The sequence below is a fragment of the Corvus moneduloides genome, chromosome 6 (genome assembly GCF_009650955.1).
Source record: "Corvus moneduloides isolate bCorMon1 chromosome 6, bCorMon1.pri, whole genome shotgun sequence".
In the NCBI taxonomy this organism is placed as follows: domain Eukaryota; kingdom Metazoa; phylum Chordata; class Aves; order Passeriformes; family Corvidae; genus Corvus; species Corvus moneduloides.
Genome location: NC_045481.1, coordinates 28,456,090 through 28,528,178, shown reverse-complemented (window position 1 = coordinate 28,528,178; position 72,089 = coordinate 28,456,090). Strand labels below are relative to the sequence as shown.

The 72,089-nt window shown below is 42.4% G+C and overlaps 1 protein-coding gene and 2 long non-coding RNA genes across 7 annotated transcripts; 2 read left to right on the top strand and 1 right to left on the bottom strand.

Annotated features, from left to right (window-relative positions):
- Positions 1 to 30,476: 30,476 nt before the first annotated feature.
- LOC116445802 lies at positions 30,477 to 40,077 on the bottom strand. Of its 3 annotated transcripts, none has more exons than XR_004240886.1 (3): positions 38,824 to 40,077; positions 35,517 to 38,453; positions 30,477 to 30,695 (listed from the first exon to the last, which is right to left on the bottom strand). It is a non-coding gene; the product is annotated as an uncharacterized LOC116445802 (long non-coding RNA). The 3 variants fall into 3 exon arrangements; XR_004240887.1 differs by having other exon boundaries at positions 38,862 to 40,077; XR_004240885.1 differs by lacking the exon at positions 38,824 to 40,077 and having other exon boundaries at positions 35,517 to 38,533.
- A 498-nt stretch (positions 40,078 to 40,575) lies between these two features.
- On the top strand, positions 40,576 to 43,214 carry FOXG1 (forkhead box G1). The gene has a single exon (XM_032113147.1). It carries the CDS (start codon positions 40,849 to 40,851, stop codon positions 42,226 to 42,228), a length of 1,380 nt encoding a protein of 459 aa, XP_031969038.1. The 5' UTR covers positions 40,576 to 40,848; the 3' UTR covers positions 42,229 to 43,214.
- A 5,976-nt stretch (positions 43,215 to 49,190) lies between these two features.
- On the top strand, positions 49,191 to 57,487 carry LOC116445616. 3 transcript variants are annotated; one of them, XR_004240824.1, is made up of 3 exons: positions 49,191 to 49,833; positions 53,196 to 53,240; positions 56,129 to 57,487. It is a non-coding gene; the product is annotated as an uncharacterized LOC116445616 (long non-coding RNA). The 3 variants fall into 3 exon arrangements; XR_004240825.1 differs by lacking the exon at positions 49,191 to 49,833 and adding an exon at positions 49,840 to 52,033; XR_004240826.1 differs by lacking the exon at positions 49,191 to 49,833 and adding an exon at positions 52,040 to 53,031.
- The last annotated feature ends 14,602 nt before the right edge of the window (positions 57,488 to 72,089 follow it).

Below are 72,089 nucleotides of genomic sequence, written 5' to 3'. Positions count from 1 at the left end.
ATCTAATGGTTGGTAAATCATTCCTCTACTGGTCCCTGTACTGAGTGCCTTCATTTAATGCTATATTTTTTATGTGATAGTGCTAAAAAAAAAAAATCTTTGTTAAGAAAGAGAGATGGATTAAATGGATGAACTGTTAGATGGATAAGGAATTGATTGGAAGGTCACATCCAGAGAATAGTAGCCAATGATTCAGAGTACCAATGGACATCATTGGCAAGTGGTGCCCCTCTGGGGTACATATTGGGTCCACTGTTATTTAATATCTTCATCAATGACATAGAGGGATTGAGTGCACCCTCAGCAAGTTTGCAGATGACACCAAGCTGAGTGGTGTGGTTGACACAACTGAAGGATGGGATGGAACGAAGAGGAACCTGGACAACCTTGGAAAGTGGGCACATGGAATTCTCATGAGTTTTAACAAGACCGAGTGCTGGTGCTGCACCTGGGTCAGGACAACCCCACGTATCAACCCAGGCTGGGGATGAACAGATGGAGACCAGCCCTGCCCAGAAGGACTTGGGGGTGCTGCTGGGTGAGAGGCTGGACATGACCCAGCCATGGGCACTGGCAGCCCAGAGAGCCAAGTGTGTCCTGGGCTGCACCCAGAGCAGCGTGGGCAGCAGGGAGAGGGAGGGGATTCTGCCCCTCTGCTCTGCTCTGGTGAGACCCCACCTGCAGTGCTGCATCCAGCTCTGGGGTCCCAGCACAGGAAGGACATGGACCTGCTGGAGCAGGGCCATGAAGATGATCAGAGGGATGGAGCAGGTCTCCTGTGAGGAAAGGCAGAGAGAATTGGGATTGTTCAGCCTGCAGACGAGAAGGCTTTGGGGTGACCTATTTGCAGCCTCACAGTACCTGAAGAGAGCCTCCAAGAAAAATAGAAAGAGGCTTTTTACATGGGCCTGGAGTGACAGGACAAGGGGGAATGGCTTCAAACTGAAAGAGAGTAGGTTAGATTAGATATTAGGAACAAATTCTTTACTGTGAGGGGGGTGAGGCACTGGAAGAGGTTGCCCAGAGAAGTTGTGTTTGCCCCATCCCTGGGAGTGTTCAAGGCCAGGTTGGATGGGGCTCTGAGCAACCTGGTCTAGTGGAAGGTGTCCCTGTGCATGTCATAGGGGCCAAAATTAGATGATTTTTAAGGTCTCTTCCAACCTAAGCCATTCTACAGTTCTATGAACTCATTACTTACCAAATGTATCTTGTGTATATATATACATATATATATATATACTGATAATTATTTTAGAATCTATCCATTTCTGTATCTCTTGAAGATTTGGAACTAATGAATTGAATGCCAGTACTTTTACTAGTTGTGCAAGTTTCTTAATCAGAGTTAATCATGCAGTTTAATATGACACTGTCTGCTAAGGACAAACACCAATTTGGATCTTTTTTAACGGTTTTACCTTTTTCAGATATCTCCTCTGCTTTTAAAAGAAAAGAATCTTTTAGGGGAAAAAAATTGTCAACAGTTTATTTGCTAAAATACATACCCAGAGACTCGAAATAAAAAATATGCTGAAAATTTTGCAATTTGGAGATTCAAAATAGTAAGCTTCCTGGGGCAGAGACCATCAGAGATTTTATTTGTACACGGTGCTTAGCACAATGAAACCCCAGTTTTTGACTGCAGCCCCTGAGTGCTACTGTAATAGAAATAATAAACGATAATAATAATAAAGTCTGCTTATTAAGTTGACAGGCAATTTTTGAAATAATGAGTCATCAAGGAAACTAATTTTTTTGCAATAAGCAATTCAGCCATTTCCTCTCATCACGGATAATATACATCTGTCTTCTATGCTGTTTGCAGAAATTCTGTGGATATGCTATGTCTTCTCATGAGAAAATTGGTTCATGAAATGGAACAATTTTTCTCAGACTCATGATTTCCTCTTTATTGAGGGCCAAATTGAGCCTGTGTTCAATTGCCCATGTCTGGGACAGCAAGTAGTTACAGCAACTCCAGAGCAAGCTGGGGAAGAAATTGTGACTCAGAGAGTTCCGACCCTTTCTCAGCCTCAACTGCCTCCTTGCTCCAGAAAGAAAGTAACCTGCAAATGCTCTATAGTACAGATTATTTACCACCCCTGCCAGCTCAGCTCAGCTCACTGCCATGTTGAGGAGTGAGAGCCAAGATTACTTTCACACCATCCTCATGTGTGCAGTGGACATAAAAAAGAGGTTTTTCTAAATGAAAAGCCTTTATTCTCCATCCTGTGTCAAACTCAAAATCTGTGGAGATGATGTGGAGACATAGTGCTTCAGTGAGGACAGATAAACCTAGGCATCAATCTGACCCTGAAGTATCAGCTAACAACGTGTGGCTAAGGAAAAAAAAAGCCTCAAAAGGGGGAAATTCAAATCCTTCTTCTTCTTAATCAAGATAATCCTAAAGTGGGGAATTAGTTTTACTTCTGTCTTTATTTTTTTAATTTCCCTTTGACTTGAGAAATCACTTGTGAAATCTTACAACACCTATGTAGATCTTAAGCACACAATCTTATGTTGGCATGCAGGCATGTTTCACTGGCAATATTCTATGGCTAAGCAGTAACGTTTCTAGACTCTTCTTTCAGAGATTTTAAAGCTGTCAGTGGAAAATGAAGTGATTTCGATTGCCTTTATTTGCTATGTGGATCCATATTAATGACTAAACATAATAGTCAGATGATTTGACCTCTCTCAAAAAGTCACCTTTGATTTTGGATCAAAGACATGTTTAGCAATATCCACAGTCCTCATGTGTCCACACCACACAATTTGATGTACTCATCATCAATCATATGCCGTATGATTAATTTGAGTCGTTATGAGTAATGTCTATCACCGCAGTCCTGGCATGAATAATTATTGTTCTGCACCCTGCTGAGATAACTCATTTCTGACAAAGATCTGCAATTTGATTCTGCATAGAAAGAAAGATGAAGCAGGAATAGTTTATTAGAATGGTATAGTCGGTTCAAATTTTTCATAATAAACTTTTTTACATCCTAGGACTTGGTAACTACTTCAAAGAAAAACAAGTGAAACAAACCTCAATAGATAGAGAGATTGTTTTTGCAATCACCCCTGGATCTTTCCATCAATATGTGAGGGCTGTTTATCCAAAATAGTAATGATAATGTTAGAGCCTGCTGGTTTTCAGGAGGCTTGTACTGCAAATAGCAATCACAGAAACAAAGTCAGGTCATTTTGAGGAAGATATAATAATACAGACAGGATCAAAAGGAGATGGAATTTAACACCAAAAAAAATAATAATTCTTGTCTATAGAGATTAGGAGTCAGACTGGAGAAAGAATGAGCAACAGGCAGACATGCAAGGGATGGTAAGCTAGTAAACACAGATGGCAGTTGCAAACCAGAGTCCAAAGTGTGTTCCACATGTGCAAAACAACATTTAACAGCAATTTTCTTTGGCCAGAGATGCAGTTTGAATGCCATCAAGTGGTTTCACCCTTGTGTGTCACCAACAAGTTCCTCCTTTGGGAACATCAGTGATGCAGCCTTGAACAACAGCCCTGGTGAGAGAAGCACCAAGACTCACACACAAAGGAGTGAGAGCAAGTTAACACAGACCCTGTTTGTGTCTATCATTAAGTCAAGCAGTACCAAAACCCTCAGGTTCTCCATCTTCCAGGCAGGTGCTCAAGGAACTAGATAGCTATTTTTGTTCTAACTTGAAGAACATTTAAGTATGACATGTGAAGTGAAAAAGAACTAACAGAAGAGACTGAGAAGTTCTCCATTTCAAAATACCCTGCAGTCTGGCAATTGAGTTTCTTCTTACCATAGAAATGAAAAAGACTTACATTTCTTCCAACAGCAGAGGAGGAATTTGAGCCCAGGTTTCCCACAGGCTGTATAAGAGCCCTTACTAGTGTGCAAGTGAGTAAAGCAGACAGTGCCTTCTGCTGTGTGAATCCAGTCTTTGAAGCCATAACAAGACATTCTGGCAGTTGGGGCAGGATGTCAGTTTAATACCATCCTGCCTTCTTTCCACATGCACACGTAATAAAAGAGTAGCAAAAAATAAGCTTCTTACCTTTACTATCACATAAACGGCTACTCAGAAAGTCAACATATGGCCCTCTTGCCCCAGCCTTGCTATAGTTTTGCTTTTCTTCTTTTTTTTATTCTTTTTTTTTCCTCCCTACTGAAACTACAGTTCATCAGCTCTTCTAAACTTGAATAGACCAAGCTGTTTTAAACACATCCTCTAGTGATTCAGCCTTAGTATCATGGCTCTGGTACAAATTCTGCCTACAACTGTTAAGGAAAGACAGCTTCCTTCTTTCTTGGCGTGCCTCTACAACAGCATCCCTTCCCCCAAAAAACACTGCCTGCTTCATCCTTCTTCTTCTGTAAGATATGAAATTTTGTACTAGACTTAATCCTTCATTTCAGATATTCTGAAAATAAGCCTCTTGTTTTTCTAACAATAACCAGGTATCCTTTTTGCAATTACCATCTTATCCACTCCTATTCTAAAGAATCTTGTGTGTCTTCTAAAGAGGCATATTTTCTGCCACACTTGCAGTTCTGACTGATTTCCATAATAGCTTCAGCTAGTTTAATTATATGCATTTGTATTATTAGTATTAAATCATCATCTGTATTGATTTATTGTACATATATGTATAATATTATGTATATATCTTTCCCTTATTCTTCACTTAAAGGTAAGCAAAACTACAAATGTCTCCCTGAGTTTACTGACTCTGAAACAGCAGCAAGCAGTAACACCTGTGTTTCTTCAATCTTGGCAGAGTACCACTTACGAGGCCTGATTATGAATTGCCATATTTATGGATAGAAATTTTTCATTACTGAAACATTTAGGAAAATAATTAGAATAAGAATAAATTCTGTATTTTAACAGCCTCCCCTGAACTCTGAGATAAGTGACTTGAAAAGAACAGCAGAGATGTTTATTTTATTTTGTAGTATATTGGTAGATTTTACCGTCAAAAAAGACCAATGGGTGTCGTGATGTATTTTTTCATACCTCATAGTCCAATAATGGTAAATTTGCATTAAGGCAATTACTTTTGTAATTAGACAACTCCCTGTAACAATTTTCATGAATCATTCTTTCCATTAAATATAGCTTCTCCTTTCTGAATTGAATTTGTTTGACTTCAGCTTCTAATCACTGATTTTGCCATTCCTTTCTCATCTTTCACTTCTCTCTGTGAAGTTATTCACACTAAAAGTCACTGCCCACTTTTCTTATTGACACACATGCTGAATTATTTTATTTCATCCATTAGTGTCCAGAATGTACTCTATTTCTTTAATCCTGCTGGTGTCCCTTTCCTGTAAATACATCGCTTCTTATAATTTGCCCAGTTACTTCTGTGCTGCCACTGATAATATTTTGATAAAACCACATTTGCCTTTTCACCTCAACCCAGGCAGCAGTTATGCTGTGATTAGCTGGGTCTTTCTTACCATCACAATAATCCATCAAACATGATAATCCAATCCTCATTTGACTACCTCCCACCCACTCACAGCTCAAAATAGCCTGAATTTGGTAAGCTTCCAGGTGCCCTGCAAAGATGAGAGAACTTTTAAGCAAGGTTCAAGAAACACTTGTCATAGTGGTTGAAGGGGTAAAAATGAGTAACTCAAGATGTTTAGCTCATTGGATTTCTCCTGGAACAAGTTACTGAAATGGTGATTTTTGTAGAAATGGTGTCATACTGCACAACAGTGAAGTGGTAAGTTACTTTCTTAAATAGCTTTACATCCAAGTACAGTGAAAAGAACAAGATTTCCAGAGTCACACTAGGGAATTAGCCTTAATGTAAGTAGAGTTCTGTTTCTTTTATAGTAGAGAAATGGCTGATGAATTTTCTATTTTTTAAATGGCTTAATTTTTTTTTCATATTTTACTTGTGTGCATACTTCCTTCAGCCTTTGGACCTAAGATTGTCTATGTCATTTTTCTTTGATGTTTGTTCACTGTTCAAACAAGGGAATGGCTATGGCAGATTTAATAAGATATTAAATTCAACTTTTAGGAGACTGAAAGAACAAGCAGCTTTCAAGTCCCAAATCATGAATGTCAACATGAGCAGTTTGCTTCAAATTTTCAAGGTTTGATTTCAAAACTCAGGCAAAGATTCCCATCCCATGAACAAATTACTCTTTGGAATGGAAAAAAAAGAGGATTAATCATTGGGTTACCAGTTCAATAATCCCATATCTCACCATCATGCTTGAATTCATAAAGTAGTAGTGATGTCTTTGAAATAGGTATTTTTGTTGTGTAATGGCTGATTATTACAGCAATTCCAAATATGCTTGATAGCTTTAATTAAAAAATAAAAAAAAAAAAGATGAGACAAAAAATAGGAACAACTTCACCACACAGGTATTCTTTAACCTATAAATTCAGAGTTTAGTTTGCGTGTTTTTTTGTATTCATGTAGGACTTACACTTCAGTCACCTGACTTGTATTCACTTAGTTTCTCATCATTAGCAAGCACAGGGGAACTTCAGCTCAAAAGTCTGATCGAAGTGAATGTTAGAGAAGTCTGAATCTTCTCACTATAGACCAGATTTCTGCTTTTTCAGATCCTCCCCACATTGCAGGGATGCTACTTTGGCATCAAAATGAAATTTGTTCATTTGTTTCAGTTTTCTTCATTCCAGCATGGAAATGAAGCAAAAAGAGGAATCAGATGTACCAGCAGATTTTGCCACAGGGAAGGATTTTCTAGTTCTGATTCCACATTGATCCAGAAGTTTAAGTTCCAAAACCTCAATAAAATGTTTCTTTAAGTTTCTTGCCAGTCCACAGTTACTGACTGGCTGCTCATTTTCCACCCTTCCCAGCATAGGCAATGACACACTGGGTGATCTGAAGGAGCAATATTGTGAATTTAAACTACATACAGGCAGAGGAGAGTTATTTCTCTCATCTTAGGATGGATATTTTGCGCGAGGAAAATCATCTTGAGGTGCATACAGGAAAGAACTCAAAGAACCATGTATAAACGCAACATAAGAGCAAATATTATTTTAATTTCTCTATTAAAGGACTGAAGACTGGATTGATTCCATCTAATCTTAAGTCTCTATGTGGGGGTCCTTAGAGGAATTTGGGAAGTGTCTAGACTGTCAGGTATGGTTGCACCATCATTCTGTGTTGCAGGTTTCACCAGCATTCCCCTTGTTCCTGGATTTGCCTGGAAAGGAAAAGTGAGCATGCAGACAGCAGGGACACATCCAGCTAGGTCACTAGACTGTGTAAGTGAAAGACCAAGACCTTGGAACATCTCACATTGTCCACCTGTAGTCTGGACATAGCTACACTTAATCTAGTCTTCCTCCATGGTCAAGAAAGACAGAGAGGAGTATCTGGAAGACACATTCTGATCTAATCTACCTCTTATCCAGCTCTGAAAATTTGGAAGAGTAAAGGGAATTTGCCTTTTGCCTTTCAAGAATGCTTGTTAACTCTCATATAAGAATCAGTGATTCTTTTGTCATAAAATAAATCTGGATAGCAAAAATTTTTGTTTAGTTATTTTAATTATTTTGTTCTAATGTACCCTGAAAACTATTCATGTATATATGTGTAGATAGATAAACAGGTATATTTGTATGTAGATATAAAAGTATCTATCTGTGCAATATCTTGTTTCTATATATGCAGTGTCTTAAATACAATATAGAAGACTGTTCAGATATAATTATCTTTTAGTTAAAAATATAAGGAAGAAATTTTAGTGGTATCAACAGGAAAACAATGCCTTTGGAAAATTTTACCTATGGTAATATATTCTTTGACATTGAACACCTAGTTCACACTGGCAAAACATTTCTATTTTTAATTTAAAATCAAGATTATCTTTTAAAATATTTTTAATCATTCTGTGTCCTGGTTCTGAATGGAACACAGTTCATTTTCATCTCAGTGGCTGGTACAGTGCTGTGGGGTTATTTGGATTTGTGCTGAACACAGGGTTGATAATATAGAGAAGTTTTTGCTACAGCTGAGGGATGCTTACACAGAGCCAAGGCCCTTTCTGCTTCTCGTACCACCCTGCCAGTGAGCAGGCTTGGGGCGCTCAAGATGTTGAGAGGAGACACAGCCAGACAGCTGACTCCAGCTGACCACAGGGATATCCCATGCCATATGGCCTCTGCTGAGCGTATAAAGCTGGGGGGAGAAGAAGAAACGGGGGGGACATTAGAGTGATGGCATTTTTGCTCCCAGATAACTGTTACACGTGAGAAAGCCCTGCTTTCCTGGAGATGGCTGAACACCTGCCCACCCTTGGGAAGCAGTGACTTAATTCCTTGTTTAGTTTTGCCTGCATGTACAGTTTTTACTTTACCTATAAAATTGTCTTTATCTCAACCCACAAGTTTTCTCACTTTTCCTCTTCCCTCCTCCATCCCACTGGTGGTGGAGTGAGCAAGAGCTCCCTGGGACTTGGTTCACACCTGGAGTTAAACCATGATATTTTATTAAGAATTTATATATTCAGCTTACTTTGAACCAGTCTGAATATCCAAGGTTAGGTGCAACATAAACTGTAGTTCTAAGTGTGCAGTGTCTGAAATGTAGCAATGGCAACTGGAGCTTAATTTCAGCAAAGTATTGATTTTTTTTTTCTCACTTCTTACTACAAACTGGCAAAGTACCCTATCCTTCTGTGGACAGCAGTAAACACGGAAAAAAATCTGAGATGTTCCTAAACATTGAAATTAAAATGCAGTTAGAATAGAGGGGGAAAAAATTAACCCCAACTAATTTAATCTGAATTTATTCCACACCTGTAATACTCAATCTAGTCCAGTCTCTACTGCTGTGGTAGGACTTTTATTGTAGCCAGCTGTACACCCCTACAAGATCAAACACAGAATAATCTATTGGGAGCAACCTGCATTCTGGCTATTCAAAATGGCATGTGCCAGAACAGAGATCTGCTCTGCAATAAAGTCTCTCAAAGACTGAGGTGAGGAAGAAGAAAAAAGAAATAAAATCAACCCAAAATCAACCCACAATCACTTGTGATCTAATTTCTTTTCCTTTATTATTTTTTCTTCGTATATTCTTTAACCTCTCCTTATTTTCCCCTTCTCCCTTATTTCTGAGAAGTGTTTGCTTCTGAAACACTGTATAACACATGAGCATTGGAGAAATCTGGATTTGTTTTTCAAAGGTATCTTCTGAGGATTCAAAAATTGCTGCAAAACAAAACATTATTAATTGATCTGTACAATACTACAAGCTTTGGAGCTTTCCTTTGTAGTTCTCTTGTACTCTTTATCTGCACCTACGGTTTAGTATTTTAAGGTCTGAACACCTACACCTTTTAATTCTGCTGTGAAATGTTCTGCAACTTCACTTTTCTGTTATCGCTTTGTGTTTTGCAGGCAGAGTATTGATTTTATTCACATGCATTCCAGCTTTCTATAGCTATAGTTCTTCATTTTGTAACCTTTTTATATGAATATGTCTAAATCTCTAGAAAATTGAAATGTCACATTAGTAATACTCGCTTCTACTTAATATGTCAAAAATGTAGTTTTACAACCAGGTATAAAAAAGACACTCTGATTATTGATATTTAACTGTAAAGAATATGAGACTGCCATTATTTACAAGTGCTTTATTACTTTCTTTTATGAATAGGTTTAAAGAACTTTGTTAATTATATGCTGTATGAGTGCAAAAAAAGCCTCTACTTATACATTTTAAATGCCCCTTTTTCTATATAATTACCTTTAAAGTAAGATGAGCATTGCTGTATTGCATTAAATTTATACTCTGATATGTTCTCTGAATGTGCTATAAATGCAGAGGTTCTTTCTTTTTTAATAGAATTTCACTTTTCTCATCTCGAGTTTCAATATTTCAGAGGTCTTTTCATTTGATTATACATGCAAATCACTTGGGAGACCTAATACACTTATCTAAAAATTACTCATTCCTGTATAACAAACTCATCTACAGTGAATAAGACTTTCAAAACTGTTTCCAGTTCTCCACAGATTTACTCTGCTTCCCTTGAATACAGACTCTGCCACCCAGCCAAACTGTAACCAGTGCACTCCAAGGCCACAGGCAGATTAATGTTTATCTGAAACACAAAGTTTAAACTGCCTTTGAATATTTCACTCCTCCTGGTGGGGGGTCATCTGTATGAGGCATGACTGACATAGATTACGCTGCAAAAAGTACCACCAGGATAATACTCCTATTGGGGTGTCATGGGTTGATGCAGGCTGGATGCCAGGTACCCACGAAAGCTGCTCTCTCACTCCTCTCTGCAGCTGGACAGAGGAGAGAAAAATTAACAAAGGGCTCATGAGTTGAGATACGGATTGGGAGAGATTGCTCAGTAAATACCATCAAGGGCAAAACAGGCTTGACTTAGAGATATAAAGGAAATTTATTACTGAAGAAATCAAGGCAGGATTATGATAAATAAAATAAGCCCTTAAAAAAAGCATTCCCCCCACCTCTCCCTCCTTTCCAGCTCCACCTCCTGTCCCAGCGGTACGTGGAGGCAGGGAATGGGGTTTATGGTCATTTCATCACTTGAGGCTTTTCCTGCTGCTCAGGAAGAAGAATCATTCCCCTGCTGCACTGTGGGGTCCCTCCCACAGGAGACAGTTCCCTGTTAACTTCCCTGATGTGAGCCCATCTCATGAGAAACAGATCCCTGTGAACTGCTGCAATGTGAGTCCATCCCATGGGCAATAATCCTCCCAAAACTGCTGCAGCACCGGTCACTCTTTCATGGTGTGCAGTTCTTCAAGGACAGGCTGCTCCAGCTTGGAAGCAGAGCCCTTCTCTCCACGGGTCTCCCATGGGATAACAACCTCCTCCCAAACATCTACCCGCTCTGACACAGGGCTCCTCTTCCACAGGCTGCAGGTTGATCTCTGTATCACCATGGGCCTCCATGGGCTGCAGGGGAACAGCCTGCTTTGCCATGGTCATCACCATGGCCTGAAGAGGAATGTCAGCTCTGAAGCTTGGAGCACCTCCTACCCCTCCTCCACTGACCTTGGTGTCTCCATGTTATTCTGCTCACATATTCTCACTGTACTCTTCTCTGACTGGAATTAAAACTGCACAACCTTTGTTATGATTTCTTCTTAAATATGTTATCACAGAGGCATTACCACCATCTCTAATTGGCCCAGCCTTGGCCGGCAGCATGTCCATCTTCAGAACCATCAGAAATTGGCTCCACCGGACATGGTGGAAGCTTCTGGCAACTTCTCACAGAAGCCACCTCTGTGGCCCCCCTGCTACCAAAAAACCAGGCCTTGCAAAACCAATACATGGGGTATCTGTGGTGTCATGTAGTCACAGCTGTGCCCCTTCATTCTGCCTGTGCTAACAGGACTTTCTGGTAGGTGAGATACACCAGTCTCGCTCTTGTAGCAAGATGCAAAGATGAGGCAGGCAACCCTACGCAGGCAAGGAGCAGTGTGACACCCAGCAGCTACTGGGAACACACTACCAGTTTAGTAAGGGAGGCAACCTTCCAGCAGGATTCCAAAAAAACTCCAAACAAGTAAGGCAAAAAGCAGTTTTATTAAAGTTTTGGGAAATAGGTGCACTTTCAATTAAAAAAAGTATAAAAGTAAAAAAAAAAGTTTAAAAAAGTATAAAAAAGAATAAAAGTCGGAAGTATAATCCTTACACAGCTGTCTTAGGAACAGGTATAGTATGTATATCTGTTTAATTGGCCGGGTATATGTAGACTTATTTTTGCCATTCTTCTTTTGAGAAATATTTTCTGTCTCCAGTATCAGTGAACCTACATGCTGAGTAAGATACTCACAGAGTAAGCAGAATTATATCAAAAACCAATGAAAGCCAGACTGCAAAGGAACCATGGGTGGATACTGTTAAGGTCTGCAAATGCTGGAACAGAAAACTAAAAGCCAAGTGCTGAAGAATAAATATACTGCTGAACAACAAACAAATTAAACCTTGGAATATTTCCCACCCGAAAGTAGGAAGAAGTACAAAAGCTTTTCAAAGGAGTCTAAACCAATAGAAATATCGTTTTAAGCAGGTGATACAGCTATCACAAAATTCTGAAGCTAGTTTCAGACTCAAAAAAGGCGAGGAATGACTAGATCTACAAAGTCTCTGGCAGGAAATTGTTAGGTGTTCAAATTGTGGGAAAACAGAATAAAATAGCTCTCCAATTGATATTACTATGTACAACTTTCCCGTGAGTGTCAGGTAATCTGCCATTATTCCTAAGTTCCATTGCACCTGAAGTACTCACATTACACGAGATATCTTCTTCTTCTTTTGGATCTTTCTTTGGAACAACAGTTTTCAAACTTAATTTGATAATAAAAAGTCTTAAAACAATTTTAAAGTTTACTATAGGAAAAATAAGAGTAAAAGAAAATTAAGAGTAAATTCAAATATTTTATTTATGTAGATAAATATATCACATATCACAAATAGTTGTACGTCATTATTGTAAGAAATTTTAATTATATGCCATGATTCATAATTTTGGAACAGACTAGTTGATCATGCTGACATTTTAAAGTCAACAGGATAATTTTTTACATCTTAGCCCATTTGTCTCATACACAAACACTACCACAAAGGTATATAAATAAGAAAGTGCCTGCTCCTGACTTCAGGAACTATATGCATTAATAAGAAGATGTAACTTGAGGAACATTTGTACTTCATATTTTCAAAAATAGAAAAAATCACTTAGACCATGACATTGTACAGAAAAGGAAAACCAGCTTTGGACAGGGAGTTGGCTTCCTCACTGAGAAGCATCAGCAAGAGCTGAAGGGAAAATGATCCATCTCTAAACCACACTTCAGCAAACTTCAACTGTAGCTCTTCTCTCACCTAAAGAACACCGAGACACACTGCCCCCTTCCAATTTTTACAGAAGTTGACTTTTATATTTTTTCAAATTAAAAAAAAATTTTTCCCATTATCTTCCAGAGCTTGGAAGAAGTCTGAAAAAATAAAGATCCTGCAAATTAATGAAGAGAGCAAAAATATGCCTCAAAATAAAATACGTCAAAATTATTGGTCTGTATTTGACACTCTTGTGTAAAGCTATAACTGAGAAAGCACATCTTTTCCCAAGGAATTGGCTGTAGTCATTTAATCAACTGACAATTTTTAAATTGCTCCTTTCCTCCCTTTTTTAAAAATTCTGATGTTATCAAAAACTGTAACATTTTACATTAAGAAATATTTAATTGCACTTGTTTATTTCACATTATTCCGGGAGTTTTAGTGGGTTTTTTTGAGTAGAAAAAGTTCTTTCTTGCTGAACTCTGGATAGGAAACAAGGGACTATTAATGGGTGAATGAATATCATTTCGTTGAGAACAAAACAGATGATCCAATCATTTCTAAATGGACTACTTTCTGTTCTGAGAAAGTGCTAACAGAACTAAATAGAGATGATCAGAAAAATGAAAGAAGAGTACATATTGGATACTTTCAACTTTCCCGCTACAGCACATTGTACTTTTGAATTTATGACAATTTGTGATAAGCTAGCATCCCTTCACATAAAAAAAAAAAGTTAAAATTATCAGTATATTCTAGAAGATATACTGGAAATTTCAACAAATGAGCTGCAGTCAGAAAGTAGTATAGTATATAAAAGCTGTTGATATTAGAGGAAATGGTTCTATAAAAGGTAGAGAAATAGATACACCAAAGGTGTTCAGAACAGGAAAAAGTGTGATAGTATATGAGCACTTATGAAATGAAAATGACACATTCTAGTAGAAAAGGGCTAAAATAATTGAAAAATAATTTTAAAAAAACTAAAACCCTGCAGCTGAGTTTAGAGGACTTATAATAAAAAATGCAAGTACAAAGATCTCACATTTATAACCAATTAATTCAATACTCTATAAATACTTTATTTGTGCTTTGTTTATAGCATAAAATTGCTCACCTCTCCCTATTTGTGAGTAAGAGCTCCAAAGCACTGGGTGATAGATTATACTCAGTTTAACATGCTTCCAGGACCTTCTGCAGCCAGCCATGATTCCTTTCACCTCTCAAGCTCCATTCCATTGTATATGATCTACATGGGTAGTAGCCATACTATTTCTGTCCAAGAAAGTGACCATGTCCAGGCCACAGTAACTGGACCATCTTTGTTTTCCAGTCTCAGTGGTCGCACAGCTAACATATGGGAGACTGTTGTTCAAATGCTCGCACTGTCCCTACAGACCTTCCAAAGGGAGGCAACAGAAGTGTCTCTGGTGCTACTGTCCTGTTGATGAACATGTACTGTCTATCAAAACCAAGTTTATGCCTATATGATACCAAACAACTTCATGCCCAGTTTTCTACAGTTGCCATGAAATGTACAGAGTTAATAAATGATTACAAAGTATCTGTTTTAATGAGGCAATCTGAGGAACACCAGATTAGTAGCTGCATTCAGTAGTAACACACTGTAAGAACTGAGGTGCTTATGCACCTTTCATCAGGTTTCCTTGTGGTTGTTTTGATACTATCATTAGTTAGAAAATCACATCTATTTTTCATAGGACATTTGTCTGGCCAATACACAAGACAGATGAAACAGTAAGACATCACTGTCTATAAAAAACTTTTCCCTTGGAAACTGTAGCTCAGTGGCTGAAGGAAGAGGAGGAAGAAAAGGAAGGGTTTCTGATCTGATGCCACTAAATATTGCCATAGAAAATTGCAATCTCCCTTCCCTCCAGGCTCAGGAAACAGAAGAATCATACCTTCTCATGCAGCTTTATAGATGTATGGATAGTCTTTCACTACACCTTTTAGTGAACTAGTATATGCAAAGTACATCTGCACTATGCAAGCAATGGTGTTTCGTGCACAGGTATACCTCAGTTTTGGAAAGCTCCACACTGACGCAGACCATGGTGACACTCAGCATATGCTTGCTGTTGCTTCCCTAGTAATCCCTTGAATGTCTTCTTGTGCTGAAGAGCTTTGTTGTGCACAAAAGGAGTAGAAGGCTCACTCTCCCCATGGCTACAGCACAAGAACAGGAAGCAGTGGTGTCCGTAAGGCTTCAGGGCTGTTGAATATTTCTGCCAAAGCTTCTGAACCAACAGCAGGCCTCTCTTTAGTAACATTTTGTTGTTCTGGTTTCTATTGTTGTTTATTATTATTATTATCATTTAAAAATAGAGTTTGGATCCTATTCAGCACCAAATACTTCAGGGAAAGCATACTTGATGTTAAGAAATTGTAGGATTTGAGCTGTTCTCATTGTAAGTATTGCTGTACTTCAGAGATGTATTTTAATCTAAATCACTTGAAAAACTGTCAACAGTACCATTAATGGATTTAATTACAAATAACACTCTTCTGACCTTTCTCCATCTAGATGTAGACATTTCACCCTCCAAAAATGCATTTTTAAAGTTCACTGATGACATATTGTTATTAATAGTCAAAAGACCATTGATGATTTCCACAGATCTAAAGCTTTTGATTTAATCATCGTGTTCCCTTGATTAAAGAAACTGCTATTCTTTGGTCAATTATTTCTGCTATTATCTTGATTTGATTTTCATGGGCCATTGTAAAAATGTTAGAGATACAAATTCTAATAAAACTGGTATATACATATGTTATTTGAAAACGTTGATTTACCCTTATTTGTGCTGGAAAAACAAAACATTCAATAACGAACAGCTCTCCAAATTGAATACAGAGACCTGGGAATCTCTGTTTTGCCAGTTTGGCAGAATCCTGTGTTTCAGCAGAGGTTGATGGTACCTTGGGGTTACTGTGAATTATGCCAAGTCTCTTCTGGAAGAACTATACATTAGGTGAACACTGTTGAGCACTCTTTATACTAACAGTCTGTGCTATGACTGACTGGCATGGGTCTGTCAGAAAACAGCTGGAGCTTTGTCTCAGTAGAAGGTCTTTCCACTTGGACTAGGCTCTGTGTAGGAAGTCCTGGATGTGTCTGTATCTCCCAAAACTCTCAGTGCAGCAGCCTAGCACACTTGAAAGGAAAAGATTTTGCCCTCCCTTCATAGCAGCCCAGCTGAGTTTTTCAGGACCAAGACAACCTACTTGAGGAAGTTTAATCCTGTGTTGGCCTGTTTGGGTCACCTGCACAACATGGAAGGAGGCCTGTGCTTGATCAAACCTACTAGTTTTCCTTAATGCCTTAAATGCCAGAGGCCAAAACACAATAAAAAAATCTTATCGGTGGATTTCAGGAAATTTCTAAAAACCACCCAGAGACTTTATGCCCTCTAAGACAGTGACAAATCCAAATGACAGCAATGAAACCAGAAGCTTTTCTGTAACTACTTGTATGACACTAGGCCAAGCAACCTTCAGGTTGTAATCCCAGATGAAAGCTACATTTGCATCCTACCTGTTTACATGAGCGTATTTTCCACTGAATTCTCTGACAGTGCAAATATGTTATTTTGCTTTTATGAACTCAGTAAGACCTTACAAGCTTACTCACTTACTGAGTTAAACTACATCTGATTCAAAAGTCTTGTTCTTCCTGTTATGAACTGACACTCTTCTTCATGTATCTTGAAAACATCCCTGAATCAAGAGAGTTTAGTCATGTGGAAGTTTAGTCATGTGGATTTATTCCACATATTGCACATTTAGAAATCTGCAGCTTTATTCTTGCTGATTTTGTTCCTACATCCTGCAACTGACCCCATATCTTTCCAAAGAGAAATTATTTGCTTTCAGTTATGCTAAAACATGAGCTATAATTACAATTCTACACTAAAGGAGATATCTATACATATACAAGGTGGGTGGGTGTGTAGGTGGGAGGGAGCATGTGTATGAACTTTGTCCTTAAGGAAAGATTCCTGAAGTAGTTGTGTTCTTGCAGTATTCCCTTGGAGATAATAACACCATTTCAGAACATAATAGTCACCAGCTGGAGTTCAACCTACTTTAAATAGAGAATTGGAAAGACATTTACAGACTGTTGTCCTAATAGCAAAAATACTCTGCGGCCATGCTATGCAAACGCTAACCTGACTGCTTATTTGCCATGATATACATGCTTATTTTATCTGCTAGATAGCTCCAGGAGAGGAAAGGGACCTCAACATGAGATTCAGCCATAGAATCATAGAAATTAAAACTGTGAATGAATAATGAGACAGTCTTAAGCTTTGTCACTCCAAAGCTAGAATACTTCTCATCACATATATTTGACAATGCAGCCAAACTTTTTCATTTCTCCCAGATAATGAAATCTTCACTGACATTTTTCAAGTTACTTTTCTGTCTAATAAATTCAAGCTTTTTGGAGTGTTTAGACACTTGATTTAATTTTTTCTGCAATTTATTTCTTCTTTCTCATGACTATGTACCCTAAAACTGGTGCCTTAAAAGGATTACTCTCCTACATATGTGAAAACTGTTACCATGTTGCTCTTACTCACATTTTATTACTCACAGTTTAATAAACTAGATGTGTTCAGCTTCAAAATTTGTCCTGGATGATTTTTCCCATTGATAAAAGTGAATTATATTTTCTAGGCCTGGCTTAAAAACTTGAAAGTTTTACACACGTTTTTCTTTGCTGAATTTGCCACTTGTTTCCCTATGAAAAACACTTATCTAGATCAGTAGTGACTGAAATTCATTATCATATAATGACAGCTGGTTTTATTACATATTTCTTTCCCCTGTGGCATATGTTTTCAATACTGCTATTTATGATACAGCTTGAATGTTCTAACAGATAGTCAAAACCACGCAACAAGTGTGCAAGGTTCTGAGCCAGATGAAAATTTAAAATAAAGAAAGCATTTCAGTGTCAGTGCCATGATTCAAATGTTCTTTTCTCAGCCTAGATGGACTCATAACTAGCATATTTTGTTATCATGCCTTTAAAAGATGTGTTTTTCTCTAACTCAAACGCTATCAGAGACCTTTCTTACTGAAATTTTCAAAGTTCTTATATGAATTAGTAATACAAACCACATTAATGTTAAAGCTATTTTGTTTCTGAGAGACAATTTGGTTTGGAAATTTAACTTTTTATATTTAATTACCCTTATCCATATTGTATTAATTATCTACCTGAGATACATTGTCTATCTGTCCCCATACTCCTCATAACCTCCAAAACTATTGGCCAAATTCAGAAAAAGATAAGAATGAGGTCAAAGCCTTAAAGAGAAATCTCACAAGTTTCATTTAAATGGATGTCTAGATAGAGGACACAGAGCCAGATTGCTGTCCCACTAGGAATAAAACATCAGTGACAGCTCAGCAGTTACCATTTTGATTGACCTCTTGCTATCCAGTCAGCAAGTATTCTGCCAGCATGCCAGTGCAAAAGTAGCTCTGAGCTACTGAGTGCATATAATGTCCTCTGCACAACTGATATCTGCAGACTTGAAAGGCAGCTGAGCAGACTGGAAAGGGAAGTCTAACAGTGTTGGGCATAAACCACAGTATAAATGGTCAAAACTGCTGTAATGGGGCAAAGGTAAGATTATCAAATACAAATCCTCAAAACATGACTTCATTAGCTCTGCTGTTCTCAGAACCATTTGTTTAATTGTTTTCATTAAGACAACAAAAACACCACTGAGGAACCACAACAATGAAATGACTCCTCATTACAATGAATTTTGAACACCAACAGGAACAGAAAATAAGCTCAGTATCTAAAAGAAAATGCATTTTCCTTTTAGATTGTATAGATTGTACACAGCCAACTAAGTGATCACATTATAGAATTCGGCAGAGGAGCTTGAAGGGACACAGAGCTACATGATATTGCAGTTACTGTGATAGCATCTGAGGAGTCCATCTCAGTACAATGCTGCACTCAGCACAATGCAAACATATGGAGAAAACAAATATTTTCATCTTTCTATCTGATTTTGTTTTCACCCATCTTCTTTTATGTCTCCAGCTGTATATAAGGATAATCCCAAGGGCTGAAGAGGAAAACCTCATTCATAACAAACACTTTAAAAAACCCAGTACTGTTAAATCAGTTCCCTATAACAGCTATTCTGGTGGCAAATTTGTTCGTTTTTTAGAGGGCTTTTTCAGTGGCATAGGGATAAAATGACTGTGTGATGGACCCCAGAGTAGTCCCAGTAGTATTCTGTCAACTTGCTGTCAATTTTCACTCCTTATCCTGCCACCACTGTCAAGCTTGTGAAACCGGACACTCTGTTACTGATGCAGTGAGATCAAGTTGCACCTGATATTGCAGAGGGAGGTTTGTGAGTCATTAGACAACATTGGACTGCTGGGCTTCTGACCGGTACTATCATGGGTAGTAAATTTATTTCAGAACAGAGTTTAAAAATTAAAATTTGTTTGGCTAGTTGTTTTGTTGGCTGGTTTGAAAGAAAAAGGAAAAAGGAATGAAGAGGTGAAAAAAGATAAAAAACAAGGAAGGGAGAGGGAGAGGGAGAGGTAGAGGGAGAGGTAGAGAGGGAGAGGGAGAGGGAGAGGGAGAGGGAGAGGGAGAGGGACAGAGACAGGGACAGGGAAAGGGAAAGGGAAAGGGGAAAGGGGAAAGGGGAAAGGGGAAAGGGGAAAGGGGAAGGGGAAGAAGTTTGTTTCAGTCCAAAAAATGAAAAAAGATTTAGAGACAAGACCCCTCAAAATCCCTCACTAATTTATATTATGCATTGTTGACTTTTTTCAACAGAGTAAGACATAACACAATCACTCAGTAAAGGAAATATTTCAAAAGATGCTTTTAATTTTTTTTTACTTATTCAGGATAAGTATGGGGGAAAATTATCCAAACACCAAAAAATAATAAAGCAAATATTATCCCTCTTCCCACTAAATATTATGAGATTGCTTAGAAACAAGTGATTTTCAGAAAACAGTCTAATCTGAATTTTCAGTTATGTTTTCTGAGAGTTTGGGTAGGCTTTTTACTGGCAACCTAGCAAGTTTCTTTTAAAATTAGATTGCCACTTTATAAAAAGTGGGGAGCTGAGTTTTTATGAGACTAGGGACCAGAATTTTGTCCAGCACCAAATATCCCTCAGGCTTGTGGTGAGGTGGTGAGAAATCCATTCTTATGAATCTGTCGCTGCTGTATTGGTTCACAAATATCTCATTAGCTTCTCTTTGTCCTCTCTGTTTCAAGGGTATCAATAATTCACTAGGTGCCTATACCAGCACGACGGTATTCTTGACCCAAAAGGTGACAAAAGCCAACTGTAGGGGACCAGCCTCCATCTAACCTCCTCTAACTGCTTTTGCAAGGTACACTGTGATCACCAAACAGGATCTTTTCCCCAAAACTGGGGATATAGGCCGACCCTCCTACCCTTCAGCCATGGGATAACAGCATGGACAGTACAGGTATGGGTGGTACACAGCCTTGTCCTTACCTGAGAGAGAGGAAAATTTTTATCCATTTTGTGCCACTCCACTGTTATATGGAAAGAGAAGAAATGGCAGACTACTTTCAGACAGCACTGAAAAATCAGCACTGTACAATCTTATTCAAAGTACTTCCCTTAAAAATGTTCCAGGAATAAGAATGTTCCATGCTCAATAGAAAATAGCCACAGCTTGGTCATAACTGAGGAAACACAGCAGAGAACTGTTTGCGATAAAGCTACAGATCTCTTATTTTCACCTTTTGTGACCCCTTCCTTTTGTGCTCTAGAGGTTTTAATGAAAAATGTGCACTCAAAAGATATATATCTGCTTTTCACAATCTAGCATGTGCAAAGAAGAAGCTATTCATGAGGCAAATGCCCAGCATCTTATTTGAAATACCGTTCCTGCTGATAGCAGAGTGGCACTCAGAACAGGGAGTTTGTATTTGGACAAAACATTTTTTACAGTTACTGTGTGATATGACAAGAAGAGAGTACAAAGAAAAGCAAAGAGAGGAAGGCAAGGACAAAGCTGATGTGGTTTCATTAAAATTACTGTAATTACAAAAGTTTTCAGCAGTACCATGTACGTGGGTGCACAGTTCTTTATTGAATACTTGAAATACATCACCTGCTTCCCCGAGAATGATGACTCTAAGTTCAGTACTGGCAGGAAGGTATGGGGGATCTGATGCCATTTCTAATCACGCTGTTATATTCCCCGATCATCGTGGTTTCTTCCCCTGCTCTTGTGCATCATGTTCCAACTCTCTAAGTGGAGTTAAACCACTCAAAGTCACTTCAGAAATGGGTCCATACCACAGCAATTAGATCCCAGGAACAGTTTTGTTGGCTCCAGAAGACTTTAAGCTGGGTAGGTGTTTTACTGCTTTCTGGATCCAGACACAGTTCTCATATTCAGGCTTTAAAATGCTACAAAACATTTCCAGAGAACATTTCTCTGTTTCTAAGAAATGTGTTTAGCCAAATAAACATAATTAAGACAGCATGTTTGGACTTCACTTATTTTTTTACTGGATTTCAAGGAAAAGCAAGCAAAAGAATTTTTCCATCATCCAAAGCAATAGAGCCAGGGGAGACCATGTTATGGCATTCTCACATCTTGTTACTGTCCATAAACAGTATTTAGAAAGGGGCAACTCCATTTGCTAAAATGTTCTTTCTGACTTAAAGAAGCATTTCTTTAAGGATAATGGAAAGCATTTTACTGGTGTAGCTTTATTTACTGTCTCTTTTTCGTAAATAAGAGACACAGATTTCATGTCACAGCAGCTAACAGAGGAATCATCCCTCTATCATCAACTTACTTGATTCTGTCTTTGGTAAGTCATACAATAAGCTAGTAACATGTCAACTGACTGATGCACTATGGAATATTTTGTTGAATAATTATAATTTGGGGAGTTTTTTCTCTGTCCAAGCCCTAAGGGTCTTGCACTCTGCTTCCACTAATGTAGCTACTTATGCCATAAAATACTGCTGAAATCAATGGGACTATTTATGGAGTCATTTGCTATTCAAAGGGCTTGATTCTCTGATTATTTATTCTGTTTTTTCAGTAGCGTTACTCTGCCTATTTGAACAGAGTTACTTCTATTTTAGCTGATGCAAAAGAAACTACAGTCAAAGGTGACAGAGTCTGGCACTAAATCTCTTTGAAAATAGTTGCTTCAAAGTAAAGAAAATAGTATCTTTGGATAAGGGCAAATGGCAATTTAACAAAAAGCCCAATCTGGAATTTGTATGTTCAGTTGGATATTCCAAACAAAAAAGAATGCTCAAAGGTAGCATTATTTTTGAACCTCAAACACTCCCTATGTGTTTGACAAATAGCATCTGTCTAGAATTAAATCTTGCCTCACTGATGTTGTTAAGAGACCTTAAGCAGAGACCAGATTCCATCCTGGAGGAACAGGCATACAAAGCATTTTGTTAACAAAGCTCTTCATTTCATAATGCTTAGATGTCAATTTATGGGCCATTCCAGCATATTTCAATTATTTAATTGAGTCCACAACATGCTTCCCACTATCTCTTTTCCCAAGCACCTTGAAGATGTAGATGGAGACCAAGCCCTGGGTGAGATGGATAATCCTGATAGCTGCAGCTTCCTATTTCACAGCCATCCTGAGGGTATGGTCACAGGTGTCCTGAATGCCAGATATGTACAAAGCTCATCTTCTTGCAGGGTGGCATTGGAAAGCTCTCCCTTTTGACATTTCCAAGGCAGGCAGGAAGCAAGAAATTTTCTACAATTGCTTGTGTATGAGCTATTGCAGGAAATAAAAAGGCTTCTAAGGAGCAGCAGACTTATTGTGCCTGCTTTATATGGCTTCTGAGTAAATGTGTGCATACTTTCAGATTTTATGCACATGTGAAGATCAGCTGTCCCGGTTATGCATGGTGGGTGGCATGCTGTGGCGAGAAGAATGGGCTCCACAGTCGTAATTGGTAAGCTTCTGATGAGCTGACTGAGCACAGTACACATCATGTAGCACTTTTCACATTGCCAAGTTAACAGCTATCACCAGAGGTAGAATTTAAACTGCTGGAATAAACAAAGTCAAGGGGAAGTATCTTGCTGAAATGTCACCACCCACAGAGCTTGTGGAAAGCCAGTGCTATTGTAAAGGTGCATATATAGGATTTCAAAATTTATATTAAGTCTCTAAAGACGTACTTCAAGAATGCAAAGCATACATCAAGGGCAAACAATTATCTTTCCCAGAGATTAAATAAGTTTGCAATTTTTTGTAGCTTGAAAACTTCCTGGTAGTTTTCAGATGGTATTTTATTATCCAATGTGGCCTGTCTAAATCAACTAAAATAGTCCACTTGAGGAAAAAATTTAAGTAATTCGTTGTTATAAAGTTTTAACTTACCTGCCTTACTTTGCCTGAAAGACAGAGCTATAATCTCAGACAGCTACCAGGAGAATTAACTGGCTCACAAACTGGAAGAACTTTATCTAAGTGGGAAGTGTACTGTTGTTGGAGGTAGAGCTGCTCAAGCAGTAACACTGTGCCAAAGTAGCACCAGAACTGTGGGTCTAAAGACCAAATGTCTTCCTCCTTTATTCTGTCCTTCCTATCAGGACAGTAAACATAAAGATACCACCAGCTACCATGTTACACCTGAGAGAACAGAGGCACCCTCCAGCTGGAACTGCTGACAAACCATGGGTTTGAAATGGTGGACTGAAAAGCAGGGTCAGAAACCAAGCAGTCTGTGCAACGTCAGCCCTATAGGTCCTCTTGGGAATGTCTGATGCTGGAGTCCTGAGCAGACAGTGCTGATAAAGGGAGGGCTGTGCTGCATGGAGGGATCTGCAGAGCTAGGACAGTGGTCCAGCTGAGTACTGTGGTCCAGCTGAGTACTGAGTTTCATCTTTGGCCCTATTCCCAGTACTTCAGGACCAGGACACAAGGGAAGGTACGATAGTGGGTATCTCTCGGTGATGGTGGGACCTTATCTAGGGGCATCCCCAACAACAGAACAGGAAGATGTTGAAGGCTCTGATTCTAGCTAATACGGTCTGATATATTGTTTATGGGCACTGCACAAAGACTAGGTATCTAGGGAAAAGGGCAGCATGTTGCTGTCCCCAAAGGCGCAAACAGACTGGAGACTGCATATGTCACAGAGGCTGATACAAAAAACACATTTCCAAATTGACACCTGTAAGTATTGTTGAGGTGCCTGGCCCTCTCTAGAATTTCTTGCTCTTGCCCTGGCAAATCCCACAGCCAGATGCCACGGTCCATAAGAAGTGTCAGTTTTACCTGTGGAGCAGTTAGAAGGGGTGAGAATGAGTGGAGAGCAGATGGTTTCATAACCGTGGGTTGCTGGTCAGAGACCTCCCAGCCCTGCTCGAGATCCAGAGCAGACCAGCAGGCGCCGTGGCCGGGCGGTGGGGAAGGAGGTAGCGGCTGCTCCGTGTGAGAGGGACAAACTGAGTCGTCGCACAACTCGCTGTCAACGGTTTGCGGGCAACCAGGAGTCATTTTTTGTTTGCCCGTGGCTAGTACGTTTCACTCAATCTGGGTCAGTCTCACACAGTCGCTGGTAATAAAATAAATAGCTGTAATATGAGAATTGAAGCAGTTCAAAGAAGATACAGAGCCCTCAACAGGGAAGTGTTACCTCGGTATAAAGCAATATTCTACTTGAAATCCTTGACATACACGGTAGAACTGCATCTTTTTTTAATTCCTCTCTCCCAGCCCTTCCCTGTCCCCCTCGCTGAGGTCACCCTGATGTAAGCGATGTTTGCAACATGTGCATGTGAAAGCGCTATTACTAAGACTGTGAAATCCCAGAGTGGTGTCTATTTCCCTGCCTCTGGCATCATTCCTCTCCTTGCGCTGGGGGCAGTCGAAGTGCTGCTAACAAATTAGAGAATTTATCAAGCTTCAAAAGGGACAAAGCCTGATCAGGTGTCAACAGCAGCCTGCAGCCCTGCGCCCAGGGGGGAAGGCGATCCCCAGCAACCCGGGAAGAGAATATGAACAAGGGAGTCCCCAGGACCAAGGAGAAAGCAGGGGTACCCGGGCCATACCCTCGAGAGACCCAGAAGGGTTCCTGCCCTCCTGGCTGCTTTGGGTTTTGATTGTTCTTCATCCATGATTTGAAGAAAAGGGAAAGAAAGTATTCTTTTATGAAGGGGGCAGAAAAGTAAATTATTATTTTGCTTCTTGCTTGACTTGAGGGCTAGAGATTAATCTATTTAGCCCTTTCGTTGGTTCGAATTAACGTCAGGAGGAAGAAACACACCCGGGAAAATTAGACAGGAGAAGGATCACCTTTCGCTAAAACCGTACTTTTCGTGCATTAGTTTATTTGTGCTTATTTTTCCCACGTCGGTTCTCCGATTGTAAGGAAATATACCAAGGGCGAAATAAACGTTTCGACAAAGTAAATAACTGTTATTACTTCTACAGGTCCATAAATATGGTCTAAAACCAATAATTGATCACAGTACTTTTCATTTCCCTGCTTCCAATCACTGAAGGACACCGTGCGACGAAAACCGCAGAGAGCACGGAGGGAAGGAGCTGGGGAGAGAGGGAGAGAGGGCAGCCCTGCTCGGAGGCGGTGGTCCTGCCGGGAAGAGGTGACAAGAGACTTCCTCCCCACAAGAGAGCTCGGAAGGGCCGTCTGAGGAGTGTGACAACGAAGAAGCTGGTTAAAAAAAAAAGAGAAGGGCTGGGGAGATGCTGGCCAGGTGGATGGCGAGGACGGAGCTTACACCTGGGGCCGAGAGGTCTGTGCCCCCGGCATGCAGGACCCCATTTTCCCCAAAGCCCGCGGGTCAGCCGCCGCTTGACGAGCTAGCGGCACCCGGGGCGGCGGTGGTCTTGCAGGACAAGCCAAGGGGCGCGGGCGGAGGAGGGGGACTCGAGGGCTGGGCCGGGGCCGCCGCCGAGGAGCCGGGGCTCCGTCCTGGCCTGGGCCGGCGCCGCCTCCGCTCCCTCCACGTCGAGGGGCATTGCCTGAGGCGGCGGCGGGGCCGGGCGGGGGCCGAGGCTGCTCGCCCAGGCCACGGGGCCACTGCCGGGGCACATAGGCTTCCCGGCCGCTCCGCAGCGCTCCCCGCTCGGCCCGGCCTGCTGGGGCGGCGGGGTCTGGGAAAGGGGCCGGCAGGGTTTACTCATTCCCGTCGGAAGCAGGGCATCTAAGGCGAGATATATGGGAATGCTCCCAGATATCCCTTAGAGACACCTCCTGTGGCGGCCCCGGAGTGTTTTAGCCTTCTCGTCTCCAAAGGAGTCCAGAGCAACGACTCGCTTCGTGATAGCCCTGCTAACACCAAGCACACCGACGGGCTCCTAAGAACCCCCGGAAAGGGAAGCTGGCATGACGGCTTGGAGGTGTCCGCCAGCGGACACCTTTCCCTCTTAAGGGACCGGCGCTCTCGTTTTCCTTCCCACCGCGGCTGTAGCGCCGGGCTGCCGAAGTGGGTTGTCACCTGGGAAATAAGATAGTCGAACCTACCCGCTTCTGCGGGAATGGGGAAAACACAGGGAACAACAAAAACAACAACAACAAAAAAGAGGGAAATTACAGGTCTCAAATTGTCCTTAATTTATCTGCCTAGGCTTCCAAGCAGGGGGGAAAACGAGCCCTTATCGTTTTTGCTAAAGAAATTTCTGTGCATTCCCGATCGGAACCACATCTCTCCACCGCCAAGCAGCTCTCTTTCGAGTATGTTCACATTAGGTATGATGTTCATAATAATAACAAGAACCCCGGGAATTATGAGACAAGAGCACGTTTGACAGTGTTTGAGAAATTCAAATACAGCTGCATCGGCTTTGTCTCTGGTTCAGTCACATTTATTTCCCTAAGCTAGGCAGACAGCCTGAGTGAAGCATGACAATGAGGTTTGTAAATAGCAAATGGAAGGGTTTGCTGGGTTGTTGGGTTTCTGTTGGGTTTTTTTTCCTTCCTCCCCTCCCTGTTTGATTTTACTCTCAATCCAAATAACCTTCCTCAGTGAATGTTTCAGACAAGAGAATGTGAGCGGGAGGGGACGAGGGGGGCTTATAATTGCAGGTTCCCTTTGGAGCTGGAATTAAAACGCTGACGGCATGTGTTGCAGAGGAAAGGTGCAGAGGCAGCCTCCGCTCTGACTGCAGGACGGCTGTGTTGTCACTGCTGTAGCGTTTATTTACAGCCAAGCACTTGAGAGCAAACGACGCTTCAAAAGCGGGAAAGTTGGGGGCCCTACTCTCTATGCCGAGGTGCCAGGAGCATCCCCGGCGGGGGAGGGACCCAGGCCCAGAAACCCGCTCCCTCCGCTGGGACTCCGCAGCCGCCCAAGGAGCGCCCCGGGACCAGTGCTGCCTCTGGGTGATTTCACATGTGCGCCTTTCCTGCGCGTCCCGAAGTGGGGCTGGGGGTAGGGGAGAGGTCAGCTGGAGATGGCTTTAAAATCTCGTGGTAGAGCGAATAGGTGAACGTAAGAACAGCTAATTTCGATCGGTTACTCGTGTCAGGTTCAAGTGCCCTGTGCTTGGCACTGCGCACGTACCAGTACCCCAACAAAAGCACAGAGGATGGGGTGAAATGAATAATTTCTTTTCCTTGCACCAGAATCCTCTCCCTTATTCAAGTCAGGTCGACACTTCTACAGACCTCTCCTGCTTTCTGTGGGTGAGAAATGTATTCCTGTCTTTTGCCAAGCTCTTACTCTCACCCTCCCAGTACTATTGTGTCAGGGAAAAAGAAAAAAAAGAAACCACCAGCAAAACAAACCAACAACTACCCAATTTACTTCAACTGCTTAGACCAGTTAAAATAAATTTGCGAAAATATCTGCAGCTCTTCAAAACTTTCCCTGCTTCCTTATCAAAGCCATCTTCCCAGTGGAAGAATTGGTAGATCTTGTTTATTTGTTTTGGGTTGTCTCAAAACTCTCTCAGTCTGTCTCTTGTTATTGCCTAGCGTGGCCGTCTCCTCACGCCCGGCCTCCCTGGGAGATGCTGTGGTTGTGGCAGCTGCATCCGAGCTGAGCACTTCACCTGATGCACAAATAACCCCCAAAGTTTCCCGCAGAGACTATTATGATTTGCTAAGTTTTACTGAACATACCAGTAAACTATTTTTCTTGGGCTCTTTTTAGCCACCGCAGCTTCAGCGAAAGCCTTTTCTTGTGGCTGCCATTGCAGTCCCTATTCATGAGGAAGGGCAGGAGACAGACGTTGGAACCCTTATCTTTTCCTGGGAGAGCAGGAGGGAAGAACGAATGGAAAGCTTTGTCGCTTCGGGAAGCCTGTCACGAAGCGGGCGAAGCCTGTCCCTGCTCTCCGTAAGGCAAGGAACGAGACTGCAATAATAGAATACAAACATGTGTTTTGTTTTCCATTAAGTCGATAGACCAGACAAGGTCTGCCCCGGGGAAAAGATGACTTGAGCTGTTAATGAGAGCTGACATTAGGATTTAAATAGTGAGGGCTCCTTTCTCCAGCGGTGTCTCCACAATATTGCTTTTTTTCCCCCCCTCTTCTTCTTCACAAGTCTGGGAGGTGCCCCAGCGGTGTACACAGGGACGGTGCCTACCAGCGGGGACATCTCTCTGGGCGAAGGTGGCAGGAAGTGCCACTCCTACGTGTCTGGTTTTTCTTTCGTGGAGGTCCTTTGGAGGCGAGAGGGGGAGATGAAAGTGCTTATAATTCTTTTCTCGGTGCCCCGCGTGCGTAAATGCAAAACTGACCCGTTTTGTACTGGTACCAACACTGCACCGAAGACTTTATGGCGTTTGAGGGGGAGCACGGCGGTGCCTGACGCTTAGCAAAGTGCCGGGGAGTGGCGCGGGGCCGGGCGGAGGGTGCGGGCCGCGCCGCGGCTCCCGGGCAGGCCGGGCAGGGCCGCTCCCGCCGGCGCGGGCTGTCCTCGGGCGCGGGGCGGCGGGCGGGCGCTGGCGGCCCATGGCCACTAGATGGCGCCGGCGCCGTTCGGATCGCGCCACCGAGCGCGGCCGCCGCTCCGGCCCGGGCACGGCCACCGGGCCCCGCTCGGCTCCGCTCCACACGGGCCTGCCCAGGCGGAATCGCCGACGGCCCTCGCCTTCCCCGCGGGGACCGGGTCCCAGGGGGACAGCTCTGAGTCCCAGGGACGGCAAGGCTTTCTGCGGCCCAGGCCGCGGCTGCCTCAGTTGGCGATGCGGTGGCCTTCTAGGTGAGGGGCATTATGGTGTGAATTTCAACGAGAAAAGGGTCTCTGCGGAAGACATGCAGAAGCTTCGAGCCGGGAAGCTCCGTAGCGTGTTCCCGTGGAGATGTTCGGAGTTTGTGCTTCGGCCGGTTTGCAGGGGGCAAAGCACTGCGTGTGCTTGGCTCCCACGGGAATAGGGTCCCATCGGTAAAGGCTACTGCGCACGCTGGGATCCCCCGCATGGAGCTCCGGTGCCGCCAGAGGCAGATGCGAAGCACGAAGTCGGCGGCTGGCCCTGGGAAAAGCTCCCAAGCTGAGCATTTCTGTTGTGTGAAGTGCCCGCATTAGCAGCCCGAACACGTAGGGAAAGGCTGACATCTGCGATTTGGTACGAGGCACCCGAGAAATGACAGACCTCCCGGTTCAGAGGGGCGCCCCCGCCTCGGCTCCCGGCGGGGGAGGGACCCACCGAGCCCGGCGGCGCCTGCGGGAGCGGCTTGCCCCAGGGAAGGAAACCTCCTCTCCCGAGCTTTCCTCAAGTCTGAAAACAGCTATGCGGCACAGTCTCTAGATTTGGAACGTTCACGGTCAATGCCCAGAAGTGAAAAGATAGAAGAAGACCTTCGGTATAAACTTTAAGCCTGATTCCAGTGAAAGTACAAATAACAATAGTTTCCAGGCTTTTGTCCCCGGTTTACAAAATAGCACGTAAAATCGAGGTTGCACCGTGGGTCATTTTCCTGAGCCTTTGTGCCAACGCACCTCTGCCTTTTGACTCTTCACTGCATAGTTTATACACCACCGCCCCCCCCGCCCCCCGAATTTTTCAAAGCCCATTCACATCACTGGCCCGAGGTAGAAGGAAACCAGAGCTACTTTATTTTACAAGTGCAGGCGAAACCCGCCCGGGCAGGAGAGACCCTTAGGAGCCGGCAGTGAAGGCGCGGTCGGACGAGCTGCGATCTCCGCACGGCAGGAGGGACCCGATCGGATCGGTGTGGGGTCCACCCCGCTGTGAGCACGCACACACACACACCAGGAGAAGAAATTTGGAGACTTGTCGAGGGGGGGAGTAAATAAGAAATGAAAATAAGAAAAGAAAAAAAGAAAAATTCGTTCGGGATTAAACCCGAAAATAATAAGTTTTAAAAGCCCCCTGGCAGAGTAGTTCTGAAAGTTTCTTCTAGCTCTCTTCGTATTTTCTGTAATTTGTAGTTTGTACTGGGCTGTTGGAGTCGCATCAGAGAGGACATATGCCATTCCCGTGGATCTGTGTTTGTATGGGCAAAATAGTAAAGGGCACTCTTCCTACTTCGAGAGGTTTCCGAGCCCTTGCTGGGCAACGGCTAAATGGCACCTTTAAGTACCCAGATACGGGGCAAAGGATGTCTTGTAAGAACGGATGAGAGTATGCTTGGCATAGCTGATATTTATTGAACTATCCAAAATGGAATAAGTTAGTTACAGATAAAGAAACGTTAGGTATTCCATGACACAATTGTTGCACGAACTGCCTTCAATTAAGTTGTTTTATTTTCAGGGCTGTTTTGCAAGCATCTTCCACACGGTTGGTGGAAAGGAGAGATCTCATGGGCTGTTCTGCATTTTCAGGGACGATCAAGTCAATCCTGAGAGGGAAAAAAAAAAAAAAAAAAAGCCGCTTTAGAAGGAGAAAAACTGCTGCTTCTGAAGGTTCCATGAATTATTTTAAATGCTGTATCTCAGAGAAAAGGCCTCCTATAACAGATTCCTAGATCGTGTCAAATTATAACGAATTGAATCACAAGAAGCAATTACAAAGCAAATATTGTGATCGGTGTTGTGGGTAAAATCGGAGCCGGATTTATAGAGGAATATTAACTCAGATTTTTTTTTTTTTTTATCAACATTGATTAGAATGGTGTTAAGCCTAAAGACCTCTTCCTGTAGATGGCGTCCTTTGGGTACTGAGTAATCAATAATAGTACAGTCATACTCAGGAGACTTTATTAAGCTTTGGATAATAAAATAATTAATATATTTTTAGTTATATTTTTATTGAAAGTGAAAACCCCTGGATTTATCGTAAGCAAAAATGTGTTTCTCCTTCACGTGGATGCAAATAAAAACTGTTTGAATAAATAAGTTGTTTCTGAACATTTTGTTGTCAAAGTGTTAAATGTCCCCGTCATTTTTATTCAAACACTAACATGATTACAGCCAATTATATATTCACCACTGTTCTTTATTTTAGAGTAATTGTACTTGTCACTAATAAAACAGAGACATAATGGATCGCTACTGTTCTGAATTTTAAAGCAATTTTCTGTAATTTGATTGAATTATACATCATCTCCACTAGTTTTTTATTTCTATATTTTGAAATCCTATTTTCTTGAAAATTGCAGTTCTATTCCTGTTTTGTTGATCCTGAAGTAACGAAACCTTCTGTAACATTTATAAATAGAGCCTCGTCCCTTTTGAAATGTGGAAAATCATGAATTCAGTCCCAACATACTGCAAGCTTTAGACTGAAAATCTGAAAGTCCGGAGAAGTGCCTAAACCAGACCGTTGGCTCAACACGCTGTCCTTCTTGGAAATGAGCAGCAGAACAAGCAGAGAGGAAAAAAATCTCCAGTGTGCATAGGAAGGATTGATGACTTTATTGCAATGATTTGATGAGCTTCTTGGGGCTCAAACATAGAAACACATTAAGACAAGCAGTTCAGTTGCTAGTATTTACCACGGAAGAATAAAGACGGGGAAAATACATGCCAATTACATTCCTCCAATAATTTAGAGCCATTATATACTGTCCGTATGTTCTTTTAGGTGGGCGATTATAGGTGAGAAGCCCAGGAGTGACTTGGCTGCCTTTAGGAACAGACAACAGAGACGCAGAATGATACAGAAGTATACGGAGACACCGTAAACACATAGGAAATACTGCGGTGAGTTATTCTACTGCTCCTCGGGTTGTTTCTCTGAGAATGAGCTCTCAGAGGGCTGAAGATCTGTTGCTCTTTTCCAAAGCCGAAAGCATGCCTTTAATTTAGCAATTGTATCAACCATCAACGCGGAAAGGTACGATCTGCGTTGTCGACAAACACAAATCAAAAAATGATACAAAGGCTTTCATAAGTTAATTTCATATGACAAAACGCGTTCCCATCACAACAGATAAAGTTAAACTATCGTCTGCAAACCGTGCGATTGAGTAAAAAGGTACGTCTTAGGTACAGTCAAAGACGAATGGTTTCTCCGTTATTGTGTAAGGTAAAACCAAGGGAAGGCGCGGGAATGCGCGGGTGGCTCACTGTGAGATGCTTTCAGTGAAGCTTTAGCGGGACACGATCCCGACCTTCAGTGAGAAGCGCCCTTGTTGCTTTTGCGGATTCCCTCTTGAGTACAGCCACAGAAATTAGCTTGAAGTCCCATTGGAAGGCAGAAAAAACAATAATAATAAAGAACTACTAGTATCGTTTAATTAATTCCAACGTGCACAACGACTTGAGAGCCTTTTCTTGGCCCTTTCTTTGGTGTTTTGAAATTAACGCGAAAATAAAATCTAATGTCATCCTCTGCAATATTCTGCTAGAAGACAAATGGAAATTGGTTATTTGTTGGAGTTTCCGGAGCTACGGTATGATTTCGTTACTTGGTGGCATTTATAGTTTATAACAAACATTCTTTTTCTAAAAACTCCTAGGAAACACAACCTCTGCGTGTGTGAGCGTCTATGCGAGTGCCCTGTCTAAAAGATGGAGAGAAGAAAACACACCGAGGGGATGCATCCCGGCAGAAATCTTTCTGCGTTTTCCCTCTCCGTATTGTCAGTGCCGGGAGAGTCTGTCTGCAGCCTACTTCATTTTCTTGGTCAAATTATTATCGAGGCAAAACTACAAGCCCCAGGCTTTAGCGAGGCATGGTCCGTGCTCGGTGGGAGGGACACAAATGGGATTTAACTTGTTGCCAGTCATTTTTGTGTGTTTGTTTGTTTGTGCTGCTGCTTTAAAAGCGAAACAAATTCCAGAAACAAAGCGGGGGGGAGGGGGAGGCCGGGGAGAGAGGGAGGAGGAAAACAAGCATAAAAGGCGTATCATATTAAAATAATACATGGACACACCCACTGATATCAAGGGTACGATATCAGCCCTTCCCCAAGAAACTTATTTCTAAGTGGTAGCGGTTATAATCATCCAACAAGCCCCTTGCCATCACTCCCCCCTCCCTCCTCCAAAGAAAGGAAGAATGAAAGAAAGAGAACATGGAGACCACCCTGCCCGATACAAAAAGTGTTCAGAACAAGCTACATAAAGAGGCAGATCCTGCGAGCCCTACTTGTGCCAGGACACCAAGGAGCGAGCAGGGTCCGCTTCCCGAGCAGCCTCCTTGGCGCTAGCGCCAGCCCCATCATCCCGACACCCGCCAAGCGCGGGTCTGGCCGCGAGCGAGAAACGGCACCTCTCTCCGGCACCTCCTCACGCCTGAGCCCTGACACGGGGAAAGCCAACATCATCTTTACTTCGAGGCTGCCGAACGCCTGCCCTTAGAGGGGTGTACAGTCGATTGTGGCTTTCTTTCTACACCGGGCATTTTGCTGTGGTTACAAGGGGATCCCGGGGCGGGGGAAGATAGGAGGATAGGGGAGGATGATGCGTTTTTGTAGGCCCTAAAATACGGATCCGCAGCTGAGCCGGCCGAGTCCGAGACCCCGCCGAGCCGAGGGGTGCGGTGGAGGCGCGGTGCGGGGACAGGGCCGCGGCGGGACGGAGCAGCGCCGAGCGGGCAGCGGCGGGCGCGGCACGGCCAGGTAGGACGGGCGGATGGGCAGCCCCGGGCACCGGCGCCCCCCCGCGCCCGGGTGCCTTTGGCGGAGCGACGGAGTGGAAACAGCGCTGGGTGAAAGAGAGGGACCGTCTCTGTCCTTCTGCTGCGGAAGGGGTGGAAGGGGGGGCGACTGGGGAGGAGGGGAGAGGGCGTCTTTTCTCTCGAGTCACCGAAAAAACTGCAAAACCAGATCCATGTGTCATTTGCCAAAGATTACGTTTATAAGAGTCTAAAGAGCTTTAGAACAACACCATGAAAATATTCCAGCAACAGTTTCTTAGGAGTCAAAGAGCAGCTAGAGGTCTTCTTCAAGCACTACTTGGGGTTTGTTTTGTTGGGGTTTTTTTTGTTCTCGCCAGCTCTTTCTTTTTCCCCCCGTATTTTATTTCACATTCTTTGCTTCAATATCACAACGCGGACAAAAGCACCGGTCTAGAATGTTTTAATAGTAAACACAACAGAAAATAAAATTATGTATTTAAACCTCGAGAACAGAACAAGATTTTTAACTTGTTCACTTCTCCCTTGCATTTTATTATCAGCGCCTGCATAACTCTGTGGATAATTCTTAAAGGATATTTTAATTTTTTGTTTGATTTCTGTATTAAGGAGAGCTTTCATTACACGGGTACACCTATTGCCTAGGCAGGTGTAACGGCTCATTTCTGCACACTGGCATATAAAATAATAGCGACATTTAGGATCTAAAACACCGCACGTCTTCAAATTGGCAATGAGTATAAAAATATTCTGTTTTGAAAAATTCTGGCAGTGGCAGCTGAACACAATAAATCTAGTGGACGCTCTACACTCCCTAGATAGGCTTTCTGTGGATAGCATTCTACAGCTACAGGAATGAATAAATAAATAAAATCTTCAGCTTTTAATTAAGGCGATTTAATTCAGACCTCTCCACTTCAGCGTAGTCGCCGTGGGAAATGTATACTCCAATGTTTACTCGGATCTCTTTCTATCACTATTCTGTCTTGTTTTACGCTTACGACATCAGCAAAGCTTTCTGGCCCCTACAGCCATTGTTTCCCATTTCGACGCTCTCCGTTCAACATCTGCCAGCCCAAGAAACTTCGTAAAGTTCAACAGGAGGGGAACTCAGTGCACTCAGTTTGTTAATGTCATTGTTTTAACGCTACCTCTCCCCTAGTTGCGCAGGCTCCTCTAAGGTATACAGTACCCTGCTGGCGGTTTCTTATGGTACAGTGCAGCTTCTCAAAAGATCATCGGATGGAGAAATTTAGCTCTTTTTGAAACATTAAAGTAACTGAGCAATTAGTTCTGAATGGGGGGGGGGGGGAGGGAAGACTAGAGATCTTAAATAGGGGGGCAGGGGGGAGAGACACAACACAGCTAGCCCGAAAACAACAGGGATGTGTATGCATGGGAGGGAAACTTAAAAGATTTTTATTTAAAGTGTGCTTGCAAGGTCTTCGGCACAATATGTGCTGCTCTCCTTCAAGGGGCACCGAGTGCCAATAACCATTAGTCATCCAGTAGAGACCTTTCGTTACAGATTTATCTTTAGTGGGAGTTCCCCGAAGGGAACAGAGCTGCGGATTTCAAACCCGGTCCAGTTCCAGTTACACAGAGCGTACCTGCTGCAATAGAAGGGAGAGATACTTACCAGAGTTTCGGGAGTGCGCGGATAGCCTCAAAGTCTCTGCAGTGCTCCTTTCCTCTGCGGAATACTGTCTTGCATCCGAGGCAGTTCCCAGTCTATATTTGATATTAACAGCCTCAAACACGAGGCTCTCCCATAGACATTTTTTTCCAGGGTTTTCAAGCAAATTTCTCGGTGCCACAATGTTATGATGGAAGGATGCTGAAATGACAGGCCTCGTAGACGCTTGTCTTAATCATCGGCTTCTTAATTTAGTTTTAGTGCTGTGGTTTTGTGTGTGTGTGCGTGTGTGTCTGCGCTTGTGTGCGCGCAAGAGAAGCCTCTGACAACCTGCAGCTTCCTAATGACTGACGAGGCACGGCTGCTGCAGCAAAGTAACACTTCCCTGGTGTGAAGACCTCTTACTGGGAAGTTTAGTTCACTACTGTTCTCGCAATCCTAATCGTATAACTTGTAACTAAAACCCATGGAAGAAGGATACAGCATGCTAAACAGACTAACTTCTAATCTCTGGAAGCTGTTGAGGATTAACTGGAAGTTGGCTAGAGGCGGACATCTAAACTTAAATCTACAAATGCGGAAAGAAGTCTGGACCATTGAATGCCTCTTCCTCTCCCTCTTTGCCTCCATTCATCCATCCACCTTCAATCCCATTCACCCCTCTTCAAAATGTTTGACTACCTCTTTCTCTTTGTTAGCGCGCTGCTCCGTCCCCATTCGCCATGCCTTAGCAGCAGGGTATCAGTGTCTGCTGAGCAGTCCTTACCTTAATTGCCCAGGTAACCTGGAATAAAGAAGGCAAGCTTATAGTCAAGGGGGAATAGAAGTATATAAGCGTACATCGAAGCATTTACTGTACCGAATGTGATATTACTGGTTGTTAAAACCAAAGTGTCCAGACTCGTTCCATGGAAGCGTGATGCCATCGAAGCGTGGTTATTAAATACCCTTTCTTCATGGCTGAAAAAAACCTCATTCATTTCTTAAGCTGTCAGTACATTTTAGCAGCTTAACTGTCTTGAAAGAGCCCGAGAGTACACAGCCACTATAACCGTGTGAAGGGGGATTGAAGGCTGAAGCTGGGGCAGGGGGTGGTGCAAGGGAAGTACACTATATGCATTAAGTGTACATTGGAGAGTGTATTTTCTTCCTTTGGCCTTTAATTTAAAAACAAAATAAAAATTTTAAAAAAAAAAAAAAGGGGGGGGGAGGGGAAGTGTGTGGTTGAAACACTATCCCTACGAGTTATACCCAAGAGCTGCACGGAGACTGCCGTTGAATGGCTTCAGCCAGGACGTTTCAGCTCAGCTATTCACCCCCATCCTGACCCCGAAGCTGGATACTCTCAGTCCATCCCCGCCGCTCGGTTCGGTGGATCCACAGCATCGACGAGCATGCAGGTGAGGCATCATCCACCCTCTGCAGAGAGCCGGCTCCCCTCTGCACACCCACCCCTCTTTCCCAGGGCTGGGGCTGTGCGCCTCCGTTCCGTGCACAAGCTCCTGTTCCAGACTCCCCACAAAACCTTTCCTGTTAGAAAATGCTGCCATAAGAGACTTTCTTAAGAGAATTCGGGTTTAGCCAGAGTTGAGCGGTCAAACCTGCCGCTCATGCAGTGCCCCGATGGACAAAGGTACCACTGAAGTGGAGTCGTGTTCGGGGCAGAGCTCAGGAAAGAACTGGCGTTAGAGCAAGCCTCCCGCGTTTCCAAAGTAAATAGCTCTAGTTTTATAAACGGAGCATTTTCTGCCAAAGGGAGGAGAGGAAAAAAAAAAAAAAAAAAAGACTCGAAAGTTAAAGTCCAGCAGAAATTATAATTGACGTGGCTTCTCTTACATATCCTTTTCTCTCCTGTAAACAATGAATTAATCTTCATGGACTTAGAAAGATATGTACTACATATTGGACAAAACATTTCCTTTTTTGGTAGAACTGTATATCCATGGCATTAAAAAAAATATATATAAATCCTAAATTTGTGCACAGAGTTTTATTCTGCACCCGTGACAAATGACCGAATGTTAAATCTAGATTATAAAATGTTTTTAAAGTGTGCTTCTTTCGGTGTTAGCCTTTTGCTCAGAAATGCAAAAAAGCTAAAACTTCTATTTTCTTCCCTGCTACATTTTCATCCCTGATCACAACACAAAGTAAACTCAGCTTTGACCTAAGAAACACCTCAAGGCATTAAAATTTCAACAGGCAATGTCAGTGTTACATTAAACAAGAACTCCTCCAGTTCGCTACAGAGCTGGGATTTGAATAAAACGTTCAATGTTAACAAACAATACACACGTTTGGCACTTCGTGTATTAAATGGATCAAAGAGATTTGATAAGGCACAATACACCATTTGTACAGACCTGATTGAGTTAATATAATATCAGCAAATTTTACAACGAAATGAATCTGTTTCTTTTCTTTGTGTTTAAAACCAGCACAGATTACAAATTTTAATGATCTGAAAATGTTTGGTATACAAAATCATGCTTATTTCAGTATTAGCAAAAACACAAGAAATTTTTCAACACAAACACCCAGCTGTGTCTATTTTAAAAGCAGTTCAATGACAGCTTGCACTTATGAGCATGCAATCAGCTAATTTCGCTTTTTTTTTTTTCTGTGTTAATCAACACTTTCCTTCCTGCATATCAGAGTACAAATAGTATAGTTACTCCACATCAGTAAATGTTTACGTAACCTGTCCTTTCTCAAGAATCTGGTTACACCGAATCATTACATGCTAGACCGAGTAGGCAAATGCACTGGGCCCAGCCACCCTAATGGGATCCTAGTGAACCATAATGACACATATTAGTTAATGATCATCATAATCATAATAATATGCAGGAAGCTTACCTTTCCTCTTACCTCTTGCCATGGTAGATTCATGTAATATCCTCCACATTGCACTCTTCTTCAAGAAATCCCATACATTTACTTCAGTGTCGAGAAATGAAATAATTATAAATCATCACGACTAAAAAAAAAAACCCAACACAACCTAAACTTCTAAAAAAAAAAAATTCAAAACCAAACAACAAACAAAGAAAAAAAGAGTGGTTGCTGATCATTAACGTGTGTGTGTGTGTGTGTGTATCAGTAGCAACCTGTTATGAAATTGGTTAAATAAATACAGTTGTGGTAAGGTCATTCGAGGTTAATCCAATGCACAGAGTTCGTGCCATTCCCAATTGCAATTGTTTATTACCGGTCCATTTTACTTGTTCTCGTTATTTACTCTTTCTCACACTCGCTTTTCCTCCCTCCCTCATACACACACATACACAAACACATATATAAAACGCACCTCTGCACAGAAACATCTTCACTGCATTGTGCTCTAACCTGAATTTCCTTGGGATAAATTGTTTTAGCTAGGGTTGAGATGCACGTATTGTTTCTACGGAGCATCTTTTCCTCCAGCACAAACGTGAAGCAGCTTAACGCGATGCTAGACGTTTGTCACAGCTTTGGTCTGAATGCGATCAGCACGCTCTCTGTCCATTACATTTCCCCTTCTCCTTTCCGAGTAAGAAAGCTGCGAGATGTATTTCATTTTGTTTTCCGCTTGATTTTTTTGTTCCCGAGCTGACAGTAAAAAACGATATGCTGTGGACGATTAATACACAACCCTTTGGTCCCGGCAAAGCACGGCCGTAAGCCCGAGCCTTTACCACCGCGTGCACTTGTGGAAAGCGACGGTGCCAGATCCTTTCCCCTGCCCCGGGAGCACCCGGCCCGCTGCCGCCCACCCTACCCCTTCCCCCAGCAAAACTAAACCCCGCGGAACCCAGACCTCGTGGCCAGGCCCACGGGCCGGGCCGGCAGGAAACAGCAGTGTCGATTTCATGGGCTACCAATACCAACATTTATTTTGTACGCCTGGCGCGCGGCCTGCGCTCGGCTGGCTCAATCGGCACGGCAGCGCGAAGGAGGAGGCGGCCGGAGCCCGACGCCTCCCGCGTGGCTCTGGCGGCCGCGCAAGGGAAGCGGCGTCCGAGCGGGAGCGGCGCGGGGCTGAGCGGGCGGCGGCGGGCAGGGAAGCGCGAAGCTCGGCTCCGGCCGCCGGTGACAAGGGGCGAGAGCAGGGGAGGAGATGGGCCGCTCGTCCCCAGCCTCCCAACTCACAGTCCGGAGAGCGGCGGGCACGGCCCGAGCGAGCAAGAGCAGACCCCGTCTTCCCCCGGCAGGCCGCGGGTAGCGGTGTTCGGCCCCCGGCCGCTGCCGCAGCCCGGGCCCATCCCGCCGCCTGCGTCCCCTCCGGACGATTGTTTTGTTTTCTCCCTCGGTAAAATAACAAACAGAAATAACCGGGCCTGGGAAAATAAACTCGCCAAACGACTTCGGCGGGATCCGCAAAGTAGTACGTCCGCCGCCACCGGTGTGCCGCGGCCGCTTCACCCACCCGGCCGCCCACCCCGCCTCCGTCGCCGCCAGAGGAAGGGGCAAAGCGGCTCGCGGCAACTTTAGTCCGCCGAAGGCCCTAGGGGAGCGGGCGGCCGGGCCGGGCCCGCCGCCGCGGGACGGGCGCGAGGTGTTCGGCGCGGGGGGATTTGTGCTCGCGACGGAGGCAGGGGGGGCGGGGGGGGCGGGGGGGGCGCGCGCACCGCGCGGTGATGCGCCCCTGCGCCGGTATCCCTGCGCCGCGGGAGCCGCGGCGGCGGCGGGGGCGGGGCGGCGCGGGGCGGGGCGGGGCGGGGCGGCGCGCCGCCATTGGCCGGCGGGCGGGCGGACGCGCGGGCACGCCGCCGGCCCTGATTGGGCGGCCGGTGGGAAAGGTTAAACCAAAAAATGTTTTACAGCCCCGGTGCGTGCCGGCAGCTCTGAAATTAATTGCGGCCGGGGCGGGCTGTATCGCCCGTCTGCCTCGCTCCGCGCCGGCCCGCGGCGGCTGCTGCTCCCTCCTGCCTCCCCCTGCGCTGCCGTGCCGGGGGAACCGGGCAACATGAAGTAGCTTTTTTTTTTTTTTTTTTGTGTGTCTGTGTTTGTGTGTTGTTGCCTTTTTTTTTTTTTTTTTTTACAGGTTTCAGAGGGTTTTTTCCCGTTTTTATCTTTTTTTTTTTTTTCCTCCGCTCCGAGTCGGTTTGATTTTTCTCTGATCGGTGATTATTATTACTATTATTTTTTTCCCTCCCCGGCGGTTCCTGTCCGTGCTACATGACTTGCCAGCGCTTGAGACTGCGGTCCAACTGCGCTGCCGCTGCCGCCGCCACCGCCGCCGGTGGTGCCGCCGCCGCCTCGGCCACCGCCACCGCTTCGGCCGCCGCCTCCGCCGCCGCCCCGCGCGCAGCTCCCTCAGCCGCCGCAACTTTCCCCCTCAGACTAGTGTGTGATGTTGGACATGGGAGATAGGAAGGAAGTGAAAATGCTGCCGAAATCCTCCTTTAGCATAAACAGCCTGGTGCCCGAAGCCGTCCAGAGCGACAACAACCACAGCAGCCACAGCCACCACAACAGCCACCACCCCCATCACCACCACCATCACCACCACCACCACCACCACCCGCCGCCGCAGCAGCCCCAGCGAGCGGCCGCAGCCGAGGAGGAGGACGAGGAGAAGGGGCAGCACCTCTTGCCGCCCCCCACCGCCACTGCCTCCGGCGCCCTGGAGGTGGCCAAAGCGGACATGCTGGCGGGCAAAGGCGAGGCGGGCGCGGCGGCGGCGGCGGCAGCGGAGCTGGAGGAGAAGGAGAAAGCGGCCGAGGAGAAGAAGGGGGCGGCGGAGGGAGCCAAGGACGGGGAGAGCGGGAAGGAGGGGGAGAAGAAGAACGGCAAGTACGAGAAGCCGCCGTTCAGCTACAACGCTCTCATCATGATGGCCATCCGGCAGAGCCCCGAGAAGCGCCTCACGCTTAATGGCATCTACGAGTTCATTATGAAGAACTTCCCCTACTACCGGGAGAACAAGCAGGGCTGGCAGAACTCCATTCGGCACAACCTCTCTCTCAATAAGTGCTTCGTCAAGGTGCCCCGCCACTACGACGACCCGGGCAAAGGGAACTACTGGATGCTGGACCCCTCCAGCGACGACGTCTTCATCGGGGGCACCACCGGCAAGCTCCGCCGGCGCTCCACCACCTCTCGGGCCAAGCTGGCCTTTAAGCGGGGCGCCCGGCTCACCTCCACCGGACTGACATTCATGGATAGGGCAGGATCCTTGTACTGGCCTATGTCCCCCTTCCTCTCCCTGCACCACCCCCGGGCCAGCAGCACTTTGAGTTACAATGGGACCACGTCCGCCTACCCCAGCCACCCCATGCCCTACAGCTCAGTGTTGACTCAAAACTCCTTGGGAAACAACCACTCCTTTTCCACGTCTAATGGGTTAAGTGTTGATAGACTAGTCAATGGAGAGATACCTTATGCCACTCATCACCTCACAGCAGCAGCTCTGGCCGCCTCAGTGCCGTGTGGCTTGTCAGTTCCCTGCTCCGGCACCTATTCCCTAAACCCCTGCTCTGTAAATCTCCTAGCAGGACAGACGAGTTACTTTTTCCCCCATGTTCCTCACCCTTCAATGACTTCTCAAAGCAGCACTTCAATGACGGCCAGGGCAGCCTCCTCCTCCACGTCGCCACAGGCGCCCTCCACTCTCCCCTGTGAGTCCTTAAGACCTTCTTTGCCAAGTTTTACAACGGGACTTTCCGGAGGACTTTCTGATTATTTCACACATCAAAATCAGGGGTCTTCTTCAAACCCTTTAATACATTAACATCCATGGGATCAGACTGTAAGTGAACATTTTACACACATTTGCATTGTAAATGATAATTAAAAGGAAAAAAAAGCAAAACAAAAAAGTCCAGGTATTTTTTATTAAGTCCCCCATTTTCTGTACGTTTGTTCAGTCTTTAGGGTTGTTTATTATTCCACCAAGGTGAGGAGTGTCAGCAAGGTGCAATGTGGGGAGATTGCATTGTAGACTATGAAGTTTGGAAGACAAAATTATAGTAGAATGTGTATCTAAATAGTGACTGCTTTCGCAATTTTTTATTCAAATATGATAAGTCTATCACTAAAAACCGCCCGATTCTCCATGTTTGCAGTATTATAAGTTATCATGGATATGTCGGTGGGTGCAGACCTTGAAAGAAAGAAAAAAAAAAACCAAACCAAACCACTAAATTTATGAAAACTATAAGAAAAACCTCAAAACGTAATTTGTATTTAAGCAGAATTAATACTGAAAGATGCCCAAGATCTACTTTTGGCCATTTATTATTTTACTCTTTTCTTTACCGAACTGCTTTTTTTTTTTTTTTTTTTTTAATTCCTTTGTTTGTTTACTTTTAGACCAAAGATTGGGTTTTAGAAAATGCACTCAGTGTACGAAGTAATTTTAAAAAACAGCAACATTATTTCAGTTTGCAGCACTGCCCGTTCAAATGAATCAGAAGGGGACAAAATTAATGATTGCCTTCAGTTTGTGTTGTGTATATTTTGATGTATGTGGTCACTAACAGGTCACCTTTATTTTTTTTCTAAATGTAGTGAAATGTTAATACCTATTGTACTTATAGGTAAACCTTGCAAATATGTAACCTGTGTTGCGCAAAAGCCGCATAAATTTGAGTGATTGTTAATGTTGTCTTAAAATTTCTTGATTGTGATACTGTGGTCATATGCCCGTGTTTGTCACTTACAAAAATGTTTACTATGAACACACAGAAATAAAAAAATAGGCTAAATTCATATATACTTGATAGTTTTTTTGTCTCTTTTATTAACCCTAATGTGGCAGAGGCTTTAAAGTTACAGTGAGATCAGAGCGCTGCTTATTGCACAGTCCACCATTTTTCACATGCTCCTTTCTTTCTCCCCCCGCCCCCTCCCTTGCTGTCTTTAACTGCAGTATTTTCAAATGTAAAGGATCAGGGTATTTAATTAAACACCACGGCCACTATTTTGATGTCCATTTTGGGGCAGAACGCTTATAAAGTCTGCTTAAAAATTGTTAGTAGGAGGTAGGGCGTCTTACTAAAAACTGCCTTAAGCTGAAGATGCTTAACATTGTATATGTATGCATATATACATACATACATATACAATTTAAGTATATAAGCACACATTGGGGAAAAAGCCAAGGTGCATTATTATATAGGTACGTGTTCTTCCTGCAATCTCTGAAATGCATTCAAAGATTTATTCTCCTGAAAGAAATTAATTTCGTCTCTCTGATGACTCGAGATATATTAGCAAAGGATGTGTATGTGTGTGTATATACGTACACATATTAGCCATCATATGACCGTTTGACCAAATTTAGCAAGCTATGATATGTACGTGTATAAAATATAACCTTTATCTTAAAGGAGCACTCCTCCGGAAGTATCTAGGCTATATGTATCTATATACTTTTCGTGCTGCAGACACTTTGGCTTTAGGTATCGTGAAAGTAGCGGTATTTTTTGGCAGCCAGTGCTCTGCTCTGCCCCTTCGGCCAGGCGGGGGGGGCAGGAGCCGAGCACGGAGAGGTGAAGGCGCAGTCCATGGGAGGGAGGCAGGGCGCCGGGGGGGTCACGTGACACCCTGTTTCGCATACCGATGTTTAAACGCTATGGGGGTAAAAAAAAACCAAAAAAAAAACCCCAAAAACAAAAACAACCCCTCCCTCCCCCCAGATCAAACCTGTATGGATGCACTTAAATGTGAAGTTTTGAAACCGAGATCTTTTTCTCGCAGTGCCTGCTGAAGCCCAGTAACTCACGCAGGCGTCCCTAAGAAAGCTCCGTTGCCCGGAGAATCGATCCATTAGTTTTAAGGGGCAACGTTGCTAGTAATTTTAAGAAGCATTTAATCCTAAAAAGAATTGGTGTCTTGATGAGTTTAGGGAAGCCTATAAAGGCCACAACTCTTGAAAATAATTAGAAAACTTGTGCAAAAGGTTTAGGAACTAATTGGATCCCGCGGTGAGTCCACAGAGGACAAGTTGTTCATTTGTTACGTTTGTAGCCTAAACTGAGCTCTGCAGCAGTGCAATAAATCGGCGACTGCTCACAATAGGCCCAATGAAAAATAATCTCTAGGTCGGAGATGTTATCGCAAACGCTTTAAAGAGCTTATCTTAGAAAGACAGAAAAGAGGAAGAAAAAGAAAAAAAAAAAATGCCGGGGGGTGAATAAAGAAGCAATAGAAAATCTGAATTCTTGCAAACGGTGTATTTGTCGTGCTGAAAGAAAAAGGGGAGGAAGAGGGAATCTCCCCGAAAATAAGTAATATATAAACAGATGCAAACAGATCTACAAGAAAGAGAGAGAAGTGAAAGGTTATGGATGAGAGATGGGACACCCAGCTCTGCACTGTGCGGGGGAGAAGGAGAGAACTCTCTGATATTCTTGACTTTCACTCTCACTCCTGCAATTCAAAATTAATCATCACTATGAGAAAACGATTGCTTTGTTTGGGGAAGAAGAGATGATACCACCACTTGGAAGCTCCTACGCTGCCCCATATTCTTTACTCTATTGTCATTAAAACAAGTGATGCAAAAATACTAAAAAACAAAACTCTTTCCCAACAACTCTGTGGGAAATAATAAAATGCAATAGGTGTGATTTAAATTCTTGAAGCCTAGAGACCCCATTCTGTGTACTTGTGCCTAAACAACTTAAAAGAGAAGCATCTGCTGCAGCTGACAAAGAAAATGATTTATTATTTACCACTTGCAACTGGTTGTATGCTGTAGGAAATCCAATAGCACATATGTAACGTGTTATTTTTTCACAATGTAAAAAAAATCTGCTGTCAGTGTACTGAAAGGAGGAAAGGGACAGATCAGATTGGAAGAAAGCACAATCTCGCCGTGTCAGAGTTTGAGGTTGGCTAATAAGCATTAATTAGATAAGCGTGATGCATAATAATTCCTGAAAAGGGTAGCCTTGATGTATGTCTCTCCAGACTTAGTTTAGCCAGCGCTCACTCCCAGAGCTCTCCTTTAGGCGCGGTGTTGCAAAGTATTGCCTAAGGAGTTCAGGTGCCACAGACTTTTCCCTCTTTCTCTTAAACCGGGCGCAGGGGTGGTTGCTGAGCTGGTAATTTTTTCACGTTTCCATACACGTTACCAGCAAACAGACTATTTTTGTGAAGGAAAAAATAAATCCAACCCAAAACAAAACCAAAATAACACCAATAAATCTCTAAAGTTGTCATGGATTGTATCAGGACCGCTAAGGCCCCAAATATGTCTTTACCTTTGCCTGCTCCCCAGCCAGAGAAACCCTTTTGTTCGCTGAGGATATCTGCTAGGCTAATCTTTGCACAGGCTTGTTCGGCACTGAATGCGAGGTGGTGGTTTGTTTGGTTTTGTTTTTCTTTTTGTTGTTGTTTTGTTGTTGGGGGGTTGGTGGTTTTTTGGTGGTGGTGGGCTTTTTGTGGTTTTGGTTTTTTGTTTGGTTTTTTTTTTGGGGGGGGGGTGGGGGGGGGGTGGGGTGGGGTGGTTTAGCGTACAGTACTTCTGTTATCTGATTCTTGTTTCCGCGGTGGTTTATATGTCAAATCCTCAAGCTAAGCTTTTAGGATTTTTAAAATATGCACATTTCTAGAGTGATGCGGTGTCTTAGCGTCGTTTCTTTAGCGTTTCCTAATTTAGGGTGTTTATGGGGGACGGGCGGCCTTTATGGAATTAAGGAGCTATTGTTATATTCTTAGTTGATGTTTGAGGTGATTAACTTTGCTCGCGTAGATCGTAGGAGAAGAAATCTGCTCATCAAGAAACATCCAATTACGACTTTAAGACTGCCTTCGCAAACATGTTTGAAGCATAATAAACAGTAACTCGAATTCTCAACGCGGTATTTGGCCAATCAAATTTTTGTCATATTTTAGATATCTGTCTATTGTTGCACTAAAATATCATCCGTTGTGTGGAATGTATTCTTACGAAAGGGTTTAAAAGAAAGTGAACAAAAGTGTAATTTTACTTAGATGGCACAAAACTACTGTTTGGGGGAGTGATAATATTTTAATCTGATACTTGAAAAAAACAGTTTAACCAGGACGTCATTTTGTTCTTTATAACTTCTTCTGATGATTATTAAGATTTATGTCAGAAATTATGATTCAGGTACACACCCCCTCACCACTTGTGTTAATATGAGGTCTCAATCACCATGTATTCACTATTCACTCAAGCAAAACTCCCACTGAACGCCGGTTACGTTTTCACTGAACCACATCAGAGTTTTGCTTAAGAAGGAACATTGAGCAAGACTCCTTCTTTTATTAGCGACTTTATTCTTTAATTGTTGTATTTTCCCTTAGGAGGGAAACAAACAAACAAACAAAAAAGTCTGCCTCTAGATAATCACGGCTATTGCACTTAATCGTGTGATCGAGAATAATACAGGCGCCCGAGAAAGTATATGCGCATACATCTTACGCGACTACAAATTCAGCATTGGTAATAAATATGTATACATACATATAGACACACACAGACTGCAGAGGTGTCTATCCATTGCACTAGTGTCTGTAGTAGCTCCTCTGCTTTTCTGTGCACTGAAATGTTCTTGTTTTTAATACCCCTCCTTTCCGCCCCGTGGTGAAGGTGCCTGGGTAAATGGATCAAAACCTGGTGGGCAACTGGGTTAGGAAGAGGTGAAGGTGAAGATCAATAGAGGTTTTAGGGCTGGCTGTGTATGTTGTGCTGGGTTTGTGTGACTGTGCCCAGAGGGCGGAGTTCCTGCACATTCCTACCTCACCGGAGAACCTGCCCTCAACTCCACTTCAGCTACTCCAGAGAGATGGGACCCTCCAGAAGAAACCTGCCCAGCAATCCTTCCCGCCAGAAGGGTAGGTGCACTTCAAGAAAATCTTCCCTACCTCTTATCCCCACAGGCAGATCCATGTGATACGAATGAATAGAGAAGACAGACTTCTGTCTAAACGTACTGTTTCCCCGTGCCCCCCGATAAGCAGATCGCCCGTGCAACCGAAGCACAGTTTCAAAGCACCAGTTACACCAAAACTGCGTGTGCCTAATGTCAGGATTTTCGCTCTGTCTTTTTTTTTTTTTTTTTTTTTTTTTTTTTTTTTTTTTTTTTTGGTCTCTTCCTCAAAGTGTTTCCTCCCCCGGCCTTCCCCCTCCCCCTCGGGTTCTTTCGTTTCAATCGGTAAGTTGGAAGTTTCTTCGCCGATTTACCAGTTCTTGTGGTTAATCTGTAGGTATTTTAGCTTGTTTTGTTAACGTGCTCTTTATTTGCTTGTTTGCCACCAATGTCAGAGAAAGTCACACGGGTGCAATGTTGTGTTTGCCTTTTTTAAGATGCCAGGAGAAACTGCCTCTACCTGCAAGAAAGGCGCACGATGGCACTTGGGGATAGGAGTCCTCCGACGGCACCGGGTGAGTGCGGATTTTACTCCTCTTTTACACTCGAGAATCAAGTAAACACACGCGCGATTTTTGTCCGCTGGTACCAGAATGGGAGAGAGCTGCATTCCCGCAGATCCCTGAGCATGCTCTGCCTTTTTGGTCACAGCACAGAAATATTACGGGGGCTAGGCAAAATTCCCCTCCACCACTCATTTGGGGAGGAAATTTGGTCCTTTATCCATCTCTGCTATATGAAAGACGATTTTAGCATGGCGAGTATAGGCGGATTCCGTAATGAATTATTTCTAAAAATTCTGAGCCTGTCATTTGAGAAAAAGTTACAGGCTTATCGCACCTTTCGGGGTTGTGTAAAGAGTGCTAATATCCCTAAATTTCCAGGAAAGCAACTAAATGCCAAAAATTTTGGGAGATCGAGCAGAGAGACCTTGCAAAGAGCCGTACTGAGCTGGGTTTTGCTTTGAGTGCTCCAGCGGAGAAAATGTGCCCTTGCAAGCGATCACGGGCAACGTTCACGTCTGTGAGAGAGCTCCAGGCACTCTCCCTTTGTCTTCCCACTCCCCAAATTCTATGACTGTGTTCTGTATACATGGAGATTTACGTGCCGAAATCTCGGAATAGGGGCGGAAGTTTAAACGACTGATTAAACTGATGTGCTCAGCGTTCTCATCCTTTCGGGTGGGGGCAGGCGCGCTGGTGCGTGGGCAGGACCCGGGATGGGGCCCTCCGTGGACCGACTTGTTCTTCTTTTGCTGTCCTGATGTGGCAGAGGGGAAGAGCCACGGCTGATGTCCCACCCGGCGATGACTTTGACCCCTTTGCTCCTGCCATTTTTGACCTCATGAAAATAATTAATTTTTTTGATATACAGCAAGTTGCGTTTTCCGTGACGCTGTGCTTGGGACACCTCAGCGCAGGGGGCAGCGGTACCGAGCGCCTGTCTCTTTCGCATGGCAAAACCCGACACCGGTGCACGGAGACGAGCGCTCGCACACGCACAGCACACGCCGGCGGTGACTTGTGGCAGATGCGCCGGCGTGTTTGTGTTGCCCCGCGCAGACCTGTCCGGGGATGGCCCCGTGGGTGTCGCGGGGCACCGGTGGAGCTCCCCACGCCCTGCGCTGCGGAGACCGGCATCCGCACTCGCGTATCTCGGGGACGGCAGGGCCTGGCGCCGCCAGAGCCTGGCGCTTTCCCGGCGCTCGCGGGCAGCCGTGCCCGCACACGCGTGTCCGCGGGGCGCGGCGGGGCCCGGCGCGGCGGCGGCGGCGGCGCTGCGCCTCCCGCGGGCTGGGGGCGCTCTTGGCCCGCGGGAGAGCCGCCCCTCCGGGCCGCGGGCAGCGGCCGCACCGCGCCCGGCGAACCGCGGCGGCCGCTCGGGGCCTCTCCCACGGCCCGGCAACCCCCTCCCGGCGGTAAAGCGGCGGCTTGCAGGCGGCGTTTGTACTCGCAGGGCCTGAGTCCGTGCCGCCTCCCTCCCCTCAGAAAGGAAGAAAGATCTGAAGTGTCCTTCTCCATACAGACTTAGCGTTGCGTTCTTCTAGCTGCCAACAGACAGATGTTGCCCTAGAGAAAGGAGTTTAAAGACCTCTTCCCAAGAACTAGTCCAGGATGCTCCGATCCGGGAAAGGGATTGCTAAACTCACCTCTCGCTCCGCTGGAGCAAAACAAACCAGCGAAAACTTGAAAAACAACAATAAAAAAAATAATTAAACTGCCAAAATAAACAAATAACCAAAGCAACAACTAGCAACCTCCCCTCCTCCCTCCTCTTTAATACCTTGTAACAGAATACAGTATCAGGCTAGCGAATTAGACTCAAAGCGAGCGGATTTGCTGCTCTCAATCGGGGAAATGAATGCAAAGTCCATTTCAAAGAATTATCTCTAGGGAGTCCTCCAAGTGTATTTGGGGTTATCCGTGATTTGAGAAGAAAGACTAAACGGGAGGGAGTCTGAGAAAAGCCTGCCATTGTCACCCTACCCTAAGGTGAGTAAAGCATCCCTGTAAAGCTAGCTGCAAAGAACTGCTTAACCTAAGCCCGAGAGGTGAAACCTCTCCTCGCCCGGAGCTGCCTGACCAGGGAGCCTGAATTTCGAACTACAAAGGCGACACGGAGCCTGGGCTCTCTTGGGTTGATTTTTATTTCCTCAGTGGGGAATTCAGAGCTCTTTACAAATGATTTCGCAGGGGCATCTTTTACAGGAAAGTAGAAACACGTGAAAGGAGCTCTTCCCCTTCAGGGCGCTCCCGGCAGCTCTCCCGTGACGGTGGCGGAGGAACAGGGTTTGCAGCGGCCCGCCGGCGGGGGAGACCTCGCCGAGCTCCCCATAAACTTGGAGGCCCTCCAAGCTAAGCGTTTGCCCTGCACTGTTGGTTAGTGGAAGAAAGAGAACCCCTCTCTGTCGCCTCTCGACCCCACGCCCCCACCTTGCTTGCTTTTACTCAGAAATTATCTCATCTCAACTATTTAATATTAACTAGCCTGCTAAATTAATCATATCCAAGAGGAGACAAATACCTGCCAAAAAATCTGATCGAAGCCTGGCTATAGAGGAAAAAGAGGAACCCTTTCTCAGTCTTAGAACATAACCAGGAAAAAAAAAAAACAAACAAAAAGAACAACAACAAAAAAGTTGTATTCTCATAAAAAATGATGCACAAGCTCATTGTGAAGAGTGGCATGCCCCAAAAGGATGCAATAATTTCATAAATTAAATGCAGGTAATATTCACTGGTTACCAAACTGTTCTTTTGAATCAAAAATCTTGGTGATGTTGTAAGTTGCGTTTCACATCTTTTTATTCCCCTTGCAGGCCCAAACGCTTCTTCACCCCCACACCAGTATATTTTCTAATGGGGATGATGGCTGCGATTAGACTTTTCACTAGACCCCGAACAAAACGAAGCTGAGACAGATTATTACAGAGGTCTATGGTGGGGTATGGTTAAGCTCATCACTTATACATTTATATATTTAATGCTATGGCTCATAGGCAACTTCACAATATGCTGGTGATAAGTAAATCTCTTTTTAGACTTCTGAGCCGCACTTCTGATGGCGAGCGCATCTAGAGGACTCTAAATGCAGTCTAGGTTTTGTACCACATTCACAGTGGTACAAAATGGCAAGGGTATTTTGATTAGCATATAGTATACACATACTCATATGGGTTTATGAGAAAACAGACGAGAATTCTGCAAATAAAAATGGCATTGTTGCTTTATCAATGAACTTTTCCCTCTATATTTATCTTTCTATTGCTATACATATACACGTGTACACACGTGTGTGTATATGCATGTATATATTTGTCCGATCTTTTCTGACTGTGAAGGTGTCATCTAGCACTCATAAGAAAAGGCAGCTCTTTTCTTGCTTGCTTGTTTATTCTGCTTGAGCAAAGTTGTTTGTTTTGCTGGGAAGCGTAAGTTGCCTTTAGTTATGTCATCACTGTCATTTGCATTTAGGTGGAAGGGTAGGACATATTACCTCTATTTTTATTACTAAATCAGCGAAGGTAAAAGTACTAATAATTAAATACAGATCTCTGATTGCAGGTTGGAACAGCAAAATCGATTGTCTCTTCATCAATAAGACAAGTGTTGAGTAGCTTGCTATTGATTAGTATGTGTATTTATGCAGATCTTTAGGTATTTGCTTACATATTTCGGGTTCTTTGTCTGCTAATTATTATACCAGATTGGTTTGAAAGAAAGAGCTTAGACTAGGAAACACACTTGACAGATCCATTCTTAGCTAACCTGATAGTGGATTATTGCAATCCAATAAGTTTAACGAATTACTTATACGTGCTTGCCTTTCGAGCAATTAGGAAACCGTTTCAGATTAAAATCCCTTGTTGCATTCGGGGTCGGTTCATTTAAATAAAGGGGCATTATGTTTAGATATTTTCCAAATGAAAAATGGGTTTCTGGATCCGCAGAGGCTGAACAGGAGTTGATGTGTGCTTCGCCTTCCGGGCCCTTGGCTTCCTTTGTAAGTGTAAAACACCTTCCCAGCAACAGAGTGGCCCCTGGGGTTTCCTCATAGATGGAATGTAAGGATTGGAGGTAATCTGAATATCGAAATCAGGAATCGATATATTGAAGGAAAAAAAGCCTACCAAACCAAACCAAACAAAACGGAAGGATCAGCATCCAAATATCAGAGTGCTCAAAGCAGGCGGTATTTTGTCTTGCTTTTTTTGCTTAATGATTTAATAGGTCCAAAAGGAATCGCCCCAGCATCTCTGCTAAAAGGCCTATTTTCCAGCCATCTCCTCTCAGGACCCCAGAAGGCTGACATTTTGATCTGTTTTTTTTAACACGCTTTTCCAGCCGACACCCGCATTTTCTTTCGCAGCCGTTCCAGGGAGGGCTCTGCTTTATCCGTATCTTCCCCGCTCCGCTTCGACTGTGCCGACCCAGGCACCTCGGCGGCGGGGAGCGAGCTCGGGATCAGGGCTAGCTGGCGGGGGCCGGTGTGAGAGCCAGGTGCAGGGAGGGAAGGCCGCCTCCGCAGGGCCCACGCCGGCCGCGCTGCCCCGCGGGGCGCAGCCCCCGCCGCCGTGCCCGCCGCTTGCCCGCGGAGCGGCGCGGCGGGAGCCCGAGCCACGGGCTGGGAAGCGGAACAGGACCCGCGCCGTGCTGAGCAAGTGTTGAGACCTTCTTCACTTATCTTCCTCGGCTTTTGCTTTCGGCAAGTTTTGTTGGGGAGGGGGGAGGATTTTTTTTCCCTCCTTTTACGTCCAGGAACTGCTGCTTTACAACCTGTAGAGATAAGACAGCCTCGCATCAGATGATCACAGAGATAAGTAATCTCGCCCCTCGGCCGGTGGTATAGCTGACCGTATGCTCTTGAATCTTAGAGCTCTAAGTCTTTCCTGTGAATGAACGAGAAAACACTCGACAGGTCGTGAATAATCGTTTTAATGAGTGTGTAAAAGCGTGCGACGGGGTGCACGGAGCTGTCGGGTTAAACAAACAACTTGTACCCTGACGAAATCCGATTGTTAAAGTGCAAAGTGGTGTCAGTCCAATTTCCATCCCAGTTCTAAAAACCACAGATCTAAGTCGCGGGAGTCCAATTTTCCCCATTAAGAAAAATAACAATATTTTCTGAACGTAAGTGCGATCGTCCCTAATGTTAGCCTTTGGCGAAAAAAGACCAGTTGCATATCAGAGGTACCGAAGCTATTTTTACTATTTTTTGCCATTTTAAAAGACGATAGTTAAAAAGTGTGTATTTGACATTTTCTTAGATATTATCAGATCAATGCGGTAAATATTTTCCTTTTTTGTGTGTCCGTCGCCTCCCTCTCCGTATGTTTTTTTTTTTTTTTTCACAGATCACTGGAGGCAAACATCGAATTAATTGGATCTCAATGACTGAGGTTGGTAACTTTGTATTGAACTAAGGTTATCTCTGTCATAGTGTTCAGGTGTTTACAAGACATTTTAGGAGTTTCTAGAAAAGGTAAATCCTGACAATACATATAATAAAATTTAAAATTACAATATTATATACTCCAAATCTAAGTTATACTAACCCTGTGTAGGGAGGTAACATCCTATGGGTCTGTAATAATCTATCTAGAGATTATAAATTCGAAAAAAAAAATGGAGGGTTTTTTGGGTTTTTTTTAAAGCCTGACATCGGAATAGCCAGGTCTGTTTCCTGTACAACTAGAGGGCCTTCCTTGCACTGTTTTATAAACGCAAATACCACTCTTCTAAGTCCATTGATTATTTTTTCAAGGTTAGTAATGACGCATATTCCTAATGTTTATTGTTGCTAAAGACTTTCAGACCGACTGCAGGTCTGGCACTTTCTATGAAGAGTCATTTTCAGATGTGTCCTCCCTTTCTTTGAAAATACCGGCTTGAGCAAGGTGAGGTGAGGCAAGGCAACCCCAGCTGGAAACCAAGGCTTTTAAAAGTTTCTCCGCTCTTCTGATTAATACTCGATTTTTCAAAAATAATATGACATTGGAAAATGAACTGTATGGCAAGATGTATTATTAGGCTAGAGACATAATGGGAACCCAATGCACTGGCATGAATGTGAAATATACTTTTGATACTTGTGGAAGTCGAATCTGGCCATTCATGGACTAGATACGAGTGTCCATATGGCTTTGGTCTCAAACTGATTTCCAGTGTTCATAGCATTTTGAGTTAAAAGATAGTTTCTGGGTTTGGTTTGGGGTTGGGTGTATGGGTTTGGTTTTTTGTTTTGTTTTGTTCTGGTTTTGATTTTTTTGATGGGTTTTTGGGTTTTGGTTTGGAGGTTTTTTTGGGGGGTTTGTTTTTTGTTTTGTTTTGGGGTTTTTTTTTGTTTGTTTGTTTGTTTGTTTTTTGTTGACTGGTTGGTTGGTTGGTTGGTTTTGGGTTTTTTTTCCTCACAAAGACGGTTTTGTGTTGCGCTTTAGAAATTATAAAGGCATTGAGAAGAGATATCAGTGAATTTTGTTTTCCCAAGCGTGGCAGAATTGTCTTTGTATACCTTCCTCTGAGACCGGTGATAGAAAGCAAAGAGAGAAACAAGTAAAGAGAGGGAGAGAGGGGAAGAAGGGGAAAAAAGACAACTCACCCCCGCTGGATTAGGTAGCAGATCTATAGCTAATGAACCATATGATCATATAAGAGTATTTTAAAAGCATCTGACGAATGTTCTGGTCATTTTCAAAAATGGTTTTGTTTAGACTATATGACTTGAAACACATCGTTGCCCGGACCAGTGTGAATGCTGGAGACTCAAAACCAAAATACGCCCACTGTTTTCTTTAACTCTCTACGTGAGAAGAAAAGGGACATAGGTTCAATCCCGCGGAGGAAAGAGAGAGGAGAATGAAAGACAAAGCACAAGGACATATGCCTTCTGAGCACAACAGGACAGAAGTCTGCACCCTGAGAGCTAGCGAACATTTCTCATCCCCCTGAAAGACTAATGCCCTCCTCCTGCAACTGCAATTTCCTTTGCAACAAAACCGTGCATAAAATGGACACGGTGGATAGTAAAGACCTATCAGCTTCCTGCTCTAGTTCTAATAAATAGAATTCTAAATGTTTAAAACACTCTATCTGTCACATTCACAAGATAGGTACTGTAAATTCCTGTTGAAGATATACAAACAGAGATCCAAGAGGTTGCCTCTGTTTTTGTATCTCTCTCTCACAAGAAATGCACTATCAAAACATTAATTATATTTGAAAGGGAACAGATTATTTGTTTGAGAAAGAATTACATTCTTGAATTTATATTCCACGCAAACCTCTCCTCCTGTCTGCTGAGAGGGTTGAACTGTAAATCTCTCTCAAATTATTTACCCCTAAAATGTAAGTAGGTGTGTCACATTAGAGTAGTAGAGAGATAGGAGATAATCTGTAGGTGCTTTTAGACACCTCTGTGGGATGGGTCGTTAGGGAATGTCGAAATGAACACGAAATTGCAAATCTAACATGTGAAGAACATACACGCTTATTCTTTGACAGTGAAAATACAAACACACGTAGACACGCAGAGTTGAACCTAGTTAGTTATTAAACACGGTGACTCATGGGAGTTTGGGCCTGCAGCTCCTTTTTGTTTAGTTGGTTTTGCTTTGGTGGTGGTTTTTTTTTGTTTGTTTGTTTGTTTGTGTGTTTGTTTTGTTTTGTTTTAATGCTTTAATGGACATCTCGTGGTAGCCGATAGTTGAAAAGCTACTAACCGTGTGATGAGTCATCACTTAAGTCATGAGCAATCTCTTAAAGATTGTACCTTCTTTCATGCTTTAAAAAAAATACTAATAAAAGGGTTGAATAGATGCCCTCATACCTTTACCTTTCTTCTGAGAAAAATAGAGATTTAGTGGGACTTTATTAGGAGCTCTTGAACAACTCTCCCCAATGCCTGCTTTTTCCTCTCTCTGCTAACCAGGCCTTCAGCATTTCCTAAGCTTCAGATGCCGCTAGCTATCTCAGCAGCATCGTTCTCCAAAATTGAAAGTTTTTTGGCAGGAACTGACGTGAACAGCCCGGTCAGAAAGTTTTTTGGTGCTGTCGTGTCATGCTTGGGGAAATTCGTCACTGAATCAGTGCCCTTAACTTGGAATCCGGGGAAGCTGCTTTAGCACCAGGTTCTGCAGAGCTGAGCCCTTTTCTCTATTCCTGTATTTCTTGAGCCCTGGGAAACCCAAGCCATGAGGCCTGAAGGGCGGTCGCAGGGAGCACGGGAAGGTGGGGGTGGGCGGACTTTTCTGCCTTGGATGTGCCTGGGATGTGCTCTCTCCCTGATTAGGTATCTGTGGAGGAAGAAGGTGACGTGACGAGAAAAGCCTGACAGCCAAAGTGGGAACTGTCCGGGAGAAGGATCCGTGATGAATGAGGTCTGCGAAGTCATGATGCACAAGCAGCTCAGGACAGTGTGCTGGCATCAAATGCCTGGTTTTGTTCGCTAGAACCAAAAAGAAAAATGGGGGGGGTGGGGGGGGGTGAAGGCGGGGTGAGAGATGAGGGATACTGGGGAGCGGGTCAGTGAGGATTGGGAGTGAGAGATCGGAGAAGTTAGTGGCTGTAGTGTTAGCGTGAGTTCATCGTCTCCTCGGGAGAAGGAGAAGCTGCGTTTGTCAAACGGGCTAGAGCCCTGACGAGAGGCAGAGGCGCCATCGGAGCGCTCCGAGATGCGGCTATGAAATCTGGATTCTGGCCGACTCGAGGGACAGTACTTTACAAAATAATCGGTCCCAAAATCTTCCAGGCAGGTGTTCGAGGTTAAGTCAGGCTCTTCGATAATCGCCGACTCATCGTAGGGAACAATTCTGCCCCGGGGCAGGGGATAGGATGGGAAAGGCGGTTGCGAAGTCGGAGAGACATTACTACATAAACTAAAATCCTACTAAAATTGCAAGCATTATTTCATTCCTGGAGTAATTTCGTGCAGAACTGGAGGTTCTTCCTCGGGTTTGGCGGGAAAGGCTGTGGTGTGTAACTTCTTGAATTGTTTTTGACCGTGCACTGTATTGCCATAATGCCAATAAACGCTTTAAACGCGTCTTACTAGCGACCATCAGATGCTCCAGCCCCTCAGGCCCGGTCTAAATGAGATCTGGCCCTGTCCGGGACTGCTGAGTCGCTCGCTACCTTCGGGTGCTCTCGGTGCTCTGGGAAAATGTGGCTGGGTGGGCCGGGGTCTGTTACACTGGCCTCTGGGTTTTCTTTCCTCGGAGGGGCCAGCCTTGGCTTGCAAGGGGTCGCAGAGGCAAGGGCTCGCTTCATGTCAGCGGGTTCAGGATTTCAGGACTTTGAGTTTAGCGGCCGGAGACCAGCCTGCCTGATTTTTGCCGGACTTAGTGCCTGCCTACGAGGAGACAGCTCTCTCAGGCACGGATTCCCTGGTGGGTAGCATGGCCCATATCGCTCGCCCTTTCAGTAAATGCCAGCAGATGCATGCAATTAAGCCTCGGCGGTGCTCCGTGGCCGAACACCGATCCAGAGTGTGAGAGGGCTGGCCATTATGCAGTGCCTATGGGCTGGTTTTCACCGCCGACAGCTACAACAGGGAGGAGGAACGAAACATGGGTGCTACCAACTATCCCGTCCCACGGCAACAACGCGAGCACGGCAGGAGCCCAAAGGCTCATGAGAGAAAGAGCCAGAAAGAAAAAACTACAGCAAAAAAAGCAGTACACACTTATTGGGAGAATTCAAATACCTATGTAATGTTATTAAAAATAATAAAATCCCAGCAAAACAACGTCTCTCTTATAAAGGAAATCTGAGGAGCGCAGCGAGCTAAGTGAAAGCTCTGTTTTCAAGGCAAGGCAGGATTAGTTCCCTGCACATAATAGCCAGTGTGTAGGAATTGCAAATGAACAGCACCAGCAGTGCTGGAGTTACCCTTCTTAAATTAATATCGAGCTGGCTTCCCTGCGCAGCCTGCAAATAACAGACATTTCTCAGCTTTCGAGGGGAATAAAGATTGAAACAAACCTATATTTATATTTCCCCCTAGTTTAATCCAAGAAACTCCTTTCCCGGGGTAGGCAGTCAGCAGTGGAGGAATTTGGGGTAACGCCCCCCCCGACCTGTTTTGCGGGTTAAAAACCCATCAACAAAGCAGCACCAAACCCCGAACGGTGCCCGACGCCCGCACAGACAGGGGGTAAGCGCCAGCTCCGGCTCAGCGGCGGCGGGCTCCGCTGCCTGAGCCGGCCCCGCCGCGGGGAAGCTCCGCGCCGACAGCGGGGCCGGGCGCCGCTGCCCTGCCCGGGGCTCGCCCGCGGAGCGGGGCTCCCTGGCTGCGCTCCGTGTGCCAACCACGGGCGCGGGCCCCAACAGCCCGGCTGAACCCACTCCTCCATCCCGTCATCAGGCGTGCAGAAGGGGAAGGTAATACATCTGATCCCCCGTCGTAAAGAGGGGAGAGAGAGAATGCTGTGAGCTGCAGGGCTCTTTCAGACACTTCAGAGATTAATGGGGGAGGGGAAGGGCCTAGGAAGGATAGATGCATTGGAAACGGTAAAATAAAAATATGATGTGAAGATATATTTACTGTCAGCTCAGAGCCAAAACATTTATGCTCCCACGCCTTTTTTTTTTCTTTTTTTTTTTTTTTTTTTTTTTTTTAGCAAATCGGAACTTAAGTGATGCATTTTAATTATTTTAGGAAAATAAGCAAGAAGGCTCTTTTTCAGAATCTAAATAAATAGCAGAGTGTTCTGTGCTGATGATGTCTCTGGCTCATGATGGCCTCATCTACCCAGCCACTACTGTGAGCTCTGAAAACCTGGAAAGAATGGGGTGTTACTGGTAATTTCTGAAAGGAACTATCCATTATTTTTAGGGTTTTTTGAAACAGAAAACGCAAAGGATTTTCTGATTGTCTGAGAGGCAAAAAAGGGACCAATATTTTCCTAAAGCTACAGCTCAGTATTGTTTAGGCCTTATGTGAAGAGCAATTTTCCTTATTTTCCAAATAGTTATTTCAACTCCTTGAAAGTAGCAGGAAAAAGGTACATGTAGCCCTAAGAGGGAAGGTGCTGGATGCCTTGCAGTCTCTGAGATCAGCTTGGTGATTCCTTTTTCTCCCCAGTCCCCTGTCCCTCACCAATCCCCGACTTTGATCTAAACCCTGACAATTATCTTCCTTCATACATGTCCCTAATCTTCCAGAGATTGAACAGACCTTCCTAAAGGAGATTGATACTCAGAAGAGCCACTTTTTATTTTGGGGAGAGGGGAGGAGGATCACACTACTTCACCTAGAAGTAGTCCCTATTTTTTTGTAATCAGAAAAAACCCAAACCTCAAAACCCACCCCCCAAATCCCAAACAAAAAACCAAGCAAACCAAAACAAACCCTAAAGCAAGTGAGAACACACCAAAAGAGAGCATCTTTAGGTTCACACTTAAAGAAAATAATGAATCAGTGTAGTACAGTTTTAGGGAACACCAAGCCACACACACAAGCAGCAGAAAATACTAGTCATAATCTCCGTGGTTAAAAAAAATTGAATCAGTGATGGGTTTCAGTTCTCTGCAGGAACACCTAAAATATTTATGACCATCAGGGCTTATTCCACAGTTTTCTTTTCAAACATGATATATTTTCTCATCTTTAGTAAAGATTTTTATAACGTTTCTCATGCTCCTCTCCTCTATGCTAACTTCCTTTTCGGGCAAATTCTGTCACTCAAACATAGCATCCAGTTCCTGTCAGCTCAAATGAATTCAGTGAAAAGTTCAGAGTACCTACAGGCAAACTCCTTTCTTTCTCTTCGTGTTGTGCTTGTATTGCATCTTCAAGATTCATCTATGGAAAGCCCAGAGTTGTAACTTTGGAGTCTGTGCCATCAGTCTGAGTGGTGCAGAAACTGTAAAAAAAGTGGAGAGCTAGAAAAGTCACGTGTTTTTTGGCTCCTGATTCAAGCAGAACAGCAGCATCAGCAACATTAAGACTTTATCAAGGAAAAAAAGATAGAATGAGGAAGAAAGAAAGCCTAACAGCAGTGAAGGAAAGCAAGTAAAGAAGGAAAGAAGTGTTTTGCAGAACAGAATGGTACTACTGAGTTCCAGCCTACATGATTCCTACCCAAAGATGGATCAGACCACAGCTTACAGTACCCAGAAAGGTGACAAGAGAAAGTAGTGTAGGTCTACAGGTGTCTGATCAGTCTGTTTTGCAGCATGTGAATCCACCTTTGTTAATGTCTCTAAGAGTTTTTTGACACATGCCCTTACAAGAAAAGCAGAAGAGTGCTCGTGGCCTTGTTTTCATGTAGATCCTAAGGATATCCAGACTTTCACTGTCCACCATGATTCCACCATGATCCCTATAGAAACTATGAAATAGTGTTTACAAGAAGAAACTTGGGCGTCAGAACTTGTGTGAGCAGGTGTGTACAAGTAAGCATGTGTGAGACCTAGCTGCCTTATTGCCTCCAAAGAACTACCTCACTGTCTCTTCCTACAACACAATAGAATTCCTCCACTTCCATTTTCGCTCCTGTTCTGCCAGAGTCCATCAAATCTTTGTCTCCTTACCTGATGACCCTGAAATATCACTGGAAGAAACAGACTAACAATAAAAAGCTGTAAAAAACTAGGTTTAAATGTCCTTGAAATGATCCTGATTGATGGAAACTGGTGGAAAAGATTTTTAAGATTCTTTACATAAGTGTTGGACACCCCATGGATCTAATCATTCAATGCCAAGTTTGCAAAAACCCCCAGAGAATAATGTAATCTGAGAAATGTCCTTTCATTGAAAGGAAATAGATGAACTAACGTCCTTCCTCTGTAAATTTTTAGAATTGATACTTTCACAAACACATAAGTTATATACTACCTTGGTATGCTCATTTAAAAAAATCAAATATTTCAGATTCTTTGGTGGAGCTGAAGCTGAAAAAGAAGCATCAAAACCAATGTTGACAATGCTGAACAATGTTCAATTACAGTGTTAGCATTACATTTCAGAAATAACATAGTGCTGCCAAGAAAAGGAGTTTTTCAACCTTCTTTTAGGTCTACTGATTGGGAGTGACTTTGAAACTTCCTTCTGGCACCTAGGATTCATTCACTGCTATTGAAAATCTCCTTGAAGTTTGGAGGAGCTAAAAATCTCACAATTAATTAATTAATTAGTAATGAACTGGTAGGAACTGCATAAATTACTGAAGTCACGAGACAAAAGATCTATTCTGTTTCTTTTTAAGATGTTCATCCAGTATTGAAATATCACAAAAAGCAGTGCTCCCTTTGCTCATACCTATCTTCATAAAAATAATCCTCAAGTCTGGATGCATGTATTTGGGTTTTATTTATTAGGGATGGGAACTTTTCGCCAATTCTATTATTTGTTTTGGTTATTTGCTCATTGATAACAATAAGTCTTCTGGGGCAGTTTTTGCAAGATACTTGAACTCAGCACCTTGTAGGCATTTCAGATATTCTCTGGGTAGATTAGGTGCCCAGTGGGAACCGGTTTTTTGTACTGATTAAGAAGTACACTTAAATAACTTGGCCAATGATTTAGAGAATGTTCTGTATAACTGTGCATTTTTCCATAAGTGGGACCACCCTCCATGCAATGCAGGGACTTGAGTTCCACACATGCAGTGTGGAACAAGAAGCCTGGCATAAGAATCTATGACACTCCTGTACACAGACAGAGGAAGAAAAGCTGCTCCTGATGTGTGACAGTCCTAAAAGAGATATACTTTTTGAGGATGGAGAAGATGATCCTGGTTTACTCCTCTGAATAAATAAAGCTAGTGCTGTCAGCATGTGGGTTCCATGCCAAGCCTGATCTCAAGCTTGTAGTTTTGCTTTTCTGCTCTGCTACTGCAAAGTTCCTCTGCTCAGAGACTGAATGTGATGGACCAGCCATGTTGAGACCGATTCTCCTGGATCATGGGCCTGAATTAGCTTTCAGAGAGATTTCAGAAGCCATGTGTCAGGCTAGAGTTTCCAATGCTGAACTTTACCAATGCTTTTCTACATGAAGGCATGATTAGGAAAGGACAACTGGAATACTTAAAGTCCAGAGTATTGCAGAATGTTGCAGCCTAGAAAGCCAACCATTTCAAGGCTTCTAAAGCGGAATGAGAAGGTTGAGGGAAGTGATTCTGCCCCTCTACTCTGCTTTGGTGAGACCTCACCTTGAGTACTGCATCATCTCGGGGGTCCGCAGTCCAGGAAAGACATTGACCTCCAGGAGTGAGTTCAGAGGAGGGCCAGGAAGATGATTAGAGGGATGGAGCAGCTCTCCTATGAGGAAAGGCTGAGAGAATTTGGTTTTTTCAGCCTAGAAAAGAGAAGGGTTCAGGGTGACCTAATTTCAGCCTTCTGGTACCTGAAGAGAGCCTAAAAGAAAACTGGAGAGGGCATTTTTACAAGAGCATGTAGTGACAGAGCAAGGGGGAATGGTTTCAAACTGAAAGAGATTAGGGCCCCTTTGAACCCAAACCATTCTATGATTCTGTGAAGTCCTAAATAAACAACAAATTGCAACGTATTACTGTAGAAAAGATAGTGTGTCTTAAGAACAAGGCAACAAAGAGGAATTCACCATTGTTGATCTTGTAAATAGGGACCAGAGACCATGACGTGGTAGCACTCCTTCACTGAGGAATCCCAGACGTGCAGGAGACAACATTTGCTTTTATTTCAGGTTTTCATGTTTCACATGGTCAGTTCACATGGTGAACTTCTCTTCTGGATCTGTAAGTATCAAATGTATTCATCGGCAATGCATCTATGAGTGCTCTAATTGCACTGAGATTTGTCACTCCAAATCCAAACTCCAGTTGCAGGTTGAAGGTTCACACTTAAAAGTGGAAAACTAAAGACCTGATATCTCATTCTAAGAGTTTTTTTCAAGTGTGCAAGATACTATTGGCTAAATGGACAAAGAAGCATCTCTGCCTGGGACTTGTATAACGGTGGCTAGGACGGTTTGCTTTAGGCTGCTGCATATTTTAAACACTAAACTAGGAGAAGATGCTTCCAATTTAATAAAAAGTGATTTGAAAGTTGCTAAGCAACTTCTAGAAATCTTGCTTTTTAAGAAGTCCATTTGTTTGTTTAATTTCAGGAAAAGGTTGCGTGTTATTATCTAAGTTGCATAAATCAAAAGAGAAATGCAAAAAGGAAATGTAATAGGATATTTGCTTTGCTTTCTGTCTTTTGCAATTAAAACCCTTTTAATTGTCTTGTGAGGTTTCATCAAGTATTAACAAATGTTATTTATGTATAAAACTTCAACAGTTTATTGACTATGCAAGAACCAAAAGAAAAAAATTAAACAGGTTTGTCATATGGTATGTGTTTATTTTAACCTTTCTTCTTCAAAAATCTTATCTACTAAGTTCTTTTATCAGACACTAATTATACTCCCTCTGAAAAGAATTTCTCCAACACCCTTCAGTGCCTACACCCTTTAATCATATCTCATTACATCTACCTAATCCATCTCTTTTTCGCAATGCCAGGGCTCATTAATAGTTTTAAAGGCCAGTCCTGGATATTATCTTTCCATTCTATAGAAATACAAATAATACCAATACTGTTTTATTCCTAGATTTCATAGTCATTTGTAATTAGATCAAAAAATTATTTGACAATATTGAGATTTCCTCTGAAAATAACTCTAAAATATGTGATAGAACAGCAGTAGAATCTTATAAGTCTTTTCCTGAATAGTGGTTTTTATGAGCTATTTTAACAGTGGATCAGTGACCACTTTGAAAGGAAGCGATCCTTGACTAAAATTTAGCAGATATTGTGCTTCACACATATTTTATAGGTGAGGAATGTATCACCTTGTAAACAATGTGGGTAATCCAAAGGATTTCTACATGATTGTGAAAGAAAAAAAAGAAATTATGAGGCTGACAAATGACCTTCCATTATTCCTTTGCTCTGTGCATGCCTTACATCAGTGCAGTTTGAAAAGCTTACATGAAATGTCTCCAGTATAGTATCAGCTAAAGTGAATTGACTGACACAGAATGAATAATTGGTGTCAAATTTTGTTGGTTTTTTTTAATGTTCTCCAATTGTCTGCAAACAGGCTACAAAATTCTCTACTACTGTTACACTTTAAAATTATTTGTAAATCACTTCAGTGGGTAATCCTCAATCTATAGACCCTCCTGTTTGTTGTGAATTTTGATAATTCGTAATCTACATTTTATTAATTAATTAAGTAACCTATGTGAATTTGTGCTCCTATTTTCAGGATAGATAGGTATGCTAGCCTGCCTCAGCTGAAAATCTGAGTACAGTACCGGTTAATTACCAAAAGTTAACATATGATCATGGCTTTGAGGTAAAACCAGTTGCCAAATTTCAGCTAGGAAGATTGTTTTCCCCCTGATCTGATTAGAGGAACCACTAAGAGGTTATTTTCATCTCCATTTGTAATGAATAATATCACTGTTTTCTATGGATTATCTGGCAGTTTTATTCAACATATTGCAATTATAATTTCAAGAACCTGTGACATTTGTTCTCTGTGACATTTGACCTCTGACACACCTTAATTCTAGCTTTTGACTTAATCCTAAATTAAGTTATTACCATGATTTGGGAAGTGATTATTTGTTGTTCATTTGTTTTTTTAAGAACCATGGACACAGAGCATACATCCATTCACACTGGATTCCTTAGAGGTAGGAAAAGCAAGCACGCTTCCCGAATTTCAGGAAACTGGAGCTGACCGAGGCAATCATATAACTGTTGCATTTATTTAATGCCTAACTGTGGCTATAGGGCAGCCTTATGGATCCTTTCAGTTCCGTCTTCTCATCCAGCAATGGAAAATTCAGAATTTATATTTTACTATGAAATTAAAACATGTTTGCAGGCAATACAACTGATACCTCACACAAATACATTCAGAACCATTCACATTATTCAAAAAGCAATTGAGTATAATCCACAGTGTCATCTGTATATATGGTGCTGGTTTGCTATGTTTGTAATTACTGCTTCTTTTTACTGAAGAGCTGATTTTAGTAGGTCAACACAATATATGAAAAAAATTGTAGATATAACAGTTACAGTCAACTGAAACTTACTTTTGGAGCTACTAATGAATTCAAGCTGAAAAATATTTTTGTAAGTATTACTTATTACACAACTACTGTATTGTTTTCAGGAAGCAAACAGAAAATGTCATACCTTGAGTAAACCTAAGGGCAATGTATCATTTCCCAATATGTGAAAATATGTATGGTTTGAGATGTCTTTTTGTTCCACATGAAAATAAAACAAAACTCTTTGGAACACTTTTATGTAATAAAATTGCATACATCTGTTTTGGGAACAAATAATTTTTTTGTTTTGTTTGTGTGTATTTCTCTTTCCAATCCTTTGTTTCACTCTTTCATTAGGAAATTGCTAAATTGACAAACCAGGATATTTAGAACATTCCCATTGTAAACATCATTAAATCTGACACATTTTTATGGAACATCTTGGCTTCAATGGAATGATATATTTAGATGAGAAAAAAGTCAAATAAAGTATAACTGGTTATAAATCCAGTCAAACTGATATTCATATTCAAATTTGAACTAATATTTACATGATATTTTTTCCAAAGATTCTTCAGACCAAATAATTTGAGTAGACCTGAGAAATACCAAGAGCTCTCTACCCAAGTATCTCGCTGTAAGATAGATTTGGGCTTCACAGAGAACAGGAAGCTGGGGACGTTTTCAGTGTACTCTCTTGTCCATTCAGTCTCTGCCACTGGATTCACTGTATTACAGTCACTTCGGTGTCTATATCTAAATGCTGTTATTGAAGTTTACAAGAGATAGAATTCTTTCATACTCCCCATTGATGCTTTCCTTTCATTAGCTATCTGTTATGTTTTTTGGTTTTGATATAGCTAAGCCTAATGTTAGCACTCTGTTTCAAAAAAATGGAAAACAGTGCATTTTTTTCTTCTAGTCCTGCTTTGGTAATTGTTTGACAGGGCTCAGAATCCAGCATTGACTAGATTTTATTATGGCCAGTAGGATTGTTTAATGGCCACAGGATTGCTAAAGACACCATTATCTTCAGAAATCAAGGTAGAGTGTTTGCAGTTAGTTTTCCATTTGCTTAACTGTAAGTGTGGGACACAGAAAATGGCTAATGTAGGAATAATAAATTATTTGGAAATCCTTTCTTTCTAAAATAAGCCATTTTTTGGCAATGAAGGTCTGTGTTAAGTAAACGAAAATACTGACCTGTAACAAGGAACCCTTAAATATTCCAGTAGAGAGCATCTTACCCTCTTCACATTTAGAAATCAAAGACAATTCCTGCCTTTAGGAGAGCATGTTCTACTAATATGAATGGAATCTTGAATTAATGAAACATTCCTTATAAGCAATTTTTGTAATTTCAGAATGATCAGATTTTGGTTTAGACATTAGTATTTCTAAAGGATATCATAAAACATTAGAACACAAGCAGTAATCTGATTGTTAAGTCCAAGATAAAAGCGGAAGTTATAATGTCATGCCAAAGATCTGATGGCACAGTCATTCAGTATTTAGGAGGGTTAAGAAGGCATCTACTTTTACACGACCATTTGCCTGCTTGCTCATCGGACACAGGATGAATCAGCGCAGGGACTCGAAAAATGGAGTTATCAGATTTGTGAGTGCTTCAGATTACCAAGTATTATGTCCATCTTCATTATCTCCATCTATTTTAATATAACAAAGTTATTGGGTTTTAGGGCACAGGTTGCAACAGATATAGAATTGTCATGTTTCTTGGAAAGGACATTTGCTCAGATGCAAACTAACATTTGGAATGACATGTTTTGGTTTATTTGGTTTGAAGTAAAGAGGAGGGATGAAGTAAAGGGATGGAAATTATGGTGGTAGAAGTAGAGTCATTAGTTAAAAATATTGCTTGAATCAGCAAAGCATTTTACAGATTTAATGGAAAAAATTTCTAACTAGAAAGATACATTGCAGTGAAATATCAGAAGTCTTCCATGAAGAGTTTGGCTGTAAGTTTTGTTGTCTTTTCGATCCCCTGCAAGACAATTGTTTTCATTTATCTGTTTAATCCTGAGTGTCTGCTCAGATCTGTACAGAAACAGAGTAATAAAGTCTGCTTGCCTTTCTCTTCAACAAACTTCACAGCAGATATCAGCAAATGTGAATAGGTGCTTTTGATTTCTTTATATCCTTTGTAGAATGATAAATCTTGATGAGATATGTCATAGAAGACTCTAAGGAAATCATCTATTATCAGGAAAATGAAAAATTCATCTTTGTTAACCCATATATATTTTTCCTCCCAAGTACATTAACAATTCAAAATCTTGCACTAAACTTCATTAATTTTCTTCATGAATTATTCCACTTACGTTTTAGCAATTTCTGTGTGAGAGGGTGAGAAGACTTGTCCTTTTATATTGCACTTGCTTGTATAAATGTAAATAAATCAGAAGGAACTAGTCTACTGTCCACATTTGACAAAGGAACATAGTACTCTTGATGCTTACTGAAGTTTTTTGGTTACTTGAACAATGTTCTTGTTCAGTTTAATTGCGACTGGGAATATTCTTAATGAGCATCCTACAAACTGTTATATATGTTGGATAATGATACACAGAACTGGTATAATATCCTCAACTTAAATCCCTGAGGAGTCTCATTAACTTCAGTAGGAACAAAATATGAAGATTTTGTAAAATAAAATAAATACTCCAGTCTCAGACAGTGACATTTTTGCACTTCAGCATAATCTTAATTGTAAGTCAGTAGTTAAGAAAAAAAAATAAATCACATCTTTAATGATCACAACTTGTCAGTGGACATTACTTAACCTTTGGCTTAATTTCTAGTTATCATTAACTATCCCAAATACCAATACAAGTTTAGATATAGTTATTTGTCAAAACTGTATCTGTTAATTTTTGTTCTTTGGTCATACACCAGCTAAATAAGCAAGTGTTTTCTTTAGCAAATGAAGTCATGTCACGGTGTAACTTTAAAGCTAATTAACATTCATTGGCAAGCCACTTAAGATTGTATGTAGGTTGACATAAAGACACTTTTCCCAAAAAGTTGTTATATTTTTTCCATGTTGCTGCATTGTGGATTTTGTGCTTAGCATCTGACATGTTTTCTCAACTACTGCTTTTTAATGAAAACACGAAAGTACTCCGGGGAATGTGATAAAAGGAAAAATTCTATGATCCCTGCAAGGTAAATGACAGCATGAAATTTGTCACATCTGGATCAAAAGTATTTCGTCTATTTACCTAAATAAGCATATCTAAACATGGGTAATTAGGATTGTAACTCAGTATATGTTTCCTTTAACAGCTTCTCCATTTTCACTGATAATTTCATTTCGTCATAAGCATTTAAATGATGTATGCCTTGCTTTTCTCTATTTCAAACAAATAAAAGACGATTTGAAAAAAACTTATTTTTTGCATCTCATCCCTTTTCCTATTAACACGTTGTAACTTATTCTCTCTTCATAGGAAATCATGATAATTTAAATTTTTTATTTATATACATGTAGAAAATAACAGAAACTATTTTCGAGACAACAGAATAAAACCAGCAGCAATGCTGATATTACTGAAACTTTAAAACCTTAAAATAGAAACTTTTAAAACCTTAAAACTTTTAAAACTTTAAAATATTTTTTATTCAACATAGATGAAATTTTGCTCCTTACTCACACTGGTAAAGTCTCTTATATTAAATGAACTTCTTACATGAACAAGCCATATGAGCTTAAGCATTGCTTCTGTGTCTAGCTACAAGAATTACCTTATAAAATATACAGCAGATTTGCTATCATGCTTTTGTAGAAACATAGTGGTTTAATTCAAAAGTACCAATAAACATGTTAAAACTGTGGTTCATTTAAAACACACTTCATCACAGAAATAAATTGTTCTAGGACTTTAATTTAACTAATTAAAATTTTTTAGCCAGCTTGTGATTTGAAGCAAGGTTTTTATGGAGAGATACTTTTAAAATTGCATTTTTTTTCTTTGTTTTTCAGTGAAAATATTTTTTAATAATTATAAAGACAGAGACAAATATTTTGTTTCAATTCTAGTCACATGTCTTGCTTTGAAATTAAGATAATCATACCTCCTTGTTGTGCTGAAAATGTTTTCTTTAAATTTGGTCATAGGTCCTACTATTCAATTAATATAATCATACCTTCTGCTGCTGCTGAAAATAAAGCAGTTGTTTAATTAAACATGCCAGTTGTTTGCAATATAATGTTACAGAAATACTTGTGTGAAAGAAAGGCTAAAGATTTATATCAAACATTTCAATCTGACAAGTAAATTACATTTCCTCTACCATAAAGAAAGGTAAGGCAGGAAAACAGTTGCAATATAAGAGTAACTAAGGTTGTTGCACTGAGGAAAAGCACACTTGTTCTCATTACTTGGAGATATGATAGTCATCAGTCTACAAAGGTGACCTTTTCCACTCTCAAGATTAAAGCTGAACATTTTACCTCCTTACAATAGGGAAATAGACATTATTTTGAAATTGTAACTATATTTTAATAGCTTATCAGTTCAGACGAGAGAAAAAGTGTGAGATTTTCAACTTAAAAAGTGAACAGAATGTACGTGAAGAATATCTGTACCAACATCTCTAATAAAAACAAGCATTACATTTTCTTAAAGAGTTTAAAAAGGTCTTCTTATCCCCACTTGCTTTCCCAATCTCCAATTATGATACTGTGTGTCTAAGACCTAAAAGGTGCAGGCTGCAGGAGTGGTCTCTCCAGTACTGAAGCTGGCATGAGTTGCAGCTTATCCACTCCTGCAGGCAGGTTTTCCCATTGGAAGCTCTGGTGCTAGAAATGAAGAACTTCATGGTCTTCAGGATTTTATTGAAGGTGTCCAGTGGTTCTTTAAACTGACCATATGTTAATTTGATTTTTTTGAAATGTAAATGCATTTTTGAAGGGGAAAGGATTTTAACTGATCTTTGTTATCAGTATGAGCAGTCAGAGATTCTTGATGTCTGCCTGTCTGAAATCAAAAAACATCTCTGATAATAAATGGATCATTTGAAGAGAAGGAGGCAACAGTATCAACCTGTCACATGAATCGTTTTCAAATCCTGAAAGACTACCGCAGTGTGCTTTCATAAGCCAGACCAGGCAAAATGTGCGGACTTGCTGTTGGTAACTGAAGGAAAAGAAAGCTTAGCTGCTTCCATCACGTAATCACTGCAATAGAATAATAAAAAAAGTTAGCTGAAATGATGCTTTATGCCTACTCTTCTGCATTCCATGGGCATGGGGGCTTTTATTTATCCCTCGTGGGCTGCAAGAATGAAGATGGGTATGATTTTTGCAAGGGTGAAATAGGTTGTCTGTCAATTGGGTTTAGGCGACAGTCTGTCTGCAGGCCGTAAGATGATCTGCATAGTGCCAGAGGAAAGCAGGCAGAATTCCTGGCTTGCAAGCACAGATATTGATCTACCTTAGCCACCTAAACAATGCCTCACCTGTTTGCCTTGTCCATACCTTATTTTACGCAGTCTAATGCTTGTTTTGTTTGACTTTTCTTTTATTTCTGTGGATCTGAGCTTTGATACACTTTGGGGAGTACATAAACACAGTGTTGTACTTGAACATCACCATCCTGCAGAGTAATCTAGTGGCTCTGGACCACCCCTCCCTGCATGAGAACAGCAGTGTTATTGAAAATTATGAGTGAGCAACTAAGTAAGTAGGCCACATACACAAGTGTTTGATCTATCAGACTAGTGTCCAATGACATTGAATGTGAGATGCTACTAATTACTGCACTATGTACTCCCAGTTAAAATTTCTTAAATTGAAGCTACTAAAAGGATCTATTTTTATAATTATTTTTTTTTCAGCTGATGGTTACAAGATAAGCCACCACAGAGTTTAGAATCCTATCTACTTATTTTGAAAACAACTATGTTATTGTGTACTGTCTCAAGCAGGAATGAAATAGAAAACTGCATTCATTTTCCCAGTAAAGTATAGCATAAATATTTTACCACCATTTATTATTAGTTTGCCATTTCCTGCTGACAGCAATTCCAACTTTGCCAGCAGGCACTGTGTCTCACAATCATATTGTGTTTGGAACAAATTAAGACAAACACAATTTCTTATAAAATAAATGAACAAAATTTGCAACAAAAACCTCTTCTGAAGCTAAATGAGCATTTCTTTTAAGTGCTGACACTTGGTATTATTTAATTTGCATACAGCACATTTCACTTTTACTGGAAAACAATGAAGTTAACGAAGAACTAAGTCATCTGTACTTTCAGGGATAATTGAACATTGCTCGATTTAGAACTGTTTTATATTAATGCTGTGAAGGAGCAGCCTACATCATGGTAAGTTTGTCAGCAGTTTCAAACGCAAGCATACTTTTGGCCCAGTGATATATGAAGTGGATGGATCAAAACGGAATACAAAATAGATTGTAATGACACTTAACTTGAGCTGATATAGAAATACTTTAAATACAGGGAGTGACACTGAGCCTTTTTCTTCCTGTGAGACATAATCTTCATTTCATAAGACTATTTGATGGTTTAAGGTTAATAAAGAGAGAAAATCTTTATTTCTTATAAATTTTCTCATCTGTGTACTTTCTCTTCGGCACTAAAGTATTTTCCTGGATGAAGTGGCACAAATAAAGAAAGTGATTTGTGCTGGGATTGCCTTCCAGTTTTTGTTACAGCTGTGTGAAAGCGCAATGAACCCATGATTTTGACTTACTCCCCAAAGGCTTTGAAGACACACTCTACCTATAGTACCTACGGTACTGATCTTGAGAGTGTGAGTTTGACATTTTTTAGACTTACATAGTAGGAATAGTTAGTAGCTTTGGATTTCTGGTGTAGAAAATTACAAATAAAACTCATTTCATAGAAATAAAAAAACTTAGATATTGAACTGTAATCCTTCAGAGGTAAGAATTGGTCCAACTCATTTATGCCTCGCTTGAGCTGTTTGATATAGAAGTGCAAACTTTGAACTGTACATTCCCTTTCTGATTTCCCCTCCTCTCTGCTGAGTTCACTCTTACTGAAGGCACCCAACTGATAGCATAGGTACCAATAATCTGCAGATTTCTACGGACTACACGCACCATTTCTAAAAGAACTTCCCTGTAAAATTCTGCAGATATGCTCCAATCTTTATATCAAAGAGCCCACCCTTACAGATGAAAGACTGGTTTAACCTCTCCCTGC

Bases quoted from the DNA above. Each gene is read 5' to 3' on its own strand.
- FOXG1 (XM_032113147.1), top strand. From the start codon at position 40,849: ATGTTGGACATGGGAGATAGGAAGGAAGTGAAAATGCTGCCGAAATCC.